The sequence below is a fragment of the Lepidochelys kempii genome, chromosome 23 (assembly GCF_965140285.1).
Source record: "Lepidochelys kempii isolate rLepKem1 chromosome 23, rLepKem1.hap1, whole genome shotgun sequence".
NCBI classification, from domain to species: Eukaryota; Metazoa; Chordata; order Testudines; family Cheloniidae; genus Lepidochelys; species Lepidochelys kempii.
The window spans coordinates 3,011,165-3,072,112 of NC_136402.1; the positions used below are offsets into that span (position 1 = coordinate 3,011,165).

The 60,948-nt window shown below is 53.0% G+C and overlaps 4 protein-coding genes across 10 annotated transcripts; all 4 read right to left on the reverse strand.

Annotated features, from left to right (window-relative positions):
• Positions 1-7,925: 7,925 nt before the first annotated feature.
• LGALS7 (galectin 7) lies at positions 7,926-11,474 on the reverse strand. The gene is made up of 4 exons (XM_073322389.2): positions 11,451-11,474; positions 10,005-10,093; positions 9,342-9,546; positions 7,926-8,102 (listed from the first exon to the last, which is right to left on the reverse strand). The coding sequence occupies exons 1-4, from the start codon at positions 11,472-11,474 to the stop codon at positions 7,926-7,928; spliced, it is 495 nt and encodes a 164-aa protein (XP_073178490.2).
• A 7,792-nt stretch (positions 11,475-19,266) lies between these two features.
• LGALS4 (galectin 4) lies at positions 19,267-29,441 on the reverse strand. Of its 3 annotated transcripts, XM_073321760.2 has the most exons (10): positions 26,727-29,441; positions 24,629-24,717; positions 23,164-23,368; positions 22,319-22,453; positions 21,813-21,842; positions 21,339-21,380; positions 20,923-20,952; positions 20,396-20,484; positions 19,809-19,974; positions 19,267-19,496 (listed from the first exon to the last, which is right to left on the reverse strand). In XM_073321760.2, exons 1-10 carry the CDS (start codon positions 26,769-26,771, stop codon positions 19,350-19,352), a joined length of 978 nt encoding a protein of 325 aa, XP_073177861.1. In that variant the 5' UTR covers positions 26,772-29,441; the 3' UTR covers positions 19,267-19,349. The 3 variants fall into 3 exon arrangements, with proteins under 3 accessions (XP_073177861.1, XP_078706271.1, XP_078706272.1); XM_078850145.1 differs by lacking the exon at positions 26,727-29,441 and having other exon boundaries at positions 24,629-25,489; XM_078850146.1 differs by lacking the exons at positions 19,267-19,496; positions 20,396-20,484; positions 26,727-29,441 and having other exon boundaries at positions 19,818-19,974; positions 24,629-25,489.
• Positions 29,442-30,876: 1,435 nt separating this feature from the next.
• On the reverse strand, positions 30,877-42,912 carry ECH1 (enoyl-CoA hydratase 1). Of its 4 annotated transcripts, none has more exons than XM_073321474.1 (10): positions 42,801-42,912; positions 39,343-39,520; positions 37,792-37,880; positions 37,171-37,295; positions 35,866-35,914; positions 35,062-35,126; positions 33,010-33,080; positions 32,242-32,313; positions 31,559-31,709; positions 30,877-31,146 (listed from the first exon to the last, which is right to left on the reverse strand). In XM_073321474.1, exons 1-10 carry the CDS (start codon positions 42,850-42,852, stop codon positions 31,042-31,044), a joined length of 957 nt encoding a protein of 318 aa, XP_073177575.1. In that variant the 5' UTR covers positions 42,853-42,912; the 3' UTR covers positions 30,877-31,041. The 4 variants fall into 4 exon arrangements, with proteins under 4 accessions (XP_073177575.1, XP_073177578.1, XP_073177579.1 ...); XM_073321477.1 differs by lacking the exon at positions 42,801-42,912 and adding an exon at positions 42,677-42,779; XM_073321478.2 differs by lacking the exon at positions 42,801-42,912 and adding an exon at positions 39,714-42,067.
• Positions 42,913-45,595: 2,683 nt separating this feature from the next.
• Positions 45,596-58,224, reverse strand: HNRNPL (heterogeneous nuclear ribonucleoprotein L). 2 transcript variants are annotated; one of them, XM_073321266.2, is made up of 13 exons: positions 58,001-58,224; positions 56,449-56,567; positions 56,013-56,250; positions 55,357-55,442; positions 54,635-54,731; positions 53,984-54,056; positions 50,404-50,475; positions 50,026-50,306; positions 49,075-49,196; positions 48,762-48,963; positions 47,783-47,840; positions 46,571-46,666; positions 45,596-45,918 (listed from the first exon to the last, which is right to left on the reverse strand). In XM_073321266.2, the coding sequence occupies exons 1-13, from the start codon at positions 58,166-58,168 to the stop codon at positions 45,860-45,862; spliced, it is 1,671 nt and encodes a 556-aa protein (XP_073177367.2). In that variant the 5' UTR covers positions 58,169-58,224; the 3' UTR covers positions 45,596-45,859. The 2 variants fall into 2 exon arrangements, with proteins under 2 accessions (XP_073177367.2, XP_073177366.2); XM_073321265.2 differs by having other exon boundaries at positions 46,571-46,678.
• Positions 58,225-60,948: the final 2,724 nt, after the last annotated feature.

Genomic DNA, 60,948 nt, shown 5'->3' on the forward strand with positions numbered 1-60,948 from the left:
AAGATGTTTAAAAGAAAACAGGGTAAGCCAGTACCAGAGGGAGGAATGGAGTCAGAAGGAACTCCAACCTCACCTTTTGTTAAAGAAATTACACCTTTTAAACAAATCCTTCAAAAATGTGGGCACAGTCCTTGGACTAAACAAGCCCTAGCTGATGTCTGCACTATTTCGGACCTAGAGGATAGATTGGCTCAGTATATCCTCATATACAAACCTTCTAGTGCTGCCAAAAGAGATGCAGCAGCAATTTGGTTGTTGTGGGAGGCATGTAAGGATTCTTCCCTCCGCTTGTTTTCATGTAAAGAGGAAAAGGCACAAACGGAAAAGGGAGCAGACAATTGGAAGGTGCTGGCTACAAATATCCAAAGCCAGATGAAAATAGTGAAAGAGGCACTCCAGGAATACAAAAAGAGTGAAAAAGTTAACTCTGCAGAGGCTGGAGGGAATTAAGCAGTTAAACTTTGTATTTCACCCAAACAACTTTTAACCGAAAATGTTAAAAAGGAAAAGTGTTAGAGCATTCTTGGTTTCTTTGCAGCCATTCTGAAAGAAAAATGGGCCCTTTTCCAAAGGAATGTCTGTAAATTAGCCAGGCAAAAATAAACTATCTGATTAAAATCATTTGACTGGACAATTTAGTCAAATTTGCTAAAAGAACATAAGAGGGTTCTATTGGAACTTAACTGCCTCAAATGTATAAAGGGAATGTAAGATGTAAAAAACAGAGCAGTGTGGAAGGGATGTTAAGGAAAAGAAAATGTGTATGTATCTGTCTGTGTGTGTGTAAATATGTCAAGTTCTAAGGACCAGTTAGTTTTGTTTTTGTTTTAAATAATGCCACTAAAAATCCATTTGACTCTTTAATTCAAAGTTGCAAAACTGACAGACCTTTTTGCTAGACACAGGTAATTAGTGTTGTTTGGCTTTGGGATTTGGCATTTAACCCTTAAAAGGTAACTCACTGCTTTACAAAATTTAAAATGTTATTAAGTTGTGGCTGCAGCAGGGCAGTCAAAATCAGGAGAATATAAAAAAAAAAATTTGGATTCTTTTTGTTTGTTTTTTGTTTGTTTTTGTAACAAAATAGCAGATGAGAGTTGTAGTAAAAAAAAAAATTAAAAAAGACAGTGCCTCTCTGAAGCAACAGCAGGGGTGAGGTGCACAAAACAAAAAGAAGCAATGTTAGAAACACTGAGTCTTAAAATGGCTCTGAGTAATCAGACTGTCACTTTGATAAAGGTACATGAAAACTCTGTAAGCAAAAAAAGAAAAAGTGACACCTTATGTAAAAATGGATCTGGATAATGTTATAGAAGTTAAACTATGGAAGAAATGTGCATTTGCCCCAGAACATGTGCAGGGTATATTGTAGAAGGGGCAAAAGAAATGCAAACATACCATGCTACTTAATTAAAATGCTATTAGGGCTCCAAAGGGAGCCACAATAGGTTGGGTTTTCTTTTTCAGATTGCTGTGTGTTTTGGAAGCAGAAGTTAAAAGTAATCAAAACTCTGGTGAAAGTTGATTGTGTCCCTTTTAAGATAGAGTCTCTGAGCTGCTGATGGCTTTAAATCCAAAAGCAGGAAGTTTCTGTGAAAATGCAAATTACCTAAATGATAAAGGAAGGAAAGAACTAGCAGCACAAAGGAGCTGCAGATAAAGGACATACCTGGTCAGCAAACAAATTGTCTAAATAAAAGGCATGGGATAACAAGATAATTTTAATAAATTTAATGATAATAAGTATCCCTGTAACAACGTATAGTGTGTATGATTTTTGGAAAAATCCTTTAAGGTCGTATGGTAATGATGCTTCTCAGTTATTACCTGTAAATAAAACTTAAAGCTTAACACAGCAGGAAAAACATTATAAATTTGGTCTGCTGTATAAGAAGGAAAACTCAGGGATTTAATGACTAAACAGTGGGATAATTTCCCCATAACCCTTAAAAGATAAAAGCCTTTGAAACCTGGCCTGCCTATAGAACAAAAACAGGAAAATATGGGGGCAATTTCTCTGTTTTGCCTGCAATCAGCAAGGGTATTTGTAAAAGAAATATTTTAAGCAATAATCTGCCACCCCAAAAGGGGTAGAAACATGTTTTTTTGTCTTTCAGAAAATCAGGAAAAGCTGCCAGCTGAAAAGCAACCCAATACCATGAATCTACTGTCACAATAGAAATTGTGTTCTGTGTTCTATGTTTTGTCTTGTGTTTTGTGTTGTTGCTAGCACTGTTGTGTGTTTAAAAAAAAATACTGAAGACCTGCAGGAACTTAAAAATAAATTAAGCTTTCTGTCCCAGCTACAGGACAGCCTGATACAAAAACAAGTACATGCCAATGTAGACTTGGTCCAAATTGGTCTGGGTAACCTAAAAGGCCAATGGAATCTTTAGTAATGGCTTAATACTACCACATGGCTTATCCATAAGAAAAAAAAATATTAGAAATAGGAAACTACACAGCCATAGCTATGGGATGCACTGAAATGCAGATACTTCCCCTAGCTACTTTGGAACACAAAATGTTCTGGGTCATATTGGGAAATATTAAGGGTTTGATGCATTTGTTAAAAAAGAAAGAGATCATTGTTTGACACTTATCAATATGAATGGATGCAATATGTTTCCACTATTGTAAACCAGACTTGTTAATGGGAGAAATTGTTGTCAAAATTGCACACCAACAGTCCCTGGAGGCAAAGGTATTGAAGGTTAACCCACTCCCCATATTACACATGGGATCCTTTTGGCTACCCTGGACCTTGAGCCAGTGGGCTGGGGAGGGAGGGAAGCTATTGGACACTAGAGGTTGTACCGAATGGACTCCTCAAAAGTGGGTGTGCCTCACCTTGCCTGTTGCCCCAGAACCTTATAGTAAAGATACATCAGTAGGATCATGTATGTGGCATGAATTGGAATCACAAACTCAAATTGCCTCACAGTACCTTCTCTTGAATAGGCTACATAGAAAGTGACACTGACGATTATAAATCTTAGTGTCAAAAGGGGGATTATGTTGGATCATATTAAAGAAGTTCTGTATTAAAAATCACAAATGAGTTTGATTCCCCAGAGTTTCAATTCCAGGGTATTACTAATGAAGAGGTCTCTTGGTTTTTGGTACTTTCTCTCCCTCTATGTGTGAAACTTGCAAGCTGCTAATTGTGTTATTACATTCTAAGACTGAGTCTGTTCTCAAAGCAATTCACAGAGAGAGAGACTCAAAGCAATACTCTGTAACAACAGAAACAGCACCCAGAGACTCCCCGCCCTTTTGTTGTATTAACCATTGTGATTAAAATAGAGATAGAGGATGTATGTGGATGGATGCTTGGTGTGGATAATAACTGAATGATCAGGGAGGTGCCAGCCTAAGAATCCAGTGTCCATTGGCTGAAGAAGGCGTCAAGTGGAAATAACCAGAGGACCCCCCCCCGCCCCGGAGGGCAGACTGGAATCCACCCAACAGCCTCAAGAATGGGAGAACCAAAGAACAAGATAACATCTTGGAGCCGTCAGGAATGTGCCATCTGCTGATTGATTCAGCAACAGCATGATGAAGCAATTCCCATAGACTGGCATAGGAAGAAATTCCTATAAAAATAGACTCTAAAAAGTGAGAACTTTGGGGTCTGATTCTGCAGACCAACTTCCAGGAGCATCAGATGAGCATCTGACAAGGCCCTGCTCCCTCCTCATGTCCAGGCCACCTGGCCAGTGGCTTGGCATGAGCAACTCTAAGGCTGGTAACTATGATAACAACCTTGCAGACCCTGTGTGTGTGTGTTTGTCTGAATGAATGTGTGAATAAATATGAGATTGAATGGAATGTTATAACTATAACTAACTGCTTACTAGGATTCTTTCTGTATCCACAATAAATGTGGTATTTTGCCTTTTTCCCTTTAATAAGATCCTGCTGGTTTTTATTTTATTGGTACAACACCATACATAGCCCAGAACACGGTCACACTCACCAGGAGGTGCCCTATTAAACTTTGAAGCAGGCTTAATTACTATGTCTGGGCACTTCCCAGAAATACACCCCATACTCCAGATTGGAGCAACTCATTGGCTTGAGTCAAACCAGGACTGCTGGGACATGGGCTTTGTTTCAGGATCTGCAGGGATTAACACTGAACACCAATAACTCCCCCGCCCCCCACCCCAAGAGCTAACTAGCTAACGGAAAATAGCTGCAAGGGAAGGAGGAGGAGGAGGTGCCTGGCTCTGAGCCTTCGTACCAGCAGGGCCAAGAGGAGCTGGACTAGGAGTGGGGCTGTAACTCCCCATACAGCATGGAGTCCGTACATTGTATGAGACAATGGAGCATGTGCAAAGCCCCAAGGGCCACTGCATTCAGGGAACTCCAACCTTGTATCTCGGGGTCCCCAAAGAAAGGCGTGTGCTCCTAGATTCTGGAAGGATTCTTTATCGGGCAAGGGGCCTGGCCTGAGAGATTCTTGGAATGGGAATAGGGAAATTATTAATGTACACAGAAAGTTCCATGGAAGGCTCATAGCTGGTAGATGAAGGTGAGATACAGGATAAATTGACAGGTCCTATGTGCAGTAACAGATCTCTCTGTAAATAGAACAGCTCCACTTGAACTTTAGTTGTTTCCTTCCTGGAACAGAAATTCAGTTCCTCAGAACTTCAGGACATATTTACACTACTAAGTTAAATTGACCTAAATTACCTCAATGTACAGTCATTACACAAAGTAAAACTATTTCACCCCCACCCCCCACTGTTCCTCAGACGTTCTTGTCAACTGCTGTAAATGGCCCACCTTGATTATTCAAGGCTGGTCCGAAGGTAGTGGGTTATCTCAATTGATTGTTCAGTCAGTTACAGAATTTGTCAGACCACTCTGTTTATTAGCAAAGCACTTTGCCAATGCACCCAGATATGTGAGCCCTCTGCAAAAGCTCAAGCTAACTTATTTATACAGATAAGCCAAAGCCAATTTAACATAAGAGACAAAAGGAAGCAGAAACTGACAAATATACATACATATCTTATTTGCATACTAACATTTACCAATCTCCTAGCTCAGTAGAAACTCTAAGTTAATTAGTTTGAGGACCCATTGTCTCACACTCCTTAATGTTTCTCTTCCTGACAACTATATTTCAACAAACCCACCAGATGCATTTCTTTAATGAATTATACTTTCAATATGATCCATTCTGCTTTCACAGTGTGTACGGTAACACCCATTGTTTCATGTTCTCTATGTATATAAATCTCCCCACTGTATTTTCCACTGCGTGCATCCGATGAAGTGAGCTGTAGCTCACGAAAGCTTATGCTCAAATAAATGGGTTCGTCTCTAAGGTGCCACAAGTCCTCCTGTTCTTTTTGCAGTAATTAAGTCGCTTTTGCATATCACTTCTTATGTCAGCGGTGCACGTCCTCACTACCAGCGCTTGCATCAATGCTGAGAGCCCTCAGCAGCAGTGCAGAGGTAAGGGTGGCCCGGTATGGGATTGTAACGCTTACTTCTGTGCGGCTGCTGGCAGAGCGCTGCCTTCAGAGCGGGGCACCTGGCCAACAGCTGCTGCTCTCTGGCTGCTCAGCTCTAAAGGCAGCCCAGAAGTAAGGGTGACAACACCCGATGAAGTGAGCTGTAGCTCACGAAAGCTTATGCTCAAATAAATTGGTTAGTCTCTAAGGTGCCACAAGGACTCCTTTTCTTTTTGCGAAAACAGACTAACACGGCTGTTACTCTGAAAGGTGACAATACTGTGACCCCCTAAAATAACCTGTGAGCCCCCCACAACTCCCTCTTGGGTCAGGACCCCCGATGTGAGAAATGCTGGTCTCCCCCATGAAATCTGTATAGTGTAGGGTAAAAGCAGACAAAAGACCAGATTTCATGGAGGGAGACAGATTTCATGGTCCGTGATGCATTTTTTATGGCCGGGAATTTGGTAGGGCCCTAGGCATAGGTAGGGATTTTAATACTGAACACCAATAACTACCCCCACCCCAAAAGCTAACTAGCTAACAGAAATGGCTGAAAGGGAAGGAGGAGGAGAAGATGCCTAGGCCTGAGTCTTCATACCAGCAGGGCCAAGAGGAGCTGGACTAGGAGTGGGTCTGTAGCTCCCCATACCGCATGAAATCCCTATGTTCAGTGTGACAAGGGAGCATGCACACAAGGGGCCACTGCATTCAGGGAGTTCCAGCCTTGTATCTCGGGGTCCCCAAATGAAGGCATCTGCTCCTTTTAACATCTGGCAAGGAGCCCGGCGTGAGAGATTCTTAGGGTGGGGATAGAGAGAACTTATTGACCTGAACGGAGAGGGCCGTGGAACGCTCACAGCTCGCAGGTGACGGTGACACCTAGGATAAGCAGACAGGCCCTGTGCGCGGTAGAAGGTTCCACCTGAACTTTAGTTGCTCCTTTTCTGGAAGGGAAGTTCAGTTCCTAGTGAAAGTCGCTGGGCAGCTGACTCCTATGTGTGCTGTTGATAACCTTCCCTCCTCCGTACAGCGGGGAGAACAGTCCCTCCTTCTCCAACGGGTGGTGAGGATCAACGCACACACGGGTGTTTGCGGGGCTCAGGGACTGGGGGGAACAGGCCCTCCCCATGGTGGCTTCCTGCACATTGTCCAGCTCAGCGACCTCGGTGTTTGCTGCCTGAGACAGGTTGGAACCCAGAAATTTTCTTGGGGCTGCCGACTGATGGGCCAAGACTACTTCTGCCCCTGCTTTCTCTGCCGGCCTGGGGCTCCAGCACCCTGCCTCGCGGAGCCAGACGCGCCCGTCTGCTCCAGCACAGACCCAGGGTCAGAGCCACTCGCCCCAAAGCTGCACACTTAACTGAAAGCAGCTTAAGAAGCGTTCCTGTCTTTAACACTCCGATGCCCAACTCCCAATGGGGTCCAAACCCCAAATAAATCCGTTTTACCCTGTATAAAGCTTATACAGGGTAAACTCCTAAATTGTTCACCCTCTATTACACTGATAGAGAGATATGCACAGCTGTTTGCCCCTCCTCCCCCCAGGTATTAATACATACTCTGGGTTAATTAATAAGTAAAAAGTAATTTTATTAAATACAGAAAGTAGGATTTGAGTGGTTCCAACTAATAGCAGACAGAACAAAGTGAATTACCAAGCAAAATAAAATAGAACACTCAAGTCTATGTCTAAGAAAACTGAATACGGATAAAACCTCACCCTTACAGGAATTCCAGTAAGCTTCCTTTTACAGACTAGTCTCCTTCTCGTCTGAGTCCAGCAATCACTCATACCCCCTGTAGTTACTGTCCTTTGTTCCAGTTTTTTTCAGGTAGGCTCCCGGCTCATTGGACTGAACCTTCCCCGCCTGCACAGCAGCCTTGGGGGTGGAGAGGCTCTCTTTTTAGCCAGCTGAAGACCAAATGGAGGCGTCTCCCTGGGGGTTAAATAGACTTTCTCGTGTGGGTGGACACCCCTCCCTCCCCCTGGGTAGAATCCAGCTACAAAATGGAGTTTTGGAGTCACATGGGCCAGTCACATATCCATGCATGACTCAGAACTTATAGGTAGCATCCATGGGTCACATGCTACCTTGACCGCCCTCAAGTAGACGTCTTATGTGGATTGGAGCATTCCAAGATCCGTTGTCCCTTAAGTGCTTCTTGACTGGGCACTTAATTTGCACATTCCTTTCTCAAGAAGCTGACCAAATGCTTCAGAAAGGCTACTTAAAAATCAAGCCAGTACACACCCAGCATTCATAACTTTGAATACAAAAATGAAACATGCATACAAATTAATAGATTCAGTAGATCATAACCTTTACAGAGATATGTTACATGGCATAATTCTGTCCTATATACATTCATAAGCATATCTCCATAAAGCCTTATGGGAGGCACCATCACACCCTCTTCTTGAGGCGGGTCGGGGTGGGAGGGGTGCGCCGTCTAATACACGCGGGAGGCTCCCCAACGGGGCACCGGCGGGAAGCGGGTCCAGTAACTGCCCCCCCCTTCCCAGCTGACAGCCTCCAGCTTCACGTTGCCGTCCACCTCCAGGAAGCGCACGCCCTCCGGCGGGAGGCGGTGCCGGAACTCGTAGCGGTGACGCTCGTTCAGGGTCACCTGGACAGGAACGGGCAGTGTCAGACGAGAGGGCGGGGGCCCCAGCCCCCTAGACGAGGGCGTCTTTCCAGGGCAGCAGGGGCTGGGCTGGGGCCTACGTCCGGGGCTTGTTGGACGTTTGCAAAGCGGGGCCTGTTCCCCCCCAGGGTCCAGCATTGAGTGGGTTTTTGGGTCACGTCCCACTGAGCCCTTGCTCCCCCAGGGCTGCTGTGCAGGCGGGGAAAGTTCAGTCCACTGAGCCAGGAGCCTTGCCTACAATAAGAGGACAGTTCACCCCCAGCAGAGCGGCCAGCACGAGGCCTGGGCACCATCTGAGTCCCACTTACTCCCTCCAGAGAATGGGGCTGGCCTTCTGCACATGAACAATTTCATCCAGTCCCTGCCCAGGGAGCAACGAGGATGGGAGGGTGGGCATCTCGCCCTGCCTGAGCAAGGGCTTCACGATCCAAAAGTTATTTGGGAGGCAGTGCAGCCTAGTGTATAGCACTCTAGCCTGCTTGGTGACCTTGGGCGAGTCACTCCCGCTCCCCGTGCCTCAGTTTCCCCAGCTGGAAAACATTGTTACGATCGACTCCTGACCATGGCCGGTCAAAACACGGAATTTCTGTTCCGCAGGAGATTCTGACATTTTGGGGGCAGAAAAAACCCATTCCGGATCAGCTGGAAAACTCAAAACTTCCAAAACTCAAATTTTCTTTTGGGTCAATGGGAACATTTTGTTTTGGCGGGGTTTTTATTATGCATTTCTCGATATTATATATATTATAATACAAATCTTTTCAAAATTCTAACTGAAAAGTCGTTTTGAAACATTTTGATGCTTCATTTCAATTCCCCCCCCCCCATATTAAATGTCACTGAAATTGGTGCATTCCCCCAAAGCGTTTCCATTTCGACACATGGGCATTCTGCGGGGAAATGCTCTAGCCACTCCACTCCTGATCCAACATGCCTCGGCAGCGAAGCAAAGGAGACGGGGAGGTCTGTCCCAAAGGCCACGCGCTCACTACGCGCCAAAGCCCCGTCAGGTGTACGCGACGATGTGGATTGAAACGGGACACAGCTGTCCCATGTGTATGCAATCACTGCACTACGCCCCACATAGATGAAGCCGGGGATGTGACGATGCAGCTTTCTCTGATCCAGCTGAATGCAGTCCTGACCCTCCCGATGACTGAGGTAGGGTGTCCCCCAGAGCCCTGATGGAGAAAGGGTGTCCCCTCCCCAAGCTTCACCTACCTCGTACGCCTTGGTGGTGGTGGTGAACCTCAGAGTGAAGCTCTTCCCTTTGCGGAGGGGGATGTTTTCCTTCCGTTCCTCCTGGCCCCACTTTCTCTCCACCAAGCTGTTGAAGATGATGTGGGGGGAGCCCTCAAAGCGGGGGTTGAAGAGCAAGGCCACGTTGGCCCCTTCATACTGACCGTAGATGAACTTTACCCGGAAGCTGGAGTGGAGATGGCACAGGCTTAGCGCAGAGCCAGCTTCAGGGACCGCGCTCCCGGCCCATTAGGGATCCTCTCTCCTGCTTGTAGGGCCCCGTGGCCTGAGCAGCTGTAACCAACCCTGGCCCTGACACACCTTGGTTTTGCAAAGGGCCTGGTGGCTGGAGACTGAGCTGGGGATGTGTGCCAGGAAGGGAAACCCGGGGCTCCACTCCTTCCAGCCAGGTCACTCCCATCCGCTCTGGGGAGCGTTGGGTGGGGTGATCTATCCCGAGTGTGGGGAGAGGCACTGTCTCGGGGGCGTGCATGGTGGGGCGGGGGGGGGTGCACAGAGCGGGAGCTCACGCTGCATCAGAGCCAGGGGGATGGGGCTGAGGGCGTCTCGCTGCCTTGGGGGCGTCCCCTCTTCCTACCCGGGAACCAAGGGGAATCCCCGTGTACGGACGAGCTGGTCGCTCACCCTGTGCTCGTCTCTGGCACCAAGCCCTGAATCTTCACCCACGTGTGCGGGCGGAGTCCTCCTGGGATGGCAGTGCTGTACGGGATGGTCTGACAGACAGAGACTGCTGGGTGAGTGCCACGCCCGGGCCGGGAGGGACCAGGCCCCTGGGAAGAGAGCTGGGGAAATCCCAGTCTTGGGCTCCGACTTCCTACTGGGAGACCCCCCGTAGCTTGGCTGTGCAGCCATCCCTCCTCATGTCCACTCCTTCTATCTACCTTTGGACCGGCCCGTCTCCCAGGGGCAGATGGGCTCTGTCCCCCCATCACAGCCCCACAGCTGTCCAGCCGCCTGCATGCTGCACGCCCTCCCTAGGGATAGCCCCCTGCAAGAGACCGCTGTCCTCCCCCTTCAGCAGCTCCACCCCTCCTGGCATTGCCAGCACCAAGTCCAGGTACTCGCTTTTCACAAGGGAGTGACCCCTTGGGTTGCATGGAAGGAGCCTGCTTCTGGGGCAGTCAGATCATTTTCTAGGGGCGCTTCTGTGAGTGTGTGCGTGAGGAGATGGGTGTGTGTGTTTATGGAGGGGATTGTGTGTGTGGGTCTGTGTGTGTGTGTGTGTGTGTCTGGGTCTGTGTGTGTGTGTATAGGGGATTGTGTGTGTGGGTCTGTGTGTGTGTAGAGGATTGTGGGGAGGTCTGTGTGTGTGTAGGGGATTGTGGTGGGGGTGGTCTGTGTGTGTGTACAGGGGATTGTGTGTGTCTGTGTCTGTGTGCGTAGAGGAGTGTGTGTGGGTCTGTGTGTGTGTGTGGAGGATTGTGTATTTGGGTCTGTGTGTGTGTGGAGGGGATTGTGGTGGGGGTGGTCTGTGTGTGTGTGTGGAGGATTGTGTATTTGGGTCTGTGTGTGTGTGTGTGGAGGATTGTGTGTGTGGAGGGGATTGTGGTGGGGGTGGTCTGTGTCTGTGTGCGTAGAGGAGTGTGTGTGGGTCTGTGTGTAGGATTGTGTATTTGGGTCTGTGTCTGTGTGTGTGAGCACCTGTGCCCCTGGCTGTTGGAAAGGGCGGGTGTCTATGTGCGGCTGCCTCTGTCTGCAGCCCTACCAGCCTCTACATGTAGAAACTAGACACAAAACTGCTCTGTGTTAATCCCAAAACCCCAATGCAGCTGCTCCGGCTGTGTCACCCTCTGATCTAACCGCTCCGCCACCCCCCCAGCTCCACATTACAGAGTCAATTCACTTCCCATTCCCCACTTGCCAGCCACCAAGCCTTCCCGCGCCCGGCTGCTGAATGCCCCTGGCGCGTCCAGGGAGAAAGCCGCCCTGGGCACGTCACAGATCTGCCCTGTGATGCCCCCCTGGCTCTCTGGCGCTCCTTGCTGTTCCTTTGCTTCGCTTTAGTTCCCATCCCAGGTCTGGGGCAGCAGCAGGAGAGGAAAAGACGACTCCAGGGAGCCAGGAACTCACCGGCTTGTCCGGAATTAGAGCCATTGCTGCAGTGCAGGGGATGGAAAGCCCAGGTCAGAGGCAGCACCTTATGTACAGCGCTGGGCTGGCCCCTGAGAGGTGGGGCTGGTCCTTCCCAGAAGCATTGTCTTGCCTGCACATCCTGCCCAGGATTGCATCAGAGATCTCTGTGTTGGTATCACCAAAAATGTTGTCATGCGCTGGTATTTGTCAGCTTGGACTCAGAACCACCTTACCGTGTGTCATAGCCCCTACATTGCTAGCAGTGGGTGGGGGGTTTTACAGGGAATTTGCATACTATGTGTTTGTTTTGGCCAAACTTTGCTACGCATGAGGTATAACAAAGGCCTGTCTCTCTGCTGGAAAAATGATAAGTATTTAATTACAAATGGGAAGGAAATCTTGCAAGTTCCCGTTCTTGGCCTCTCCAGGGTGTAAGGCAGTGGTTTTCAACCTGTGGTCCACGGGCCCCTGGGGTTTGCAGACTGCGTCTAAGATTTCCACCTCCATTTGAAATTGTTTAGGGGTTCGCAAATGACAAAAAGGGTGAAAACCCCTGGTGTAAGGTACAGATCCAGGGTTAAAGCGTTGTGTGTTGTTTTTTCAAGGTTGGGACAGTATAACTCGGAAACGCCTTATTTCTATTCGCCTTGTATTTAATTTTAACCCTATGATGAAATATGATTTTGCTAAACCTGCGTCTTAGCGGAGAGGAGAAAGGGGCCTGGGGGGACATGTGTCTTCAGATACCCATGTTGGAGGGGGCCAGTTTTAATCTCTCTCCTTCGTGCACTCACAGAAGTAGAGCTTGTCTTCTGAAACTTTTTATTGTTTTTTTTTTTTATTGTAAAGCGCCTGTGTTGTAAAAGATGGGGATTACTGTCCTGCCCCCGAAACCTTCACACTTTACTAAGGGTAGCCTGCAAACGGTGAAACAGGGCTTAACTTAACGGGCCTCTTTACAGCTAAAGCCAATAGATTCTAATTACCAATCAATAGAAAAGGCCGTGAAGAAATACATTACTCTGCGCACATGGGCTGTAGGAAATTGGTCTCAAAGTTAGGCGTTGGATCTGTCTCGCGTTTTTTAAAGACACACGGTGGATGTTCTTATGTCGAAAGAGGAAGTTTGGTTCTGGGGAGGGAATTAAAAACAAATCCGGCTGTCTGCAAAATTGACCCAGCTTTTGTAAACAGCCTGATAAAGCAATTGACAGGGCATGTGCCTTTTGACTGGTGTTTTAGGTCAACTTGACGTTTTAATACGCTTCAGTAAAGTGCTGTGTTCAGAGCGACTCAGGAGAAGAGGGGGGGATTCAGTCTGAACGGATACATCGCTAAATTGGTGTGCTCCAGCTGAGTCCAGAAAGTGTGATGCATTTTAATATTCTAGGACGTTTGATTCCCCGAGAAGCACCATGGTGAAAGAAAGGGGTCAGCCAAGGGGCCAACGCGGATTTCCGCCATTTGACCAGGAACAGTCCGTAGAGAATCAGCCTTTTTTCCTTTCTTACCATTTTACAACTTTCTTGGTCATCTCTGACAGGTGGCTGTCCCCTCCAGTATGGACCTAGCTCTGTACTTCCAGTTTCTCTCTCTATCGCTAATACTTTGTGACCTTGGTGCAGTTGTTTAATCAGCTTTATTTAGAAATGTATTAATTGCATGACGTGTCTCTTTCTAAAAAGGCGCGGTTCTATCGATAAATGAATGAAGAGTTCACCTTGATTCCTCTGTCATGAATAAGTTGTACAAGTATTTCATGACTTTATTTAGCCACCCTCGTTAGCATACCCATTGTTTGGTCAGAGTACTATCATTGCGGTTAACGCTTCTCCATTGCCCCTTGTCTGGTAGGGGCTTTAGCCTGTGTCCGCAAATGGTGGAGTCCGTAGCCACGCCGAGTTACTCCATGAGGGGATGATTTCATATAACAACTTTGTGACGTCAACAGGGACACGCTCCTCAAGTCAAAATAACGAGGCGTCCTTGTGGCCCTTGAGACTAACACATTTATTTGGGCATAAGCTTTCGTGGGTTAGAACCCACTTCATCAGATGCATGAAGTGAAAATGCAGGAGCAGGTGTAAATACATGAAAGGAGGGGGTTGCTTTTCCAAGTGTGAGGTCAGTCTAACAAGATAAATCAATTAACAGCAGGATACCAAGGGAGGAAAAATAACTTTTGAAGTGGTAAGAGAGTGGCCCATTACAGACAGTTGACAAGAAGGTTTGAGTAACAATAAGGAGAAATTAGTATTGGGGAAATTAAATTTAGGTTTTGTAATGACCCAACCACCCCCAGTCTTTATTCAGGCCTAATCTGATGGTGTCCAGTTTGCAAATTAATTCCAGTTCTACAGCTTCACATTGGAGTTTGTTTTTGAAGTTTTTTTGTTGAAGAATTACCACTTTTAGGTCTGTTACTGAGTGACCAGAGAGGCTGAAGTGGTCTCCTACTGGTTTTTGAATGTTATGATTCCTGATGTCAGATTTGTGTCCATTTATTCTTTTGCATAGCGGCTGTCTGATTTGGCCAACGTACATGGCAGAGGGGCATTGCTGGCACAAGATGGCACATATCACATTGGTAGATGTGCAGGTGAACGAGCCCCTGATAGTGTGGCTGATGTGGTTAGGTCCTATGATGGGGTCCCTTCAATAAATATGTGGACAGAGTTGGCACCGGGGTTTGTTGCGGGGTTTGGTTCCTGGGTTGGTGTTTTTGTTGTGTGGTGTGTGGTTGCTGGTGAATATTTGCTTCAGGTTGGGGGGCTGTCTGTAAGTGAGGACTGGCCTGTCTCCCAAGGTCTGTGAGAGTGAGGGATCATCCTTCAGGATAGGTTGTAGATCCTTGATGATGCGCTGGAGAGATTTTAGTTGGGGGCTGACGGTAACGGCTAGTGGCGTTCTGTTACTTTCTTTCTTGGGCCTGTCCTGTAGTAGGTGACTTCTGGGAACTCTTCTGGCTCTGTCCGTCTGTTTCTTCACTTCCCCAGGTGGGTCTTGCGGTTGTAAGAACGCTAGATAGAGATTCTGTAGGTGTTTGTCTCTGTCTGAGGGGTTGGAGCAAATGCATCCCAGGCAGCGGTGGGAGGTGATGGGCGGGGACAGCTTGTGGAGATTTCAGTGGAGGAAAGAAAGAAAGTCAGGAGAAGGGAAGAATCAGCAGCTGAGAGGGGCCCAGTCGGCCAGAGGAGTGGGAAGAACGGTCAGGATCCAAAGGGATGCGATGTTCATTAACAACCAAACTGCTCAAAAGGACGCTCCTGGAGAAGTTGTCCGTGTCTGTTACCTACCAAATGGGCACTAGAGGTCACCCATGTGTTGACTGAAGTGTGAAGAGGCCCAAATCAGGGATCTCAGAACAGGCCTGATGGGCCCAATTCTCAGGCACGCTCAGGTGCAGTGAGCTGTGGCTATTCTCTGCCCCCCAGGGCCCATACGGGGTGGATCAGGTGCGTGGCCACCTCCCCCATCCCCACCTCAAGTACAGGATGGGGGAACTGGGAATCCCACCTGCTGTTTCTATCTGCGGTATCTCCCTGTGCCACCCTCTCCACTCACGTGTCTGATAAGAACTGAGCTGCTCCGCTCGGCTTTGCCTGCCCCTCTGGCTCTGTCCAGCAACCAGAGCCCCAGGGGCGTTGCTGTGCGTGGCTCTCCCCACAGAGACCTTCAAGCTTCAAATGCCACCAGCTCGGTCTAGATATCAACGCACCCATGGGCCTCCTTTCCTAAGAGATGGATTTGTCCCTGCACCCTCAACCTGGATTTCCCATTCTCCCACGGCTGTGCGCTTGGCTGCCACACACCTCACCAGAGGTGGCTGCATTTCAGGGTGGGGATGATGTGCAGGGATCCCCTGCTCCTTCAGCACAGCACATGCAGGGCTGATTGGCAGAGATGCTGCTCCTTAGACCGGCAGGATGTGCTGGTAGCAAATCCCCTCTCAGGATCTTCTAGTCAAAACCCTCGTCCCCCAGCTCAGTCCCACTGGTGCCTCCTCCAAAGCCCAGGGCTAATAACCCTCATGCCGCAGGGCCTGATTCCTAGGGACAGCGTCGGAGCTCAGCATCAGCACAGGCTGGGGAGGGCCGGCTGTTCGGATTATGTCACATGCCCGCTGAATCCTGGGAACTGGCGTTGGCCAAGAATTTCAGTGACCTGCCCGGACGTCCTCAAGTGTCTCTTGCCCCTCAGGACTCGGGGTCAAAAAGCCCCCCAGACATGACTGCGGCTTGCAAGCCAGATTTTCGGAGCTGCTGAGGCTGGAGACTGGGGACGGCTCCTGGGGCGGGGGGAGTTTGTGCTGGACGTTTCCCGATGCCCTTTGGAAGGAATCGCTCAGGGCTGGGCGTGGGTGTGAATGGGACCCTCCCTCACACGCGCGACCCTTCAAAATGACTCCCAGGGTACTCGGGTACCGTGGGGGATAAATCCCTGCAGAGCCCAGCAGCCCTAGGCCCATAGGCGTGTGTACGGGGTGTGTTGGGTGTGCCTAGGCACACCCGAGTGCAGGGGTGGGCAAGCTCATCCTGCCCGGCCTGCCTGAGCTCCCGGGCAGGGAGGCTCCCCCCGGTGCCGCCCCTGCCCTCCCCCATCCCCTGGAGCCTCAGCGTGCCGCGTCCAGGAGCGGCCCTGGACAGTGCTGCAGCGGCGTGGCCCCGGCGGGACCCGAGCTCCTGCCACTCGGAGCTGCGTGGTAAGGGGGCCGGGGCCGGGGGGTTGGATAAGGGGCAGGGAGTCCCGGGGGGGGGGTTTGGATGGGGGCAGAGGTTCTGTGGGGGGGCAGTCAGGGGCCGGAGAACGGGGGGTTGGGTCGTGGGAGTTCCGGGGGTCTGTCAGGAGGTGGGGGGGGTGGATAGGGGTCAGGGCAGTCAGGGGACAGGGAGCGGGGGGGGGGGTTGGTGGGGTGTGGGGGTCCCAGGGTGGTGGTTGGGGGGGTCTCGGGGGAGGTGGTCAGGGGACAAGGAACAGGATGGGTCGGGGATTCGGGGGGGGCAGTCGGGGGGCAGGAAGCAGGTGGGGGTCTGATAGGGGGTGGGGCCAGGCCGTTTGGGGAGGCACAGCCTCCCCAACCTGGCCCTTCCTACAATTCTGGAACCTCGATGCGGCTCTCGGGCCAAAAAGCTTGCCCCCGCCTGCCCTAATGTCTCGAAAAGAAAGTGGCTAATTGAATGGCTAGATACGCTCTGTCTAGACAGCCCGCGGTCGCGCGCGGTCCTCCCCTCCGACTACTAGTCTGGAAAATCTCTGAGCTAGCTAAGCGGCCGCGTCAGGCGTGCCCAGGGCGGCGTCTCCAGTGTTCGTAATCTTTGTCTCATGTACGCTACTGAAATAGCAGAACAAGACCGCGGCTTCCCGTTTTAATTCAGCCGTATGACACCCCCTTTCAATTTTAAAATATGGATTGGTTCGTTGGGAAGCTAAGAAAAGGAGCAGGCAAGCCGGTCCTGTGAAGGAGCCTTTCCGAAACCAGCCCATGGAACAAACAAACAGAGCGGAACAATGTCCCAACAGCGCCTCGGCTCACGCGTGACTTTGTACATTGAACAAGACTTGGCTTCGTCCGTTCGTTGCAATGACGGGATTGAGGCATTTAAGTCCATAACACCTGGTGAGCGACGTCTCCTTCGCTGGGACAGGAAGATGAAGAAACCTCAATCTGGTTTGGGCAATTTGGGTTAGCTCATTATCTGGTTAAAGATAAAGATCATGAAAAGTGACTGTATCTTTGTCCACGCCTGGGTATCCCGGCAGCAAACATTTGGCATTTTGTGTCTCATTTTGTAAGTAAAGTTTAGTTGTTCATTTAAAAAAAATTAAGTTTAGTTCAGTGTTAGTTTCTTTCGTTAGTTTGATGAATAAAAGTGATGCCCTTTATGGCTGAGTATTCAATAAATGCTCGCCTTTCAAAACAAAACAAAATCAAATCCCCTGGGTGCACACCCCCCTAATGATATGTGCCCCTCACGCCTGGACCCACGCCCCAGCCCCGCAGCAGGAAGGGCGCGCCGGCCCTCAGCCAAAATGCACGGCCCACGCCAAGGATTTAAGATGTTAATGAGCGTTAATTTGCATGTCAGGGGCGGAGCTGCCCAAATCTTACCAGCCTGCTATGCCAGCTCCACCTGGAGCCAGCCAGGTGCCCGCCAGAGGCCAGGCAGTTTATGGCAGACCCAAGGCTGGCTTGGTTAGTGTCACACCCCTTTGGGGGGCTGGTTTGCTGATCCTCCACCCTCCTGCACCTCAACACGTGCGACCCCCTCCCATCTCCACCAGCTGGGGTGCAACGGGCAGCAAGGAGGAGGCTGGGGGAGGCGGCGCATGGGGCGGTTTCTGGTACTGGGTGGGGCAGGCCGTGGGGACTGGGGTTGGCAGGTGGTGTGGAGAGTGTGGTGGGGCTGAAGGCCGCCCTGAGCCCTGCCCTGCTAACCACACAAGGAAACGACATTTCCGCCTGCGAGCATCGGGTGCAAGGTGGAGCTCAGACTCTGGATTCCTGCAGGTCCTGCCTCGGTGTCTGGGCAGCAGCCAGCAAAGGGTTAAGGGGGAAAAACCCAAGAGGCAGCATGGCCTGGAGGAATAGGGCGAAGGTTGGGTGCCAGGACTCCTGGGTTCTATCCCAGCTCCGGGAGGGGAGTGAGGTCTAGTGGTTAGAGCAGGAGGCTGGGAGCCAGGACTCCTGGGTTCTCTCCCTGGCTCTGGAAGAGGAGTGGGGTCTAGTGATTGGGGCTGGGAGCCAGGACTCCTGGGTTCTAATGATGGTTTTGCCATTGACTCCCTGTGTAACCTTGTCCAAGTCCCTCCCCGGCTCCAAGCTGGAGGAGGAGGATCCTGCCCCAGCAGCTGCGGGGGCCGCGTGGCTGGAGCAGGCAGATTGCCCAGTGCTCAGAAAGTGCCAGTGAGCTCCCGAGTGATTGGGCTGGGCCAAGCCAAGGTAAGAGCCCAGTACAAACAGCCCAGCTCCCTTCCCCGCCCCGGCCTGACGAGGTGATGGGGCCCAGCTGCCTCCAGCTCGTCCTACAGCTCCCCAGAGCTCAGCCCCTCGCTGCTCCCAGGAGCTGAGCTTTGGGCCCCAGAGCTGCAGCAATGGGGGCGGGGGGCTTTTGGTCTGTGCTCCCAGTGGAGCAGAAAGTCCCCATCCCCCCCCATGGACGGAGGTGACCCCGGCTGGAAACGGTTCTGCTCGGCTCCTGCGAAGAGCTGCAGAGCTGGTGAGTGCAGGGCTGCAGGCTGCTAAAATAGGGGGGAGGCAGGAGCAGGGGACCTGGGCGTCCCTGCTCCTGTTTTTAACCCCGATGGGTTAGTGCAGCCTGACCCGTTCCAAAGGCAAAGCGGGGGGGTGGGGGAGAGCCAGGTGGGGCGGGCAGGCTGCGGGGGAGTGAGGTTGCCGGCTGGGGAATGGGGTTTGTAGGGCTTGGCTGTAGGGTGGCTCAAGTCAGCTGGGCAGGGTGTGAGCAGGTGGGGGGCTTCTGGCAAGGGGGAGGGTTGCTGTGGGGCATCAGGGAGGGGGTTTCCTGGTACCAGAGGAGGGGTCGGGGGTCGACTGGGAGGCTTAATTTGGTGATGTTTGCCAGGCTCTGAGTGGGCGGCCTGGGAAAGGGAGGGGTCAGAGGGTCATTATAACATCTCTAGGCCTGTTCCTTGCGCAGGCCTCAAACTCAGCTCCACCTGGAGGAGAGTCCCCAGCAGCTGTGAGCAGGGGGGGGTCTATGACACACAGGGGAGAGGCTCCGATTCCACCCCGCAGCAGGCGGTGTGGGGTGGGGGGAAGGCAGCTGACACAACAGCGTCATTGCGTGAACCAGAGTAGTTTATTGGGTCTGCGATGCCAGCCGGGGGGGTGGGGGGCGGCGTTGTGTGTCCCTCCCGTGCTGGGCGGCGGGGCCGGGCTCAGAACTGGACGTAGGACAGGACCACGTCGCCGTTGATCTCCAGCGTGTCGATCTGCTGGAAGTTGTGGAAACGGTGGTTGTAGTTGAAGAGCGGCTGCCCGTTGGCGAAGACCTTGAAACGTCTGTTCCCACAGCGGATGGAGAGCTGGGGAGGGGGGGAAGAGCGGCCGTGAGATGGAGCCAACGGGGACAGCCGTGAAGGAGCTGACCCTTTATGGGACCAGGCAGGCAACATGGGCTAGTGGAGACCGTGCTGCCAGAGAATCCTCATTAGCTGCTAACTGTATAGGGGCTATGAGACACAGACATGCAGTTCTGATGCCATCCAGCAGAGGGCAGCATCACGCGCGCACTCTCTCTCTCTGCTCTAGAAGACCCTGGGCTTGAGCTAAAGGAGAATCCCCATTCGCTGCTAGCAGGAAAGGGCGTATGACACACAGACGAGGAGTTTACTCACATCAAAGTACTGGCCGGGCTGGAAGGGGTTGTGAGGCAGCTCTCGCTCCTCTGAGCCCCACTGCCCGTTCAGGAGGCTGTTCCTGACCACGGTCTTCTCGTTCAGGCGAGGGTTAATATGCAGGGCGATATCCTTGGAGTAGCCCATCTTGAAGTTGATTCTGAAGCTGGGGAGGCAGAGAACCGGTGAAGTTGGAGGCTAGTGGGTGGGGGGACGGGGGTCATCTGCCCTTGAGTGGGGTGTGGCTTTGGGGGAGGCGGGCAGGGCTGGACATACAAGCCAGCTGAGCCTGTAGCCAGATATACAACGCCACTGCACCTGGATGGGAGAAGCCTAGTCTGGGCTAGAAAGCACGGCCTCCGGGTTGGAGCACAGGGCCGGGAGCCAGGACTCCTGGGTTCTCTCCCCAGCTCTGGGAGGGGAGTGGTGTCTAGTGGTTACAGCAGGGGGGGCTGGGAGCCAGGGCTCCTGACTTCTATCGTCAGCTCTGTGCAGAGTCACCATGAGACCTGGGGGTGGGGCAAGTCACTTCCCCCCCTGCTGGTGCCTCAGTTTCCCCTGCTGACAGCAGTGCAATAGCTGCATACCTCTTAGCACCCTGCGGGACTAATCCTTTCACCACCACTGTCTTCTTGGATGTCAGCCCGCCTGGGAAGTTAGCCACGTAGGGGACTTGCTGCAAGAGAATGGAGACCTCCCGGCTAGAATGGTCGTATCCGGTGCTGGGGTGAGGAGCGTCCCAGATGTGTGGCAGGGAAGTGGCTCAGTGGGGGCGCTCTCCCCTCAGAGTCAGTGCAGACCCCTGTGGAGCACTAGAGGGTGCTGGTGGGGCCCCGGATTTGGATACAGGGGTGCTAACGCGGTGCCCAGGTAATCCTGCCTCCCAAACCTCCCCCGGCAGGTCCAGTTGAACAGGGGAAGTGAGATGGGGGGGGAGGGGTGTTCTTTTCTTCCTGCCACCAGCTTCGTTCAGTGTGGCTCTTGGCCAGCTGGCACATTCCACCCCAGAGGTGGCTGCACTCCGGGGCTGGGGGAAGAGTTGTGGGAGAAACCATAAGGTGGCTTCATTGCAGGTGCGAAAGGGCAGAGAAAACCCCAAGTCTGCCACACTTACCGGGTGAAAGGAAGCAGGGCCAGCCATCATCTGTGGGGCAGAGAAATCCAGGAGTTATTAATCTGGCCAGCCGTGGTATGGCCCAAACCTCCCTCCCTAAGGCCTTGGGGGTGTCTCCGTCCCTGCGGTCCACAGAACTGGCCGTCACCTGATGGCTCCTCTCTAGTTTTCCAGGAAATATCTGGCCTTTCCTTAGCTAAAGTCCTCCCTAGCCCAGCAGTTGCCAGTTGGATACAGGATTCGCCTCCACTTCCCGTCTTAAACTGCTGTGTAGAATTGCAGGGCAGCCGTTAAACGGTAGCTGCTCCCCACCCCAGAGGTGGCTGCATCTCAGCGCTGGGCTTTACAAACCGTTCTCAGTAATAAGAGGGTGTTTATCGGGGAATTTCTTCCTCCCTGGGCCCCAGTGTACTTACCGGCAGGCTTGTGGGTGGCGGAGGCATATTTGGCTGCATGCCCTGAGAGAGAGAGACAATATAAGGGGGGTTACAGGGTCTGAGGCTGCAGGGTTGGAATTGCTCTCCTTAGAGAAGCCCGGGCGAGCTGGGGCCATGGCTCTGATCCAGGGAGGAGTGGGGCCGGGGATCCTGGCTAGAGGGGCCCATAGGATCTCTGCTCCCCAGGGGAAGTGGCTGCTCAGCAGAGGGAAGGTCCCTGTGACTCTTCTTTGTGTGTGTGTGTGGGGGGGGAGGACCCCGTGCAGGCCCCCCGGTCATCCCCTCTGGGCTTGTCACACTGCGGCAGGCGAGGGACTGCATGGGGGCCCAACGAAGCCCTGCTGGCTTGTGGGGTGGCGTGTAGCTGCGATAGTGGACTGGGTGCCCCCGAGTTGCCCACCCTGAGCTGGCATCTCCCCCAGCCCCGGGCAGGTGGGTCTTCTGGGTACTTACAAGCATCCCGGGTTGCGGGTAATACATCCCCTGCAGGAAGGAAACAAGTGTGACACTGGGCACAGAGAGGGGAGAGGTATTGTCGAGCCCGGACTCCTGGGTTCTATCCCCAGCCCTGGGAGGGGAGTGGGGTCTAGTGGTTAGAGCAGAGGGGGCTGGGGGCCAGGACTCCTGGGTTCTATCCCCAGCCCTGGGAGGGGAGTGGGGTCTAGTGGTTAGAGCAGAGGGGGCTGGGGGCCAGGACTCCTGGGTTCTATCCCCAGCCCTGGGAGGGGGGTGGGGTCTAGTGGTTAGAGCAGAGGGGGCTGGGAGCCAGGACTCCTGGGTTCTATCCCCAGCCCTCCTACCATCCAAGCTCTCAGCTTTTCCCCGGAACCAACCCATGCGCTAGCGATTTGGCTGCGGGGCTGGTGCTGTGCGTGAGTGTCAAAGTCCCGCATCTCCCTGGGGAAGGCCTGTCCCCTGTCTCCACCACCCACGTGTGCCCCCACCCCCTGGTCACTCACCCCGCCCCCCATCATGCCCCCTCCGATGACATTGAGCGACTGCAACTCGAGGTCCCCGTCCGCTTCGACGACCTGCACGCGCTCGGGTGGGATGCGGTGCTGGAACTCGCAGCAGGGGGTCCTGTTCACCATGATCTGGGGTGTGAGACGGGCAGCATCAGGACCTGGCCCCTACCCCACCCCTCGCGGAGCAGAAGAGCCTCTCTGGGTGGGGGAGGGGAGACCTGATGTCTTGGGGTTTACCCTGGGAACACAGGGGGGACGGCTGCCAAGCAGACTCTGGGGATCAGCTGCTGATGTAGGAATTGGGGGGGGTCTTTTCTCCCCAGCCCCTTTGGCTTCCTTCTGACCCCTGCTGGCAGGGCAAGACTGGGGGGGTCAGGAAATTGGGGGTGAGGTCTCCTGGCCCCCCATTTTAGAGAGCAGGTGTTGGGATGTGTTTTGGGGGGAACAATTCCCCCTTTCAAAGCCATCTGATTCCACCCAGATGGGGGGAGCTGGGTGTCACCCCCCACCCCTTTTCCCAGGCCTTTGGGGAGCAGCCCCCAGCCCGCTGGCTTGGAACATTCAACTGCAGATGGGGTATCATGCCCCCCCCATTTGACCCCATCCTCTTGATCCAGTGGGGCCCACCCCCCCTATGGGTTTCTCCCCACCCCCCACATTTCCCCTGCCACAAATGGGGGATCCCTCCAATGGCATATTATCCCTCTGCCCCCAATTCAGAATGTGGCCATCCACAGGCCCCCCTGCCCCCCAATATCCCTTGTGCCTCCCACAGGCCTCCCCATACCCCTTCCCCCCACCCCGATATCCCTTGTGCCCCTCCCCCCATCCCGCCCCACCTGGTAGCCCTCGGGGGTGATGGTGAAGAGCAGCTCGAAGGGCTCCCCCTCGTGGAAGGGCATGTTGTGCTCGTGCTCCTCCTTGGCCCACTTGCCCTGCTGGAAGCTGTTGAGGACGATCTTGTCCCCGCTGTCGAAGCGGGGGTTGAAGTGCAGGGCGATATCGGCCCCCTTCTGCGGGCCGCAGGAGAAATTCACGCGGAACCTGGGGGTGGGGGTGGGGGGGTGAGCGAGCTGCGGGGGGTGGGGGTCACGGATCCCACCCCCTGCGTCGAATGTCTAAATCCAGACGGGCTTGTTTTCCTAACGGATCCGCTCCAGGAGTTACCTCTGGCCTGGGTTATCCCGGGGGTCAGACTACCTGACCCCCGCGGTCCCTTCCGGCCTGGCCGCAGCTCTTACAAAGAGGGGGGCGCCCCGCTGGGGACCTCGTTCGCCGGCGGGGCATGGGCAGGCGGGGAACGGGCGCCGCCCAGGGGGGCTGGGCTGCGGGGAGCGGACTGCTGAGGAGATGGAGAGGGCTGGGGGAGTCTGGCCCGGCTGCAGGCTGCGGGGCCCGGGGGGGGGGGGGGTTGATTGGGTCCCTGGCTATCAATACCTGGGTGGGGGGAGCGGCTGAGACCCAGGGTTGGCTCAAGGGGAAATGGGCCCAGCAAAAAATTGCAGCTGGAAATTCAGAAGGTTTCTAGCCATCTAGCTGCACTGCTGACCCCTCCTGGGTGGACTCGGGGCTGCTGGGCTGTGTGTCATAGGCCCTATACTGCCGAGTTCAAGGCGCTGGAGCGGAGAGGGGCTGAGTCCTGTTCCCATGAGGGGAGGAGCTCACCCTCTTGTGAAGGAGGGATCCACACCTCTCCCCCCCCGTGGGGGAGGGGCAGTCGCTGCAGGGAGGGGGTCAAGGGACCTCTCCCTCTCCCCAAAGAGGGAATGGGGTGGCAATGTGAGGCAAATGCCCCAAACCAGGGGCCGGTAGCCAGATCTAACTAGCCCGCAGCAGCTCCGAGCGGCGATGGGTCCTGGGGGGGTGACTTTCTGGAGTTGCCATGACAATGGCACCTCCCCCAGCGTAGGGGTGTGTCAGGTATACACGCTGCACATTCTGGTGCAGGCCCTCGGATCCGATCCCCTTTCACCCCGTCTCCCCTCCTTGCTCGGCCAGGAGCTCCGGGCCTTTCCCCCACATTCCTCTGTCGGCAGGTTCCTGTTTCTCGGGTTTAATGAGCCACAAGCCCAAGGTCATCACCCTCGTTAAACATCCCGCCGCGCTTTTTGCTGCGTCCTGGCCAAACTGGACCCGTCTGCCTCCCGAGATCCCCTCCTCTGGGTGACTCTGCTCCGTACTGCCTGTTCCACCCCAGAGGCGGCTGCATCTCTGCACTGGGGGAGAGATCCCTGTATAACCAGCCCCCGTGCCCCACATGAGCCCAGCTGTCCCCCTCGCCTCCCCCACTGCCCGAAGTGTTACCTCTTGGTGTGATGGGGCACCGTGCCCTGAACGTAGATGGACATCCCGGGCCGCAGCCCCCCGACGATGGGGGTGGCATGAGGGAGGGGCTGAGAGATGGGGAAGGAGAGAAGATGCTGAGGGGGGAATTGACCGGTGACACTGCTGAACCCGTAGACACACAGTGCTGGGTGCCTGTCCCCTCCCCACTGCCCGCTCCTGGCTGCTTTAGCGATGATTGCCCCCCTCCACTGCCCTCCAGCCTCGCCTCTCCCTGATTTGCCTGCCCTGGGGCTGGGATCTGACCAGAGCCCCTTTGGGAACCAGGCCGGGGCTCCAGGCTGCAGCAGGGCCAGGGGAAACTGATCGCTTTGCAGGAGGAGTCTGGGGGGACACATGGCCCCTTTAACACGCTCCTTGGCTAGCAGCATTCCCCCCACCCCAAACCAACTGGGGGCGGAGGGGACACACCCCAGCCTGCAAGCTCTGCCTTTTCTGCGGCTGATTCTAGTTAGCGGGCATCTGTACCGCCCTTTGGGATCCTTGGGGAAAGGAGCCGTGGAGGGACCGTGCGTTAGTTATGAATGGATCCCACCCCACCGGTGAACTGGATGGGACTGCCCAGGGCTCCGGCTGGGCTGGCTGAGAAACACACAGGGGATCGGGAGGGTTTCCCATGCCCTGGGCCTCACCCCATCCTAACCCCCCTCGCCCCTGGGCTCTTAGCCAGGTGCCTTCCAGAGCGGATCCCCCAGGTCCCGGGGGAAAAGCCGGCTGGCTGGCGGGGACGGGATCCAAGCAGAGCCGGTGTCCGTCGGCCGGCTATGGGAATCTCTGCTGTTTGGTGAGCTGAGCAACCTGTCCCCGGGGTGAGTCTAGAACGTTCCCACCCCAGACCCCCCTGCAGCTCATCTGCCCCAGCGTCCTCACCCCCACGGGGGCCCCTGTTTGTTTTTGCCTTGGTGGCATCGGAGCTCGGGCAGGTACCGAGCCCGGCTGCCTATGCCTGCCAGCTGCTGTCTGTCGGCATCTCGGCACGGGGTGTAAATTACGCATCGGTTTGGGGGATTTTCCCATGGTGTAACTGACCCACCAAGAGATGGGGCCAGCAACTAACCAGAGTGCCAGACGAGGGGTGCCTTCCCTGAGCGGGGAGGCAGAATCAGGCCCCTGCTCGCCGCCAGCCAGCTGGGAAACTTTCCAGCGTCACCAGCCAGGCGACCCCGAGACCCAGCCATGCATTAGGGGGCAGGGGGGCCGGATGCAGCTAGCCGAGGGGGAGGGCTGCCTTGCTGGATATCAGTAGCCACCGTCCATCCAGGGGCCAGCGGGGTGTAAACCTGCAGCGACTCCACCCGCTTTGGAGACGCCACTGGATTTGTGCCGGTCGTAATGGAGATTGAAGTTATTTAGGTGCCCAACTCCCATGGGTTTCAATAGGAGTCAGGCGCCTAAATTGAACGTGAGCCTCGTTGTGCGTCTTTTACTGAGCTGAGCTGCTGCCGTTTCACGATGCCTAGGAGAGATTTGGCCAACGGGCCGGTGAACGAGGGGACGCGCAGGGCCGTGGGCCTAGTGAGATTCAACCGTGTTTGCGGGGCCAGACGTAGGGTTTGTGTGAAAAATGTCACACCCGGTTCCCGACCTTGCACCCGCTCAGTGGAGCCCTCCGGTGGCGGGTTCGGCCAGAGCTGGGTACCTCCGTTAAGAGGCCATGCAACTGCCTCTGGGGAGCAGTGGGTGCGACAGGCACCCCCGAGCTAGGCTGAAGCAAATTCTCTACCTATGGAGTCGGATCGGCCCGAAATTTGCTCAGATGGGGCTGGGGCCCGGGGAGGGTCCGTATTCAAAGTGGTTGGAACGAGGGGTTCCAGGGGGGAGGGGGCGTTAAAAAGACAGACTTCGCCCTTGGGTGCGAAACGGCTCCAAGCGATGCCGTGCTCCCAGCGGGCAAACAGGTCAGCTCAGGCAAACAGCAGCGTGGAAATCTTTCTGGGCCTGCCACTTTCTCTCCTCCGCTCCGAGCTGTTTCCTTCCTTTGCTTTGTTCCTGGCTGGCTGCGGGGGGCCTGGGGGAGCCCAGAGCCATGCCGAGGGGTGTGTGGGGGGGTGACACTTACCGGGTTGTAGATGGGCTGGTAGCCGGGTGCAGGGACGTAGGCCATCGGGGCGCTGGGGTCTCTCCCTGTGCAGCGAATGGGCAGGGCGGAGCACAGGGAGAGGAACAAGCGGAGGGAAGGGGGTTTATAGTCCTGGATTGGGAGGCGGGACGGCCAGGCCACTCGGCCGGCCTCCGCCCACCTGCCCAGGAGAGGTGTTGCCCTGCCCAGCCGCACCCAGCTCCGTGGAAAATCCTCATTTTGAGTGGAAATGGCAAAGCCAGATTTCTGATGATCTAGTGGTTGAAGCTGGGGACGGGGAGGGCTGGGAGGCAGGACGCCTGGGTCCCATTCCTAGTCTGGTAGGAGATGGGTTAGGGCAAAAGGGGTTGAGAGTCCGGACTCCTGGGTTCCATCCCCAGCTGTAGGAGGGATTGGGGTCCGGTGGTTAAAGCGGGGTGGGGGGCTGGAGCCAGGACTCCTGGGTTCTATTCTGGAATTGTTCACCCCACAACGTGACTGGAGCAGATCCCCTGTCCAGTGTCACATGCGCTCTGTAACCATGGAGCTGGGCCAGTTGGTTTCCCCTCGCGTGCCTGGTGACATCCCCCTTGTGGTGACTGGGCCCTGCAGAGTGGGGTGGGGATGTGGGGGGCTAGTGGTTAGAGCAGGGGGGCTGGGAGCCAGGACTCCTGGGTTCTATCCCCAGCTCTTGCTCACAGATTTTCCATTGACCCAATCCCAGGGCTGACAGCTTAGATTGGGGGAATGGGGGTGGCGCTGGGCAGGACTCAGCTGTGCCACCCCCCCTTGGCTTAGGCCTAGGGTTGCCAATCTTCCAGGATTGTCCTGGAGTCTTCAGGAATTAGGGTCACCTTTAATGGCATGTGACGAGACCTCCAGGAATACGTCCAGCCAAAATTGGCAGCCCTGCTTTGGGCTGATCCTTTTCCCTCTCCGTGCCCACATTTCTCCCCCACCATGAGAGCAGCCGATCCCAGAGTCCCGGGCTCAGGGGGCACCTGCAGCTTAGGAAAGGCAAAGGGCCGGGCACTGGGCCGCATGTCCAGCTGGAGGCGAAGGTCCAGCCATCATTGGAGCCAGCACATGGGTAGCAGGTGACCTGGCTTGGAGCTGGGGTGCTGGCATAAGGCAGGGGATCTGGGTCTGGGGGAGCAGAGGAGGGGACTCGCTGCAGGAGACCAGGGGAGGGCTGGGCACGGCTCCTCCCTGTGCCCTTTCCCCCAGGAGGTGCAGCTCTCCAGAGAGCCGTGCCCAGATGACAGATGGGTGCCATCCTGGGGCTTTGTTTGCTGAGGAGGGGAGCGTCCCTGCCTGACCGTGGGCGGCTGGCTCAGCACGGCAGAAAGCAAAAAAGGGGGGCAGAGGGGGGGTGCAGCAGGCAGGGGAGGGACTGGCTTCCTCATTCCTAAGCATTGTGGCGGGGCCCCTCGACCCTGTGCACGGGGGACGCTGTGGCATTTGTGTTTCGGATTCTGTGGTTACCAAGGCCAGATCCCGGGCCCTGCCCGCTCCCCCACGGAGCCAGTTCCCCGGAGCTGCGCTGGGATCTGCAAGCTCTGCTCAGACCGGGGCAGGCTGAGCAGAGAGCGGGGAGCCGGGAACCCCAGCCGTCCTGTGCCAGTTCCCCAGGGGCGATGTTCCTACGGGCCTTGGCACTGGTGTTAGGGCAGCACCTGGGGCCCACCCTTCCCACAATGGGGCTTCATTGGGCCGGGCGCTGCAAAGACCCAGCGTGAGGGACGGGGGTCAGGTCTGGCGTTACGAGTGTTGTGCGTATGGTGTGTATTACGGTAGCAGGTGAAATCCGGGCCCCATTGTGCTCCCAGTCTGAATCATTAGTGAAGGGGTGGGGAAACTGAGGCACAGAGAGACATGACTTGCCCAAGGCATGAATAGACCCCAGGCGTCCTGATTCCCAGTGCTGGCAACTGCCTCCCTGTGAGCAGGGTGAGAATTAAGTCCCATGCTCTCAGCCCGCTTGCGGGGGTGGGGGTGGGGGGGGGAAGACCAGGGCCCTGGGTCACTCCCCACCCCCAGCTCCGGCTGGAGTGGGGGGGCCGACCAAGTCCAGGCCATTCATGCAGGCTGGCACAGGTCAGCGTCTCTTCCGAGGGCTGAGCCTTCCCCCACAACAGGGGAAGAGGTACAGATGGGACGGTGCCGCGGAGCCGCATCACGCCAGCCCAGGCCAGAGGAAGTTTAGCCCCCGGTTGCAGGGAGCCACCTTGGAAGGAGGGTGACTGGCCTGACCTCAGCTGTCCCCCAGGCACCGAACCCAATAGCCTTTCCTCGTCCTAGCCTTCACTGCTGTTTGCTCTGCCTGCAGGCCAGTGCCACGGAGCTAATTTAAATGGGCCAGAGGACAGGCCAACAGAGGTGGGGCGGTTGGAAGAGCCAGCGCCCCTTGGCTCTGTGCCCCATCCCGTCCCCTCCCCACCCAGAGCTCTCCGAGGAGTTGGGTTTTATGGGCTGATTGCTCGTTAGGTTGGGTGGGAGGGTAGCAAAGGTCACAGCTGACTAGGGCAGGGTCTGTGGGTGTGCGGGAGACGGCCTTACAGGCCCCTGCGACATCGGGGAGCGGTGGTGCCGAGAACATTTTCAGCTGCAAAAATGCAGATTTGGCGACCGTGGAATTCGCGTCGGTTTCGCCAGCTGGGTTGGGGTGAAAAAAACCACTCCCCCCTAAAGGCTGGTGAATCGCTTCCATTTGCCACGTCCTTCTGTTTAAGCCAAGCAAGCCAACCCCCTCCCCACCCCACCCCACCCCGCTTCCAACAGAAGGAAAAAACCAGCTCAATATTTTTGCTGCCCTGAAGCTTTTTAAAGCTTTTCAATGCAGCAAAAGGTCAACCCCACGAATTGGGGGGTCACCCCCAAGGGGAAACCTCAGAGCTGCGCCAGCTCTGGTGATCACAGTGCACGTGGGCGGGGCCAGCCTGGATGGCTCGCGGACTTCAGCCCCAGTGGGAGTCCAGGAGCGCTCCGTGCCAAGGGGCAGCGGGTGCATCACAGGGCTCCCTGGCGCTGGGCTTGCCCCACCGGTCGCTTACAGTCTCGGCTGAAAGCCTGTGGCAGATGGGGCATCGTACAGGAAACGTGCGAGACGTGTTGGCTGTAGGTCTGTGCGTTTGGGGGGCACAGACACCGGTCAGGCCTCAGGTACAGCCCCCGTCCCGCTCTCAGGCCGCTCCTCTGCCAATTTCACAACGGCCACCCGCTGCCAGGCGAAGCAAAACTGCAGGGAGTAAAGCCAATGAACTGCTGGAGCTATAACTGGGGGGTGGGCAGCAGTTCTTCCCTCCCCCCGTTATCCTTCACCCAGGCTGGTTACTGGGTTCGTTTCGTGAACGGGGGCTCACCGCCAGGCGTGGCTGACACTGGTGGAAGGACCGTGGGCAGAGGAGCTGGTGTTAGGCTTGTATACGGACTCGTTGCTGCCAAGCTTGCGGCTTACTGGCCACTGAAACCGTTTGTTAAATAAACGTGGCCTTGTTTTCACTGTGTTCAGGAGTGCGGCTTTCGATGGTGTAAGGAGCAAGGGCTGGCACCTGTTCCCGTGGGAACAGTGGGGATGGTAGGTCTGTGAGCAGCCCGGGGCTGGACACTCCAAGGAGACGCTGAGAGTTTGCGAAGTGCCCATCCCTGGCCGGGGTGGGGCGAGGGAAGCGCTTGTGTGGCCCATGGAGGCAGGGAACTGACCCTGGCAAGGACCCACAAGGCTCCCTCATGCTAAGGGCAGGTGGAAGCGAGTTGCCTCTGTACTCTGGGACGCATCAAACCCCCATTCCCCTCGAGGGCTCCCCTCCCACCAGCCCCCCGCTTTAGCTCTGGTGCCTGAGCCAGCAGCAAGGGGGCAGAGAGCACCTGTTGTATGGCCAAGGGCAGGGCAGGGTAAGCCCTACTGCTCCCCTGGGGCTGGTGCCCGCCATCTATACCCCCTCCTAGGGGCAGCATCGCTCACACCCCACTTCAGCCTCTGCCTAGCGTAGACCTGAGGTCCCACCTTCCCCCTCCACCACCTGAGGTGGCTATTCCCTGCCTTAGCCTCTGCCCCTTGCCACTTTCCAGCCGCCACCTTGGGCTCCCTTTCTCCCATGCTGCCTAGTTCAAACCCTGGACCCCTCGGCAGTGAGCCCCAGAGGGCAGGTTTGCTTGATTTCAGTTTATTAATAACTCAGCTCTGGGTTCATCTCATTGATGGCTTTTTCTGCTATGAAACAAGCTTTAGGGGCCAGCGCAGACCCCGCGGCCTGACCCAGAAAGGGGGGTCACCCTAAAGGCACTGTGGGCTAACAGTCCGATTGAGCCGCAGCTACATCTTGGAGTACACGATGTCCTTGGTGCTCTTCTTCTCCATGGCAGCCTGAGCAGATTTCATGAGGTCCTCAGTCTGCAGCATGCTCATGTTCCAGGTGGCCTGGGGGGAGGCACAGCAGGTAGAGGGGGGGCAGGAGAGCCACTGAGGGGAGGGAAATGCAATGGGCCTTTCCCCTCTAGCCACAGGAGGCCGCAGGCAGATTTCCAGGGCACAACTGCATCTCAGGGGCTGCGGGTTGGGGTTGAGGGGGACCGGCAGAGCTTGGTGTGGGGAGCCTGTGGGCTGCGGGTTGGGAATGAGGGACACTGGCAGAGCTGTGGATAAGGAGCCTGGGGGTGCAGGTCAGGGTTAACACCGGCAGAGCTGTAGGTGGGGAGCCCAGGAGGCTGGAGATCTGGCCTGAGGGGCACTGGCACGGCTGTGCGTGGGGAGCCCAGGGGCTGGGGTTGGGAATGAGGGGCATCCGCAGAGCTGAGGGTCAGGGCTAGGGGGCAGCAGCTTGGGTGCTCACCATGTACCGCAGGCCCTCAGACACGGAGTGGTCCCTGGAGTACACTAGGTTGACCTTGGTGCCCTGCACGGCCACGGGGCTCTTGCCAGCGATGTCGGCCGCCAGCTCAAAGGCGCCCTCCAGCATGGCCTGCTTGTCCTGGAAAACCCGGCTGGAGAGAGGGGAGGAGCCATGCGACGCTAAGGCGGGTGCTCCGACCCCCGGAGCAGGGACACCCCCCCCCACCTTGCGGATGGGACAGAACCAGTTCGCAGCAGCAGGGTCTCCAGCCAATCGCAGTGCACATCACGACAGGGGGCAGACCCCTCCCCCAGTGGCTCTACCCCATAGACCCATGCAGGGGGGAAAGGAAGCCCTCAGCCTCGTGGGCCTGTCTGCTCTCGGGAGCACGACCCCACTCCTCACGCGCTCAGGAATTGGGAGAAGGTGGAGTCACACGTAGGATGACTTGGTTCTATCCCCTGCTCTGGGAGGGGAGGGGAGTGGGATCTAGTAGTTGGGCAGCAGGGAGCCAGGACTCCTGGGTCTCCTCCCAAAACTGCCAGACTTAGGAGAAGCCCCCAACCCCTCTCTGTGCCTCCCTTTAGCCACCTGTGTGCTGGAGGAACAGGCTGCTTCTCCTCTGGGAGGCGGGGAGCGGGGGCATTCGCTCCCCTGGGTAACATGCTCATGGGGGCAGCTACCTGACCAGGCCGCTGCTCTCAGCTTCTGGAGCCATCATCTTGCGGGCGGTGAAGGCCAGTTCATTCACCAGGCTGGGGAGGGAGAGCACAGGGGCAGGTGTGGGTGTGACACACACACCTCCCTCCCTGGGAGAGGCTGCACCTTGCCAGTTATGCTGTACAGATCCCTTCCCCATGTCTCCGCTCTCCCACTGCCAGCACAGCAAGCCTGCAGCCCTGCCCTGCTGGAAACACAGCTACTCCCTGACACCCAGCCAGCTTCCAGGGGCACTGGGCGGCCAGTAGGGACCACTAGGTGCGGGAGAATGGATCCTAAATCCTCTTGCTCTTCAGCTGGGCCAGAGCTCCCTGCAGTCTCTCTAAACGCCACGAGGTGCCATTTCTGCCTTGGGCTGTTCCCACTCCCCTCCCCAGCAAGGTCCCGTGGGCAAAGGCCACAGGGTGACGCATGAGCCAGCCTAGAACGTGGCCAATTCAATGAAAGGAGCCTGGCCAGGCAAAGCCAGCGATGCTCGAATTGCAAGGCAAAGATGGGGTCAAAGGTGGAAACGACTCCCCACGATGGAGCGTGGGCCCGGAGGAGCGTGAAAGGGGCATTTTTCCAGGCACTGGTGCTCAGATTCTGTGGCACACAACATAACCCCCAGGGCTGTTAGCCTACCCACGGATCTGCCAGCTCTCCATCAACTGACTGCCCCTTTTAATGGGGTTGGGGAGAATCCGGGCTCTGACCCATCCCCACATTTGAAACCGGCTGCAGGCACATACCTCTGGTTCCCGATGATCTTGGGCAAGCGCTGCAGCGTGCCCACATCTGCCGCCAGCCCGATATCCACCTCCTGCAAGGGGGGAGAGAAGGGCAGGGATCAGACACCCTCATGCCTAGGGACGCGAAGCAGAAGGGGCATCAGCTCACTGGGCCACACAACACAAGGGAGCTGTGCCGGGGCGGGGGTGGGGGGGGGTGCAGGGTGTGTGTGATTCTGTTACTATGATCTGCAGGGAAATGGCCCGGCTACACAACGGCAGCAGGGACGGAACCCAGGTCTTAAACCACAAAACTCTTCTGCCTCAGCTAAAAAACCCAGGTCTGCTGGCCAGGGCTGCAGAAGGCGACGTATGTGGCCCAGCCACCACCAGAGGGAGCCACGTGGAGCTGGGGTAAAGAAGGCAGCTGTAGTAATTGTTGCAGAGGGAAATGGCACATTTGCCAGCCAATCACTCTGCTTCTATCAGCCACCCCCTTTTTTGCCTTTGACAACATAAACTCTTCCAAGCAGCGACTGTCTCGCTATATCTGTCCAGCACCCGCTACCACAATCCTGAGATGGACTGAAAAGTGGGTTACAATTGTGATCTGTCACTTTAAATGTTCTAGGGTTTTCCTGGTCCTGCTGGCAGGCCAGGGGGGCACTGTAGGAAAACGTGAGATCAGACTCAGTCAGCGAAGAGCCAGCTGAGAGCAAACTAGGGTGAGCTGAGCCCCTCTGCCTCAGAGGGCAGCCTGCTTTGTCTTGCTCTGTTTTGGGGCGCTGGTGTGTTAGGGTTGTAAAGTCTAAGAAATAAAGTGTTTTGCAGCAACCTTCCAGCGAGAGTATTGTGTGTTTTTATTTAACTTCTGCGTGTGTATGCCACTAACATAACTAATGCATCATCACTAAGCTACAGAGTTGACATAAATGGGTTCTCTGGGCTACTGGTTCAGGCTCTCAGCATACTCAGGCATCAGTTCAAATCCCGAAGGGGTTTGGCAGAACCATGAAAGGCAACTGTAACTCAGGGACCGCTTGATGCCACCTGCGTCACACTGTTTATTGTAATCATTGCAAGATTTAGGTACAGAAAATAGTGAGGAGTTAAATATATATGCTGAAAATTCTGTTTTTTCGGGCTGTAGTTGTAAACTGGTCACTCAAACATAGCGTGCCTTGAGACAAATGTCTCCAGACAGGGGATGGGAGACTCTTCTCTCATTGTGTGTCATACAATAGGCGTCTATTAGCATGCCAATGCCAGTGAAGAGCTGGCAGAGATGACAGAAGGAAATTAACAAGAAGAGGTAAACAGCGGGGGAAGAGAGGAGATGTCCTGTTTTGAGGTGAACATCACAGGTCTGTTTTTGGTATATTTGGCATCTTTCACCTACGAAGTAAACTGGTTGAAAACACTGGGGTTACGCTATCTTATAGGAGACAGGGGGATGCCCTGTTAGTGAAAGAGAGGCTCTAAGAAGTCTTAGAATTTTGTTTTATATGTAACCGTAGATGTATTCCAATCTTCTGACTTGCTAGCACTTGAATCTCTGTTTGACAAACTTATTCTCACTCTACGTAATTGCACTGAGTTTTACAAGCTGGAGTGTATTTTTCTTTTGGGAATAGTGGATCTGAGAGTTCTGCAAGCATTCTGTGCTGCAGGGACTGGGGACTCCAGAGGGATGATCCGAGGGCTCAGAAGTTAACGTGTGCCTATCACTACCTGTACAGAGAGAGCAGGGCCAGAGGCTGGTGGTTTCAGGGCGCTGATCCACAGACCAGACTGCCTCATGGTAAAGGCAGTTGGCAGCGAGGTGCCTGAAAACCCTGGATACCCCTGGGAAGCATCAAATGAGCTCGGATTCTGGAGGATAATTGCACAGCTGTGTAAATGCCTTATATTCCGCAGTGTGGAAAACACAGAGCAGTGCTGCTGGCATGTTACAAGTAACAGAGCCAGAAAAGCACACTGCTGTCACCAGCATGCCCCAAAACTTGCTTAAAAAGCCAGCAACAATCAGATTTCTGCCCTCAAGGGAAGGGCGGCAGAGGGCCCTGGACATACCTTCACTTGGAACCATGCATCCTGGGTGCAATACCGGATATCACAGGCAGAGATCAGGTCTACACCTGCAAAGGGAACAGACAGTCATTCTGGTCTTGCCGTAACATTCCCACACCTCCACTTTCCTGTCCTTGTTCTCCCTCTCTCTGGTGCCAGGAGTCTCCAGGGAGATTCAGACAAGGCTTCCCCTTGGGGCATCCCCTATACGGATAGGTGCATGACACCCCTAGTGCTGCACAGGGTTCAGTACTAACTCAGAGGGAAGGGTATCAGGGAGTAGCTGTATTAGTCTGGATCTGTAAAAGCGGCAGAGAGTCCTGTGGCCTTATAGACTAACAGACGTACTGGAGCAGCAGCTTTCGTGGGTGAACACCCACTGCATGCATCCAACAAAGTGGGTGTTCACCCACGAAAGCTGCTGCTCCAATACGTCTGCTAGTCTATAAGGTGCCACAGGACTCTCTGCCACTTTTTCAGAGGGAAGGGTGCCCCCTACTGATTCACTGATATAACTGCTGGCTTTCTCCATGGCCCGATTCGATCCCTCGTCTTGCTGTGAGGCTCCCAATGAGTGTCAGTTCTCAGGGCAGTTTGGACGCCACTCTACTGGGAGTCGAACCCTCATCGCACTCAGGCTACGGAACAGCCAGCGCCTTCGGTCCCTCATGGTCTGTGCCAGTTTGGAAACAGGGATCTAAGAGGTGAAAGGCTCTGCAGCCTATTGCTGATTCCAGCCCATCTCACGCCCATGAGGAGCCCTGAGCTAACATAGCCCTGTCCCATTCCCAATCCAATGGGCCTCACCTCCCCCAATGCAGGCTCCATGGACAGCGGCAATCACAGGCTTCGGACACTGGAAGAAAGCCAAGAGGACGTTCATCACTGAGGAGCCAAAGCAAATCAGCCCCTGCCCAGCTCAGAAACCCACTACTAAGGGTAGCAGGGACCCTGGCTCATCGGGGCTCCAGTCCCTTCTAAGCCCTGCTCTGTCCAGATGGGCCAGGTTCTTGCTCACATCCTGATTTCAGGGCTGACAGTGGGGCCACGAGAAGCTGGGGGTTGCAGGGAAGCCCTGATACAATGGGAGAAGGGCAGGTGTACACCACACACAAGGGCAGAAAACACTCCCCCAAGGAGGGTTCGTGCAGGGAGCTACAGTGCTAGCCAGGGGCCAGGGAGGTAGAGCCAGGAAGATGCTGGGATGCAGTTCTTGGTGATCCTGGACATGTTACTGTTATTTGTGTTATCGTAGGGCCATGAGCTCTAGTCATGAACCAGGCTCGCATGGTGCTAGGCACTGTACATTTTTATTGCTGTTAGGTATATTACGGTAGCACCCAGGTGCCCAGTCGTGGCCCAGCTCCCATTGTGCCAGGCGCTGTATATTTGTATTACTATTAGGAGTATTACAGTAGCATTGCCACAACTTGTCGCACAAATATCTTGGGACCAACATGGCTACAACAACACTGTAAGCGACGAGTGATGAAATTTAAGAATATATTATATGATCATGTTAAAGGAAGCATGCACAAAAGACTTTACAGCATAATAATTCTATATTCATACTTGCATTTTAAGATGAAATAACATTAAGGGGCAATTCATTTTTTTGATGAAGAAATGGATAAAGGGTTTTTTCTTCAGCTGTGCATGAAGCTTTCTATAAATGGGAAGCTACCCTATTTATAATGAATTCTAAACTGATTAATATTAAATTTACCTTTTTTGCTATTATATTTAATTTTTGTACTCAGAGATGTTATTGGCTGTTGTTAATGTTATTTTAATCATCATTTGCATCAATGCAAATTCTGCAAACCATGTACAAATTCCCCTTATACCACTTGTTAAAACGAAAACATATTGATGACCATGACCCAAGGTTGTGGCTGGAGTTTATTATACTTTTATACTTTTTATTTACTCCTCCTAACACACTTAACTTTAGCTAGTCTGAAGCCTGAAGTTTAGGCTTTAAGGCCTGCTTTCTACTTGCATTTCCTACACACTTGATTAGCATAAGCAAACATTTCCCTCCTAGTCCACACCAGGCAAGAACAGCTTCCTGGCAGGACAGGTGCTTGTGTCCCTGCCGAGCTTCCTCACCCTCTCCAGCACAGTGAAACTCTCCTGATACTCCCTGATCTTCTTGCGTGTGTTCCACGCCTTGCGAGCTGTGTCATCCCCTTCCACCATCATGAACATGCTGCCCATCTCCATGAGGTCGATGCCTATGGCAGGGAGTTGGGGGTAGGAGGGAAAAATCACACACACCCCTACTTCAATCACAAGAGTAACGATCAACCTCCCCGTACTCCTGCATGCCCAAATCTAGGGATCTGGACACTCAGCTGCTAAGACACTGACTGTTAGTGGTGAGGTCAGGGCCCCCGGGGTCATGCCCGAAACTGATGTTGCTCCTACCTGCCCCACCCAGGGGAGATGCACAGAGACTGGCCCAGGATGGCTTCTACTGGCCCGACCCAGCAGGAGGTGATTCCTGGCTCAGACCAGAGTAGTCCTGCTAGGGGGAGGCGATGCTGGGACTGGCCCAGTGCAGCTCCTAAGCCCAACAATGTCCGCTGAAAGAACCTCTTGCATAGTGACTGGTCACTATCGCAAGCCGGGAGCTGGCCTCTGGCTGGCAGGAAACCCACCCCATCTCCACAACACATAAGCCACTCGTCCGAGGCTCCACCTGTGTCCAGCACATTCGGGTTTCCTTACCGGCAGTGAATAGCTTCCCGGCACCCGACACCACCACCGCATGGCAGTCTGAGTCCTGGGCGATCTTGTTAAAACACTCCACCATCTCCCTGCAGGGATCAGAGCAACGGGAGATCAGCCAGGCTCTCACTAGAGGGACAGGTACTTCAGCCAACCCAAAAAAATTACAAAAACCCTCACCCTTAATTCTTGAAGGCACACCCCCCCCAGCTCCTAGGGGCGAGAAGGGAGTTCAGACTCAGACCCATTGGCTGATCCAGACATCAGTCCCACCGGGCACCAGGCTGAGACAAAACCAGCTCCAACAAGTTGTTGGATGTCAGCTGGGGACAAGGCTCTTACGGGGCAGACAGTTGGCTTAGAGGATGGCACAGCACGAGCGCAAGAGAATCAAAGCCACCTTTGTTCTTGATCTCTTGGGTGCTGTGGGATCAGAGACAGGTTAAAACAGGGGGAGAACATGGAAACATCCTGGCTCAGGGTGAGGATGGTAAAGCATCAGTGACCCCAGCTAAGAACATCCTATCGGCAGCACCTCACCAGGAAACATGCTGCTTTAGCAGAGGGCTTTATAGGCCAGCTGTGCGGAAAAGGAATTCGCGGCAGAGCCAGGAATCGAACCCAGGTCTTCTGGCCCCAGCCTCTAACCACAAACCCTCCTTTCACCAGACCTCTCCAGTTCACCAAGACTGCTCCCAGCCATTTCAGGAAATCAGCTGTGGCTTCTCCCAATACAGCTTCCTCCCATGACACATCCCCTCTTTCCAGGGTTTCTCAACCCATGGGTTGCAACTTGGGTGGTTAGAATGTGTCAGATGGCCAGGCGGGAGGCCTGTGGGGGGAGGGAGGGTGTCCTGCCCCCAGGGTGGGGTGGGAGGGTTGCAGAGTTCCCACAATGGCAGTTCCAGTCCCGTGGGGCTGGCTGGGCACGGCTCCCCACTCTGAGCACTGTTACATGGTGCACACTGTTGCAAGTTTGGCCCGTCCACCCCTCCATCATGACAAAGGGGTGGTTGGGCCAAACCTGAGTGGCGCTGCGTCCCCGTACCACAGGTTGCCACACAGAGAGCACAGCCGAGCCAGCCCTTTGAGACAAGAGCCACTGCTGAGGTATGCATGGTGTACTTAGAACGTACCACATTGGTGTGTACGTTCTACAGCAAGGGTAAGAAATATGTAGTAAGCCAGATGTGGGGTTTTTTTAGCACTACGGCTATTTACCAGGTTATGACAGGCCATCAAGGTTTACAAATGGATCCTAATCCCAGAATGGTTGAGAATCACTGCTCTCCAATGCTGCCCCGCCCTAATGCTGTCACATTCGGCTCTGGGCTCACTGGGGCAGAAATCTGTTTGAGATTTGACCCAGTTCACCCACCACCTGGCAGAGCAACGTGTGCCATCGACACCACAAGAACAGCCAGTAACTGGCTGCTTCCCTTCCCTTGCTTGTTTCTTGTTGTCTAGGGATACAATCTAGCCACAGCGGGGGGGGGGGGAGCGCTAGAGGACCTCTCAACGGATCCTCCAGCCCAGCGTTCCTAGGCTTACCTCCAGAACACTGCATTCATGGCGTTCCGTTTGTCCGGCCGGTTCAGCTCCACATGGAACACTTTCTCCCGCACCCTGGACACCTTCAGAGTCTCATAGCTGTGAGATGCATGGGGCTGCTCTGGGGCTGACGACATGGCTCTGAAGCTAAGCAGTGGCTGACACTGAGCGGACAGCTCTGGGAAAAGAGAAACACGGCCCATTAACATCAGGGATCCCAGGAAAGGAGAATTCCCGGGGGGTACTGGGCTGCACTATTAAATGGGGCAGAGACTGGTAAACGTAAGAGGAGCAGTACAGCCCAATGAATAGGGCACAGGGTTCTGTTCTTGGCTCTGCCACAGACCTCAAGCACATCCCTTTCCCCCTACCTCAGTTTCCCTTCCTACTCCTTGTCTATTTCATCTGTAAGCTCCGACACAGAGACTGTCTGCATATTGCACAGCACAAAGGGGCCTAAGGGTACATTCAGCACCGACTGCTGTGGGAGCTGCTCTGGGCTTGGCCCTTTTGAAAGTCAGTGCCTGAGTCAGAATTTCACAGCCCAAACGGTGGGACCCAAGTTACAGTGACACAGCCTCTGTTTTCCTTGCCACACAAAGATTAAAGTTCAGTGCTGCCTCTAATGCTCAATGCATCTTGGCAGAGGCGAGGGTTTGGAAGAATAATTAACCAGGGGGCTACACGGAGATTGAGCAACACAGAGCACACAAGGAAGCTGGTGTAGTTTGAGAAAAGGAGGAGGGTGGGTTTCATTTTTCCAGGTGGTGCTTGTTGAAATCTTCCTCTAGGTGCAGAATTTATTATGCAATTCTATTTACGCAGTGGTCCCTCTCCCCCAATTTTATCACAGAAAAAAACACCCAGACTTTTCTCAGTCCTTCCTAGGGGATCTCAAACCTGCAGAGCTTGGGCAGCTTTATTTGTATGTGAATGAGCAGACTGCTCCCTTGTTCATCTGCAGTGCCTTAAACCTCACCACCCACATGCAGGGGAGCAATTTTAGCTGCATTTGGCAAATTGGGCAAACTGAGGCATAAAGTGGGGAAGTGACTTGCAACATCTGGAAAGGGTTCAGAGTAGCAGCCGTGTTAGTCTGTATCCGCAAAAAGAAAAGGAGTACTTGTGGCACCTTAGAGACTAAAGAGAACCCAGGAGTCCTAGCCCCACACCCCCCTTGATTCTAACCACTAAAACACACTCCCTCTCAGAGCTAAGAACTGAACCTGAGTCTCCACTCTCAGCCCCCTTGTTCTAACTACTGGACACCATTGTCCTCCCACAGCCAGGGACAGAACCCAGGAGTCTTGATTCCCACCCTTCCTGCTCTAACTACTAGACACCACGCCCCTGCCAGAGCTGGGATAGAACCCAGGAGGCTTGACTCCTTGCCCTCCACTCTAACCATCCCTATCGGGGCCAGTTCTATCACCGACCTGTGCTGTGACCTCAGGCAAGTCCCTTCCCCACTCTGCACCTCAGTTTCCCCAACTATAGAGCAAGGACACTGAGCTACTTCACAGGGCTGTGAAGCTGAATTCACTTGTGTCCACAAAGGGCTTTAGGATGTTTGGACAGAAGAGGTAAGAGAAGGGGGACATAAAAACCCCTGAACACCCCGTGCATTCCTGGGACAATACTCAATGCTGCACATCAGTGCGGTGCTATCTGAGACACAACCTTTCCCCTAGTGTCCTTTGACCAGGCTTTCGGAGTCTGGCTTATAAATAGCATGTTCACATTGGAGGGGCGGGGGAGAGAGATATTCAGATCTGTTTGCACTCAGAAGCAATTGGGCAACAGGTAACTCCTTGCCCAAGTCTTTCACCAGGGCCGAGCCTGGATGCTCAGGGCACCCTGCTTTGCCTCTGTTTGGAAAATGTTTTCTCCAGAAAGATTCCCACACACGTGCACCCAGCAGAAGCCCTGGGAATTGGAGCAGGTCCCGATCTAGCCATCTTCAGTAATTCTATGCCACCACCATGCCCTCCCTTCGCATCATGGTCTTGGACACCATCCGATGGTCCAGGGACATCTACATCGAACATATCACCGGCCACCAACAGTACCAGGAGGTGTGAGCCGGTACGACATCGTGCAGCAACTATGGGAAAGGGACTGAGAGACTTTTTCCATTGGACCATATGAACTGGAACCATAAACTCACTGAACATTAAATCCCACCAAATGAGGGTAAACCCATCCTCATCATCGTATCCACTCATTATACTCCGCATCTGAACGCAGCCATTATATGGACAACATACCCCCATATCTCAACATCTGTACTTTGACCCGCTAAACTTTTACCCCCAATCGGGGAGATTGCAGATTATGTATTCCTTACGCCACCCGTTCCTAAACCAAATTTCGCACCCCTTGATAACCTGCACCTTATTCCCTGATAACCAGAAACTTCTATGCTTAAACTCTGTACCGTTTTCTTTTTACTTCAACATCATCTTAATAAAATTATTAAATCTGAGCACTGCCCAATCCTGCAGTGAGCGAGGGCTGGGCTAGTATTCCCATTGTACAACTGGGAACACCGAGGGCTTGTCGACTCTCGAAACGCTTTGAGGCACAGCCGCAGCGCTTCGGCGTAGACACGACCAACGGCAGACGTTCTCCCGTAGGCAACCCACTTTCCCGAGAGGTGGCAGCTAGGTCAGCTGACGAATTATCTACATATGGGGAGGTGCGGGGGTTAGGACGGTGTAGCTGCATGGCTTGGGGAGCGGCTGGGGGGGGGGGTCAACCTAAGTTTTTAGCGTCAGGCCAGGCCCGAGAAACGGTGCGAATAAGGGACTTGCCCCAGATCACACAGGGGGACCGGAGCGGGGTGGGAGGGGAGACACTGAGCCGAGATCTCTCAAGGCCCGGCCCAGCACCTTAACCACCGGTTCGTCCTTCCTCTCGAGGGCCCAGACCCGCCAGCTGATCCACGCAGACACCCGCCGACTTATTTCGAAGCGAGTCCGCCCGGGCCGCTTACAGCTGCAGCTCGCCGCGTCCGCAGGCCGAGGGCCTTGTGCCCGCTTTACAGGCGGGGAAACCGAGGCAGGGAGCGGGGTCGCCCAGGCCTGGGCTCCACCCCACCGGCTCCCCACTGCCTCGGTCAGACGCACCTACCTGTTCACCGGGGGGGGGGCACATACATCCCTAGGGCGCCTCGAGCCCCCGGGGACCGGCAGCTGGGGGGGGCTACATGAAATCGTGGGGGGGGCAGCAGGAGAGAACAAGATGCCCGGGGAGGGGGGGCAGGCCCCATGCCATGCCCAGGAGGGGGCGACCCTGGCCCCCCCCAGGCTGAGAAGTGGGGGGGGCTCCTAACCTGGGGGGGGCTGGACCTGAGGGGGATTCGCCCCCCATGACTGACACGCCGAGGGGGGGTCAGAGGTCAGGGTGCGAGGGGGGGTCAGAGGTCAGGGAGGGGTCAGAGCGTCCCGGTCCCTCACGTCTCCTCAGCAGCCCCCTCAGGACGGAGCCAGCAACCGCCGCCGCCGCCATCGAAGGCTCCCGCGCTCCGGCCGCTACCAGCCGCGTCAGGGGCAGCGCAGCAGCCGAGCCCCGCCCCCGCCCTGCGTCACTGGACGCGAAGCCCCGCCCCCGCCGCCATTTTAACTAATGGCACACCGCAGGAAAGATGGCGGCCCGTTCTCAGCCCCCCCCCACTCCTTCCGCCATGACACCCAGCGAGGCGGAAGTGCCCCGTCCGCCATGACACCTACAGAGGCGGAAGGGCGCCAGTCCGCCATGACACCTACAGAGGCGGAAGTGGCACCCAACAACTGCTACAGAGGCCCATGGGGGAAGCTGCGGGAGGCTCCCCAGGGGAGTGGAGGTGCCATACAGCCCCTGCAGCATGGGAGGCCTAGGCCTCATCTCTCCCATTGCCCCCCACCCCAGACAGGGCCCAGCCACTGCTCCAGGTTGATGCCCCTGCCCCAGCCCATCCCACTCCTGCTGCACCCCCCCCCGCCCCCGGTGCCGCATCCCACTCAGCCCAAAAGAACCCAGCCTTTGTCAGCCCCCCATAAACCTCCCCACTCATCTGGGCAGCGGGGACGGTGCCTCTGTCCCCCTCCCCGCCCCTTTCCGGGGGGCTTTTAGGTTTATTTTGGGTGGCACCGTACAGACCAAGGCGGGCCCTGGGTTCTGGTGACTCCCGGCTGCAGTTGTTGAGCTGTGGGAAGTAAGGATTTACTCAGCACTGCTGCCGTCAGTCGCTGAGGACACAAAGAGGCCTTCCCCAACCCACAGTCTAGCTTCCCCTAAACACACAAGGGGACAGCTTGTTTAATTAAAGGGCACAATATTAGACAGGTGTTATTGTGCCCGGACCGTTGGGGCAGTTTAATTTAAACCTGTTCCTAATGGTCTTAAATTAAACATCCCCAGCAGACATTTAAAGTTAAAGGTGCAACTCTTGTTAAAAAGCATTTAATGAGGCAGAATTTTCTTGCATTGGCAAAGCTTTTACAGTGCCTGATAAAGCATCTCGATTCATGGTTCTGTTCTAAAATGGCAATAATGCACATTGGAAAACATAATCCCAACCACATATACACAATGATGGGATCTAAACTAGCTGTTCCCACTCAAGAAAGGTCTTGGAATCATTGTGGATAGTTCTCTGCAAACATCTGCTCAACATGCAGGCATCCGTCAAAAAAGCTCACAGTGTTATGAACAATTAGGAAAGAGAGAAAAGACAAAAATCTATTACTACGGTATAAATCACACACCTTGAATATTGCATGCAGTTCTGGTCACCCCATCTCAAAAGAAAAGAAAAGATGATAGAATTGGAAAAAAGTACAGAGAAGAGTAACAAAAAATGATTTAGGGAGAGGGGTAGCTCAGTGGTTTGAGCATTGGCCTGCTAAACCCAGGGTTGCGAGTTCAATCCTTGAGGGGGCCATTTAGGGATCTGGGGCAAAAATTGGGGATCGGAGTTGGACTAGATGACCTCCTGAGGTCCCTTCCAACCCTGATAGTCTATGATTAAGGGGGATGAATCAGCTTCCATGTGAGGAGAGATTAAAAAGGCCGGGACTGAGGGGGGATACGGCAGGAGTCTATAAAACCATGAATGGTATCACAAAAATGAATTATTTATCCTGTCACATATTCCAAGAACCAGGACTCATCTAATAAAAATAAGAGAAGGAAGTGTTTTCCCCACACAACACACAGTCAATCTGTAGAACCTGTTGCCAGGGGATGCTGTGAAGGGCCAAAAGGATAAATGGGTTAAAATAAAAAGATCAGAGAAGTTAATAGAGGATAGGTCTGTCAATGGCTGTTAGCCAAGATGTTCAGGGACACAACCACCATTCCCTCTAATTTTTCCCACCCATCTGCGGGATAGAATTGTGTTATGTGCACCAACATGGAGGTGGTGTGTGACACATCACCTCCACATTGGTGCACATAAAATTCATGTAGTCGGCGTGGGGCAGAGGGGTTTGGAGTGTGGAAGGGGGCTCAGGGCTGGGGCAGCGGGTTGGGGTGCAGGGGTGTGAGGGCTCTGGCTGGGGGTGCGGGCTCTGTTTAACACCAGATCTGTTTAAGTTGTTTGTAACATCCCGAAAAACAATCATCCCAACCTCCTCAATGAATTACATTTCAAAGCATTCATTATGCACTCTAAATCTGTCTCAGGAATTCTTTTAGAAGACAGATTCCAGTTTTCTTTTAATTGGCAAGCATGTGGCTGCGGTTTATATAGTCTGTGTTACTCTATCATACAGGCTCAGAAAGGGACATTGTCTTACCATTAGTATGCATTGTGCTTTTAGATGTTATACAAATTAAAAGGCAAGGTTTCCACCTAAAGCACCATGCATAGTTATGGCATAAGGTTTCCATCTAATGGCAAACAAATCTCCATTTCCCACTCACGGTGAATTCTCTTTGAAAACGAGCTTTATTTAGCAGTACAGTTCTCAGTAATAGCACTTCAAAAATTGAAAAAACAAAGTGAGGAACAACAAGAACATGCAAGTGGTGCTCTGGATATTAACACCTTACCTTGGGAGAAGGTTTGGGCTAGTTTCAAACTAACAAAGTCTCATGTCAAACCTACACTGATGAGTGATGTCACAAATTGAAGCTCTCAGTTATGACTTGCTTTGTTCCCTACAATGAATGGGAAAGCTGCAGACCATTCTCAGTTTACTAACCTCAAGAGCCTAAGGGAACATACTCTTGATGCCACTCTGATATTTAGGATCAAACACCAGTAACATTTATTTTCCAAACTGTTTTATTGAAATGTGCCAGTAACACAGGCAGCACAAAATATGAACGGGAAAACAAATCACATGTACAATAATTTTAAAAACTGAAGGTATCTGGGAGACAGACCACTTCACTTCTCCCACTTGACAGGTCTTCGCTATGGGTAGCCTCTACTAAACTGGAGCATTAAAAAAAGGAATACAAGAACTTTTTGAAAGGCAGCAGAAAGAACGGAAGGAATCCCCTGCTCCTGGCCCAACCTGGGCAGCGCTTATGAGGCATGCTGAGCAGTTGAGAAGCAGAGTTTCAGCGTGTATGGGTACGGCCCATCTAAGACAGAACAAAATAGGATAAAGGTTTATTTTTTTGCCCCAGAGATTTACGTTTTCATGTCTAGCACCTTTTGGTATGAAGGCTCTAAAAGCTCTTTATATGCATTAAGGCCCATCCCGCCCTCAGGGAGGTTAGAAGTATTATCTCCTTTTTGCAGATGGGTGGACAGATTAAGCACGTTGTTCAAGGTCACTTAGCAAGTCAATGACAGAGCAGAGAATAAAACCCTTGAGAGTCCCAGCTCCCTCCTAGGCAGCAGGACCATGCACCCTCCCACTCACACTGTCTGTTAAGTGCAGCATGCCGAATTTCAGTTCAAACAGAGGCATGAAGTGGGGAAGATGGGAACTCCCTCTGACAGAAGCCATGGCAATTTCAGATGACAACGAACCACAGTATTTATTGGACCAGGCTTCTGACCACATCCTGTTAAGACTCTCGGCTGATGCTTACAGTTGTTCGTATGGGAAGCTGCGATAAGCATCAGCAATCGTAACTCTAGTTTAACCAAGTCTGGCGGTGGACAGAATTACAGATACTGTCAAAGAGAACAGGAAAGCATATGCTCCATCACTGTCCCCTGTTCCTGAACCCAGACTCACAGATTAAGACAAGAGCCCCCCAAAACTTGAGTGCATGCACAGCTTACTTGGATTTTTCATCTGGTAATGGTTCAGGAATGACAGGGTCTCTAGCGCATCGCTTTTTGAATCCCATTCCAACAAACCAGAGGAGCTTCTTTCACCTGGACGGAACACTGGAGGTTACAAGTGTGCGTACATCACTATACAAGCAGGACAAGGCAGAACAGCACATGCTAATGCTCCACATTGCTATACAAGAGCTCTGGGCCCCATTCTCATCGGCCCCTGACACCTGGACTGGGAACACTGCAGAGGACGCCTCATGCAATGCAACAGCAGCTCCAAGGGAGCAGTAACACCCCCATTAAATGCACATTACTGCATTTGCTCCTAAGGAGGGAGGCGTTAATTGTCAGCGTTTAAGGCCAGAAGGGACCACCAGATCATCTAAATAGCCATACTGGGTCAGACCAAAGGTCCATCTAGCCCAGTCTCCTGTCTTCCGACAGTGGCCAATGCCAGGTGCCCCAGAGGGAATGAACAGAACAGGGCATCACCAAGTGATCCATCCCCTGTTGCCCTTTGCCAGCTTCTGGCAAACAGAGGCTAGGGATACCATCTAGTCTGACCTCCTTCTATCACAGACCACCAACACCACCCAGCCACCCACACACCAAACCCAGTAAGGATCTGTTGGGTTGAATCTAGCAGTCTAACAGGATTGGTTCCACTCAAGCCATTTCCTGACCCCACCCCCATTTTTATATGCTCAGGTCCAAATCATGCACACAGGGGTCCGTTCACAGGTACTCATTCGTCTTCCCATCCCCTAATCCAGTCCTCTAATGGAAAGGCAGTGTAATACGGGGAAATCATGGGGAGCCACGCTTGCTCAGCAGAATAATTCAACTTCTGCTAATGCATGTTCACTCTCATCTCCCTGTATCTGTGGACAGCTTGCTAAATAAAGGACCGCTGGCTAAGGCTCTAAACTGCAGTTGAAGACTGCAACTCTTAATGACGAAAGCTGGGTGTGCCACTCAAACACAGCAGTACCACGCTATTTATCACCTGTGCCCCAACCTTACTGGCAGGAGGAGTAAGAGTGCACTGAAACCTGCACTCTGGACCTGACCGTCAAACAGCCACTCTCAAGCATCCCCAAGGGTTCCCAATACAATTTTGTTGCCCCTTTAGTTAGAAGCCCACCTCTGACTAAGCAACCATTTTTCCCTAGCCCCTAAGGGAAGTTTCACCATGTTTAAAGGCTTACTTACTTTTCCCTGAAAACACCTTGACAGAAGCAGGCCTCTTCGCTCCCAGCTCATCACAGATCTAATGGGAAGACAGACAAGTATTCAGAGATAGTAACACACCAGCTTTGAGAATCAAAGCATAAATACAGCTCAATCATCTATAAGCCAAACTTCATCAAGGCCAATAGATTACAAATTTATCACTTGCCTAGCACAATGGGATCCAGATCCATGAGCAGGCTCCTCAGTGCTATGCTAATACAAATAATTAACACCCTTCCATGTACTCCAACTAATTAGACACTTTGGTTGCTCATTACAGTACCTATATCGGAATGCTCCAGTTAAAAAGCTGCAAGAGTTTTTCCAGTTCAGAAAGATACCACTGACTAGTTTGGGCATCATTTCAAAACAGCTACTGTATGAGAATTTTACCTTTGCTTTTTTTAAAGCCACACACATGCTATGGGTCACTGGAAACGTTCAGAATTTACAGCATAACCCCGCATGCTGTGCCTTATGAAAGAACACCACTTACACAGAGCAAAACTCACTAAGACACAACATGGAAGGCTTCTGCTTGGTGCGTACACATGCTCGTTGAGTGACAATCCCCTCAAGTTCTCAAAGTAGTTCATCAAATTAAGCCTCGACCACCATTTGAGGTCAAAATTCTTGTTTGGCAAGACAAGAGATGGGAAGTGACACTGAGCAAGTCATAATGATTCAGTGGAAAAGGGTTACCCAGGAAAACTGGGTCCCATCTCATGTTCTAACCACAGAGGAACAATATCTACATTCTAAGCTCATTATTACTGAATGTATCCTTTCCTCTAGGACCCAGGAGAGTCCATCAGGATGGAGCTCCACACCAAACTAGGAACTGTACGCAAAAACAAGGTATGAGACTTAAATCTGAGACTGTACCATGAAGAAGAGGGAAGAATGTTAATCAGACCGTGAAGAGCTGAGGGCAACTGTACAGTCTGATAAAGTTTACCTCATAAAAGTTGTCTTCTGTCACCTCCAGAGGAGCATTGAAGAAGTGAAGCACGTTGCTAGGATGTTGGATCCTGTTCTTTGCTGCCTGCTCTGGGGTTGAAAACCTGTTATTTCGAGAGCCACTGAAGTCCTTGTAGCTGCACGAGCCATCCTCAAGCCCATACGACTGACCAGGCATGATGGCTTGCTGCTTGGATACACTACAGGGAAAGGCACAGCTTGTCACTATATGCATAGCTTTCTGCTGGGGATCAAGCGCCCCACTAAGATCTCAGACATCAAGACCACAAAGCATCTGGAAAGAGACCCACCACACGTTCAGCTTCTGTCCAAACATGAAGTTGTTGTTGAGGTGGGTGATTGCTCGATCCACAGCATAGCCATCTGCCATCTCCACCATGGCTGCGCCTGGCTTGCTCTTCATGAACTTCACCTAAGATACAACGCACTCTTGATGTGAGCACAGGATGTTTACATTCATTAGAGGGGAAATTTAGAAAGATCACATGGGTTTGAGAGAAAAGGTGGGTGAGGCAGTATCTTTAATTGGACCAACTTCTGTTGGTGAAAGACAAGCTTTTGAACTTACAGAGTTCTTCAGGTCTGTGTAACCTCAAAAGCTTGTCTCTTTCACCAACAGAAGTTCGTCCAGTAAAAGATATGTCACCCACTTTGTCTCTGCAATATCCTGCGATCAACACTGCTACAACGCTGCAAACAACCTGGGTTCTACACATTTAAACTAAACTGCTTCAAACTGATCCATTTCAGAGCCAGCTTTCAAGCTCTGCTTCTTAATTCACTTCATTTGAGTTTAGTGGATTGCTCCACCCATTCCTTAATCCCCATGTCCCACCACTTTGAAGAAGCAAACTCTTCCATGATCACTGCACTCTTCCAGTCAACCTTATGTCTCCAGAGGCTGGGGGTATTTTCAATTAGCCTGCTAGAGACTGTTTGCAAACAAGGAGCTGTCCCATAGCCCCAGCATAACAGATTTACGCTTCTGGCTTATTTGAGCCCTGTTTGCTCAAACAGAGATCACAGGACACTGTAAAGGAGTTTGGTTTCACAGCCAAACTGCACAACACCAATTTCAAAGCCAAGCCCAACAGACTTGGTGGGAAGCAAGTAAGGCTACCTAGAAACAGAAATCACAAGCCCGAGCACAGGAACCAGAACTCTGCCAGACACGTGTCAAGGATCAAAGATATCAGAATACACAAGACCACGAGAACAAGCCATTAATTTCCCCCTCTCACCTTTTCTACATTCCCATAGAGGCAGAAGACATTGAAGACCCTATCACAGTTCATCTTGGACTGGTCTAAGCCGTACACCATTAGCACAGGGCTGTCAGCATGAGGGCCGTACTCTGGGGGCGGAGGAGGGGGAGGAGGATGTCCATACTGAGGGCCGTAGCGGCTTGGTCCCCTGCGGTGGCCACCAACAGGAGGGCCCATCCTTCTCCCTTCATAGTGAGGTGGCGGAGGGCCATAACCCTCATCGTGATAATGACTGTGGTATCCACCATGAGGTCCTCCTGTGGAGACACCGGGAGTAGAGGCAACACGTGAGAGCCAAATTAACATTAGAGCAAGACACTCCCACTGAAGCTGGCTTGCACACCAGATCCATACCATATTCTGCAGGGTGGTCCCCAAGGAGAGGGGGCTGTCTCTGACGCTTGTTAGGGTTACCACCAGGATCCCCTAGAGAAAGAAGGATGGGTTAAAAATGTAACCAGAGAGGAACAACGCTTCACTCGGTTGTACACCTGGGATTTACCTGTACGCTACCAGAGTCATTTAAGTCCCTAGCTTCTTTTAAATCACAGTGTGACCCCTGCTGCCCAGGAGGTTTAAACCATTTTCTAGCCAACAACTGCCTCCAACATTTTAAGGTTCGTCTGGCAGGGGGAGATTAAACTCCTCTCTCCCATAGGGCCTCCACTTCACCTAAGGCCTGGTATTATGAGGCTTGACTCTCCTCTAAAGCCAAGGAGGGTTGGATCCAGCTCCCTCCAGTTTTCCAACCCTGCTTCAAGCACAGACTACAGACCCCTCTGGCTGGGGCAGCGCCGTCTCTGCTGAGATCCCAGCCACGGACCTACCACATGACACTGCCCTAGGCTAATGGGCCAGACTGGCCTATTTTAACAAGAGGTTAGTTTGTAGGACACACATTTGCAGTTTCATTTGTTAGAACTACCGCCACACAGTCATGACTACAACTCCTATTTCTGAACCTACACAGACAAGTTACAGCATCTTGTAACGCAATCTGTGTCCGAGTTAAATGCTTAGAACAAATACAGGACTTCCCAGCTTCACCTGACTAGAGAGCTGGGCGTGTTTCAAAGAGGATTACAAGTAAGGATGACTGACAAGGGAAAAAAAACAAAAGGAAGAGTGTCCCAGTTGATTTCGTGATTGAAACAATACTGAAGTACACCTGCCTCCAGGACACTGCTAGTTCTTTATAGCAATGGAAAAAAAAAAAGGCGGCAAAATATCTCCCCACCCAAACACAGGAAGGGGGAGTAAGTGAGACTTATACAAGCATGGTAGCAAAGCAACAGTAGTAATAAGTTAAAATGAGCCATCATATACAATGCGTAACATTCATGTAACCATACAGTTTCTTTGTTTTTTAAAACACAACTGAGTTTCATACAGGTTTATTCCAACAATCAGTCATTACAAAGATTGAAAAGGGCTACTTACAGCAGGAGTACACAGTACAATGTCCATTGTCACATAAAAATTCTGTATTTCTCTTACCATTGGACGCTTCAACAGTGAGTTAGCACAGTTCTGAAAGATGGCGTCCCATCAAACATACACTGCGACCCTGCATCACATGGTTTCAGAGTCATAAATACAAGTCAAAGGCACAAAACTGCTACAAAATTTTTTTTAAAGTAAAATCTTTAAAAGGTCTCACAGATGTTTTGTCCTCAGAAGATATCAAGAAAGAGGACATAAAGGTGTATAAATGAGAGTGTTCCTTCCATGTTTCATCTCCTGAATTTGTGTGGTGCTGTAACAAAATGGTGCTTCTGGCTCTGTGTAGTTCTCCAGTGTGCGTGTCTCCTCTGTAATGGAATGTGCCTTGGGTCAAATGCCCCCGTTATGCACGCATGCACCAGACTGCACACCCCAGCTACAGCCTCTTAGGTATCTGTGTGCCTTTGGTTTGTTTTTGGTTTGTCTCCACTTGGCGCTGATATGTTGGCAGCTGAGGACTGCAGGAAAGCAGTATAACAAAAAGACTGCCCTCCCAAACCAAACCATGTTGATATGGAGAGCATCCTATGTCTTGGATGGCCACTGAGATCTATTCCATTCTCCGAAATGCGCTGGTGGACTTGTTTTGAGAACCCTCTGTTCTGTGTTTCCTAGTTCTGTGTACATTCTTGGGTTCAGAGTTTTGTTTGGTTTTGATTAGTAAGAATAATGTCTGCTGTGGCATGGTGCGCCTCTTTCTCTCTCTCTCTCTCTGTGCTTGTAGATGTTTCTTGGATCACGGTGTTGTGTTCTTGATGTAATGAGCTCAATCTGCTGCTGTTTCTGGTACGTAAGGATGATGCATGTTTTCTCCAAGAAGAGCTAGTGAGATTTCTACACTGTGTGGTGTGAGGAATGTGCAGAGGCAGGCCACAGCCAATTCGGGACGTCCACTGTAGTACGGTCCCCCAGGGTTATATGTAATAACTGCTCAGAGCTGGGAAAGGCCAGGATAATACACCACCCTCGTTTCCCAGCCTCATGTCAAGAAAGCCAAGATGCATCTAAATAAATGCACAGCCCTGCAACTAGCCCCTGCGGCTCTGCACATCTTCTAGTTATGTACCTTGGAGGAGAAATTTGTTTATGTTTTTGTTAAGTCATGTAATGCCATTGCTTGCTTCAGTATCTTAGTAAGTTTTCATCTTTTAAAAACAGGGGTGTCCACCACGTGGGAGTTACTCCAGCCTGCCAGGCACTTACTCAGCACCTTGGGCCACACTGCGCAGGGGCCCTTGGAGGCTGCACGTCTCATCATGAAATGAGTAGGAAGAACTGCCTTTTGAGGCAATAATGCAGCATGGTAGGGACTGGCAGGAGTTCTAAGTAGCCTTCCTAAGATTCCTTAGAGGGGACAAAAGCAACCTCTCTGAAGGGAAAACACCCAATTCTGGAGGGACCCTCTAAACTCGTATCAGCTGGGACCACAAATAGCTCCACACCCTGGTTTTAAAACACGAAGCAAGACAATACTGCCAAGCAGATTGTACCATTTTAAAAAAAAATACAGGGAAACATAAAAGATGCAACCACTTCAACTGATGCAAGAGCTGCTCAAACAGTAACTCAACACCAGCTGCTTATTTCACATTCCTCCGCACAGTACGTATAAGTTTCAAAAACCCAAGCAAGGGGTTTCTAGATAAGCTTTGACCATAACTGTAACAGTATGAAGTAGAGATCTATGGCTGCAATCTGAATAATACATATCACTTTCGGCATCACACAGATTCTGTGTAACTAATTCGCAGCACTCAATTTGGAAAGGAAAGGGATCTGTTCCTCAATGCTTCCAAAGATGGGAGCAGACAATCTTCTCCAGATTTTTGCATTTCCCTCCATGTTCAAGTTACATTTGTATAAAATGTTCACCCACACACCTGTGAATTACAACCCAGCCCCACATTCCACTATCCTTTAGCTGTGTGATAACTATCCAACAGCTCAAGGAGAATTTTTTTTGTTACTTTCCAGCATAATGAAAAGACTAGCAATAGTAACACAGCTCAGTTTTGAAAGTGAGGCACAAACAGCCTGTAGCTGCATCAGTTGACAAGCTGTAAATCTCCCATGTAAGAAAGCAGCGGAACTAAGCCCTTGCTTGCCCCGAAGACTACCCTTGCCCAGAAACTCCTTAAGCCACTTATGCATAGGGTTCCTTAATTCCTAACATTTAACTGATGAAGTTAGGCAGCAAATACATAGCATAAGCCACCTGTGAGACTCCCTGGTGACAAATGTTTGATTTTAAGATAAACTGAACAAGCACTCTTCCCCCTATTTTGCATTGGCTTACATCATGTTTGAATTTAGGTACCTGAAGTTAGGAGGCAGGCCAATGGCATTACATAACATGAGTCAGATATGAAGTGCGCGAGTCAACTGACAAGCAAAGTTTGTGTATAGTTACAAAGCAGTCCATCAAGGTTACCTTGTCCACTGAGATTGGGGTTTGTGTAATCCCAGGTGTCCTGGTCATTCTTGAACACATTCAAACGTGTGGGCTGCAAAAACAACCACCCCTACCATTACTCAATTTTGCATGGTGAGAGTTCTAAGCAGGACAGAACAATTTAAAAAGCTACAGTAGATGGCCATGCTACTGCATCTTTCACTCAAGGATCTCAAAGCAATCTTCACACTAAATAAGCACACTTGACACTTACAGCTTTCTCAAAAGTTAGATAATTATTCCCATTTTTAAAAAAAAATAGAGAAGTGACTTGCTCAAGCTCACATGGGAAGTTAGTGGTAAAACCACATACAGAACCCACAAGTCCTGGATCCCATTCTCTTGATCTAACCACTAGAAGAAAACTCTTCCTCCCAAGGATGTAAGGAGAAAGCAGGAGTCCAAAGTTTCCTGCTCTAACGTCTCCCTGTTTATTTTTACATCCACACAGAGGTACAGGTCTGTATTTTCGATGAGGACAAAATTGTGAAAAAAGTTGGAGCTCGAGAGAGTTAAGCTAGCTCTTCCACAACTCTGCTATATAATTTTGTGCAGATGCTCTACATTCAATCCAACATACTGACAGGCGCAACTCATCAAGTACCTATCCATGTTTTCAGTTACACTTACCTTGGCATATTCAATCTTTAGAGTGCAACACCCAGAGTAAATATCGGCACCATTCAAAGATGCCTTGGCTCTCTGCGCACTCTGCACAGAGTCAAACGTTGAGTACATTAAGGAAATCTTTAGAATACTTAGCATATTTAGTACAGACATGCGTAGCAATTCTTTAGGAGCAGGATAATTGATCCAATCATGAGGAGAGCCTCACATATGAAGGTTGCTAATGTCTGCTTCCTGCTTTTTTCTGCTGTTAAAAGGGCTCCATATACTATTTTGTGCTTGCATAAAATTTACAAACCATACACCCCCCCGAGTATAATTATCATCTCTCTTTTGTTGCTGGAGATTTAAAGGCACAGGGATCAAAGTACTCTTGTCCAGAGTAAATAGTCAATAGTAGAAGCGAGTACAGAACATTCTTGCTCTCAGCTGCTTGCTGTAGTCACTAAGGAACACCCACAATAAGAGCAGTAAATTTTCATATTATTTCTAAATTAAGCATCTTTTGTTAAGGACGTACAAGACGCAAGTCCCCTGTGCCTACACTCAGAATAACTTCTCACTTGAAGTATAAGCATTCTGACAAGAAAGCACTGGAGTGAGGGTTTCTAATCTGCTAGAATCTGCACACTTCAACAGTTCAGTTTGAACTCAACACTGAGTTAGGATCATCTTTAGTCGGGCAAAATATGGACAAACATTGAAGAGCATGTGAAAAAGGATATTCCACCATGGCCTGGACCCCATTCTTCCTGAAGATAACAATCCTTTGCACAGGACCACATGGGTTGCAGATGGTATACAGCACGTCCTGTGGAAGGGAAAGAGGCAAGATAATATAGGAAACACTTTAAGAAGAGTTTAAGAAATGACATTGCAATAACAGCCTAGCTTTTCAGCTCTAGAAAGCAGACTGCAGCAGACCTTTCCTGCAGCATCATCACAAGATGTGGCTACAACTGACAGTCTGCATTCAAAAGCACTGGGATAGCAAGATCACTGCAACTGAGGATTGAGGTTTTATAGCTACAAAATTTGCACAGCATGCATAGATATTTTACATGGCTAGCTAGTAATTTTTCTTCATCCAAATCTGCAATATACGCTCTCATTTCGATTCAGTGTAATCATTATTCCCTTGCATTTGCCTTAGAATATCCCATTTCTAAGTTAGGCGGGCTTGCACAAACTAATTCAGATACTTAAAGCAAGACCACAAACAGATGTGGGTTAATTCTCCAACATGTCTCAAACTTCCTCTTGCATTGGTATATGCAATCAAGTACTTGGGCTATGATGCATTCTGCAAGGATGGACTCAGATTGCCCAGTTAGAGAGGTCTGTCACACTAAGGGAACCTGGAATTAGAACCACCACGCACCGTTGTAATCGAATAGATGGGGTTTAGGATAGTGAAGAGCAGCACATTGTTGACTCCTCTTGAATCATCTGTGTCTCCAGGGCGGGATATTTTCTGACTGGTGGAATAGTTGACAAATGCAGGGTGTCCTGCTATGTAGATCTGGTTGTCTGCTGCGTAATTCACAGCATTGCAAGCACCGAGAATATCCTCAAATTCCACCAGGGCCTGTCTCTTCTTAGGCATCACCACTACATAACTAGGGAGGAGAGAACTTAAGTTAGCTTTCAAACATACAGCAAATGGAGAGCTGGCTAATTAACATTTAACTGTACTAACTACTATTGTTTTCAGTGTCCACCTAAAATTAATGCAAGAAGAAATGTGAAGGCTGAAATTAGTACAGAATCATACGTGGATCCAAATTTCCTGCTTGATGAATACGTGTTTTCCTTACCTGATGGGCCCAAACTCCTGCAGGGCCTCCACAAGATCAGCTTCCACAACACCATCAATCAGCCCCCTGATGTGGACAACTGGAGAAGCAGGAGTTTTGTGGGGATCATCATAGTTTTCCTAAAGGCACAAGGCAAATAAGTATTTTAAAAGATGTTTTATGCTCTCTGACTCAAGCTCACATTTTATAGCCTTAATATGTAAGCACCTGCATTAGTCTGCACCTTAAGCTCGGAAAGGGGTTTTCGAGAACTTTAAGCTAATGTGACTGAAACAAGAAAACACACATCCTTTTTGACTGCCAAGAGAGACCTTGAGGATTCAGGGATGATAACCCTGCAGAGACCAGACTGCTGGAGGCGTATAGACTGAGACACTCTCCTTCTGCCAGCTCCACTTGAGGCCCTGCTTTAGGGTCAGTGAAGATACTCCAGAATGCAGAGGGACAGCCCCATGAATCCCTACATGGCAGGGAAGCATCATGCCTTCACCCTAGAGATGATGCCAGGCACTGAGCCCCCAATGCATTGGGCAAACGATCTTTTTATTTCCCTCTACCTAACGCTACACAAAGACCTGCAGAGCACATATGGGGGAGGGAGGGAGGGAGCCTGTGTGCTGCCAGACACCACCATCCCCACAAGCTTCCCCTGCAGGCCTTGGCCTATGGGCAGGTCTGGTCTTTAGCCTATAGGCACTGCCAAGAACAGCAGATACCAAGATGCCCAGATCCTCCCACCATTTCTCCCTTGGGTTTGGAGGGTGACACAAAGTCCCCCTCTTGGCCCTGAACTCGCCCCATACCCCACCGTCCCCCATCTGCCCACCTACCATCTCCCTGCCCACCTTCCCCCCCACTGGCCCCACCATCTCTCCACCATCACCCCCCCATCCCAATTCCCCTCTCCCGCTTCCCTGCCCTTCTTCCCCCACCCCCCCCCGGCCCAGCAACCATCTGAGTCCCATTCCCAACAGCCCCCCCTCCCCCTCCGAGCCCCCCCCCTTCGCTGCACGGCCCCCCCTCCCCCTCAGAGCCCCCCCCTTCGCTGCACGGCCCCCCCTCCCCCTCAGAGCCCCCCCCTTCGCTGCACGGCCCCCCCTCCCCCTCAGAGCCCCCCCCTTCGCTGCACGGCCCCCCCTCCCCCTCAGAGCCCCCCCTTCGCTGCACGGCCCCCCCTCCCCCTCAGAGCCCCCCCCTTCGCTGCACGGCCCCCCCTCCCCCTCAGAGCCCCCCCCTTCGCTGCACGGCCCCCCCTCCCCCTCAGAGCCCCCCCCTTCGCTGCACGGCCCCCCCTCCCCCTCAGAGCCCCCCCCTTCGCTGCACGGCCCCCCCTCCCCCTCAGAGCCCCCCCCTTCGCTGCACGGCCCCCCCTCCCCCTCAGAGCCCCCCCCTTCGCTGCTCAGCCCCCCCCTCAGAGCCCCCCCTTCGCTGCTCAGCCCCCCCGCCCCTTCCCCATCCATGAAGCCCCGCCCCTCAGGGGCCTCCCCACTCACCCCCCATGGTCCCCGCCCCCGGGGCTTATCCCCCTGGCCAGCCCCCTCGCTGCCCTCACCCCTCCGGCCGCTCCGGGGCCGCCGCCCCCCGGGCCATGCTGCTGCTGCTGCTGCTCCGCGTTCTCCGTCTTCTGGCGCTTCGGGGCCCGGCCGCCCTCGGCGCCCCCGCCGCCGCCGTAATACCGGCCCGAGCCGCCGCCGCCCCCGGCCGCCGCCATCTTCACCATCTCCCCACCCCGGCCGCTGCCCTCCGCGCTCTGCGGACCCCGCCACCGCCGCCGCGACATGGCGCCTGAATCGGAGCCTGTGCCCGGACACGCCCCTATTGGGCCGGCCCCACGCCACTCAGAGCCCCCTCGACGCTCATTGGCCAGTCCTTTCGCTTGGCCAACTGCCACCCCGCCCTCCGTCGCCATTGGCTCAGCCATCTCCTGCCCGCCGCGCTGTTTCGGCCGCTCTCCTGCCTATCATAGCCCTCACCACGCTCCATTGGCTGCAAATCTCGTCCGTCCTCCCGCCCACCGAGCTGATTGGCTAATCTTGCTGTCTATCTAAACGGCTTCCCGCCCATCTTCACTACCTTTCACAGACTCCGCCTTCTTCTACCGAAAGCCATTGGCTCTCTTCAACCGCTTCCGACACTCCATGGGTTAGTCAGAACGTCACTCAAAACACCGTTGATCCTGATTGGCTTATCTTCTCAACGCTTATGCCGCTTCCGACACTTCATTGGTTAGTCTCCACGTCAGTCAATAAACTCTGGGCGTTGATTGGTCTGACCGCGTAGCTCTTCTGCCGCTTCCAACACTCTATTGGTTAAGATCAACGTCATTCAACAAATTCTTCACTAAGATTGGCTCGTATTCCTGCCTGTTAATCCTATTAGCTATTTGTTCACCGGCGACTCCGTGCTCTGGCCATGCTCACTGGCTCATCTGCCTGCCTGTCAACTCCTCGGCGCGACCCCCTGCTCCAACCTGTCCGCTTCTGGGCTCTGATTGGAGGTCAGCCTCGAACCCTGCGTTTCATTGGTGTCTCCTGCTGGCTTGGGGCGGGCTGACCAAGAGCAGGGGCCGTTTCGCTCGAGGCCTTGGCGGAGCCCTCATTGGTGGGAGGAGTTAGGGGGAGGGGCTCAGCCAGGAGGGGGTGGGGCTTCAGGGCGAGGCTAAGCCAGGAGTGGGGACTGAGGGGGAGGGGCTTAGTCAGGGGGGAGGGAGGTTTTATCCAGGAGGGGGGATTGAGGGGGAGGGGCTCACCGGGGGGGGGGGGGGCTGGATTGAGGGGGAAGGGCTTAGCCAGGAGAGGGGATTGAGGGGGAGGGGCTTAGTCAGGGGGGAGGGAGGTTTTATCCAGGAGGGGGGATTGAGGGGGCGGGGCTCACCGTCCCCCCCGCTGGCTTGAGGGGGAGGGGCTTAGCCAGGAGGGGGGATTGAGGGGGAGGGGCTAAATCGGGGGGGGAGGTTTTAGCCTGGAGGGGGGATTGAGGGGGAGGGGCTAAATCAGGGGGGAGGGAGGTTTTATACAGGAGGGGAGATTGAGGGGGAGGGGCTTAGTCAGGGGGGAGGGAGGTTTTATCCAGGAGGGGGGATTGAGGGGGCGGGGCTCACCGTCCCCCCCCGCTGGCTTGAGGGGGAGGGGCTTAGCCAGGAGGGGGGATTGAGGGGGAGGGGCTAAATCGGGGGGGGGGGAGGTTTTAGCCTGGAGGGGGGATTGAGGGGGAGGGGCTAAATCAGGGGGGAGGGAGGTTTTATACAGGAGGGGAGATTGAGGGGGAGGGGCTTAGTCAGGGGGGAGGGAGGTTTTAGCCTGGAGGGGGGATTGAGGGGGAGGGGCTAAGTCCAGAGGGGTTGGGGGGGAAAGGAGGTTTTAGCCTGGAGGGGGGATTGAGTGGGAGGGGCTCAGCCAAGAGGTTGGAGCCTTGTGAGAGCCCAGGGCCAATGGGGGCATGAGGTTGCATCAAGCCCTGGGGAGCCATGGACTCTGGGCCGCCCCAAGGCCATCTCGGCCGTGGGCTCCAGCCAGGGGCGAGGGTTGCCTCAGGCCCCAGGAAGCCAGAGCTGGGGGGAGTCACCTCAAGCCCCAGGGGCCCATGGGCTTCGGCCTAGGGGTCTCCTCAAGGCCCAGCCTGGTTACGGTGACCAGATGTCCCATTTTTAAAGGGACAGTCCTGTTTTTTGGGACTTTTTCTTACATAGGCTCCTATTACCCCCCACCCCCGTCCCATTTTTTCACAGTTGTGATCTGCAAAAAGAAAAGGAGTACTTGTGGCACCTTAGAGACTAACCAATTTATTTGAGCATGAGCTTTCGTGATCTGGTAACCCTAAGCATGGTGAGGTTGTGGCGACATTTCACCTCTCATCAGCTCATCCCCGAGAAGCTCAGCTGTTTCATGGTTCAGGCTCCCTCTGTCCTTCCATAGGATCTTTGAGGCCATGCGGCAGATCTGAGCCTGGATCCCTTACCACGGCAAGCGTCCCTTCTACGCTGTTCTACTGCGATGTTTAGTGAACCCGGCAGGATCGTTTTGGTTTGGTGCTTTTCCTTTTACAAATCAAAAACCTCGGAAATTTGATACAAAAACCTGTGTGAAAACCACTTCATAGAACCTCAGCTCTGCCCATTTTGATCTATACACTGAGACCATCTTTAATTGCATCAGTACATTCCATTTTTTTTCTCAAGCCTCCTGCCTCACTCAGTGCACATGCTGGACAATGAGAAGGGGATGTCTCCATCTGATGTCTTGAGCTTAAATTGTAAACTCTTTGGGGCATGCACAGCAGTCGCCTCGCTGCATGATGGGAGTCCCTGGCCCTGGTACACCATGGGCGATGTTGTCTTACCGGGGAGGCCAGCCCCTAGCGGAGAATAATGACATGAGGCATCCGGGCTACAAAACCCATGAAGCACTGCAGCAGTATTTCCAAATCAAAATATTTCCTGGGTTGGCTGAAAAACTTTCTGGTTTGGGGGCATTTGTTTTATGTTTTAAAAAACTGAAATTT

What these genes read in the sequence shown, in the direction of transcription:
- LGALS7 (XM_073322389.2), bottom strand. Translation starts at nt 11,474, where the DNA reads ATGGCTCTAATTCCGGACAAGCCG. An exon ending in GTGCCAGAGACGAGCACAGG is followed by an intron (nt 9,547 to 10,004) that starts GTGAGCGACCAG and finishes TCTCCACTCCAG; the next exon opens with CTTCCGGGTAAAGTTCATCT. An exon ending in CCACCACCAAGGCGTACGAG is followed by an intron (nt 8,103 to 9,341) that starts GTAGGTGAAGCT and finishes GTTCCTGTCCAG; the next exon opens with GTGACCCTGAACGAGCGTCA.
- LGALS4 (XM_078850145.1), bottom strand. Translation starts at nt 25,038, where the DNA reads ATGCTGCTAGCCAAGGAGCGTGTTAAAGGGGCCATGTGTCCCCCCAGA. An exon ending in TCACCCCCGAGGGCTACCAG is followed by an intron (nt 22,454 to 23,163) that starts GTGGGGCGGGAT and finishes CTCACACCCCAG; the next exon opens with ATCATGGTGAACAGGACCCC. An exon ending in AGCCCGGCCAGTACTTTGAT is followed by an intron (nt 19,497 to 19,808) that starts GTGAGTAAACTC and finishes CCCCCTCCCCAG; the next exon opens with CTCTCCATCCGCTGTGGGAA.
- ECH1 (XM_073321474.1), bottom strand. Translation starts at nt 42,852, where the DNA reads ATGGCGGCGGCGGCGGTTGCTGGCTCCGTCCTGAGGGGGCTGCTGAGG. An exon ending in ATGAATGCAGTGTTCTGGAG is followed by an intron (nt 37,881 to 39,342) that starts GTAAGCCTAGGA and finishes TGATCCCTGCAG; the next exon opens with GGAGATGGTGGAGTGTTTTA. An exon ending in GTTTCACTGTGCTGGAGAGG is followed by an intron (nt 35,915 to 37,170) that starts GTGAGGAAGCTC and finishes GCTTTCTTCCAG; the next exon opens with TGTCCGAAGCCTGTGATTGC.
- HNRNPL (XM_073321265.2), bottom strand. Translation starts at nt 58,168, where the DNA reads ATGGTGAAGATGGCGGCGGCCGGGGGCGGCGGCGGCTCGGGCCGGTAT. An exon ending in CAGGAGTTTGGGCCCATCAG is followed by an intron (nt 56,251 to 56,448) that starts GTAAGGAAAACA and finishes TCTCCTCCCTAG; the next exon opens with TTATGTAGTGGTGATGCCTA. An exon ending in TCTATGGGAATGTAGAAAAG is followed by an intron (nt 49,197 to 50,025) that starts GTGAGAGGGGGA and finishes GTTGTATCTTAG; the next exon opens with GTGAAGTTCATGAAGAGCAA.